Genomic DNA, 72,089 nt, shown 5'->3' with positions numbered 1-72,089 from the left:
GCCAGTGGTCCATAGAAGTAGAGCAGCACGCGCTGAAGCGGCCTCGCTTTTGCGATGAGTAGCCCGCAGGTGCGAGGGGGGCTGCAGATGCGCTTCACAATCCGCAGACGCAGGACCGCAGAAGCGGGATCCCATCCGTAGAAGCGAAGCCAGCCAGCCTAGGCAATTCCGCAGAAGCGGACCTTGTTCCGCAGAAGCGGTGTCACAGATGCAGTCCTGGAGGCAGAAGGCTTCATTTATTACGGGACTTAAGCCACTTCTAACCTACTTCTCTCACTTTTTGGGCGATTTTGGAGCTTCTTGAGAGGGGTTTTCACCTAGCAATTTGGAGGTAAGTAGTTTCTATCCAATGTGAGTTAAATACATAGATTATGGGTAGATTTTAACGTAAAAATTTGTGAAAGTTATGAGTTTAGATGAAATACCTAGGTTGTGACAAAAATAGAATTTAACCTAAAATGAGTATGGAATGGGATAAAAATTATATATTTGAAAATTCGGGCACATGGCCCGGGGAGGAGGAGGGGGGGGGTGAATTTTAGGAATCTTCCAATTTGGGTTAGGTAATTACTCTAATTGTTAAACTATGAACTTTTGGACATGTATTGACTAAATTATATAACATTTGACTAGTTTCGAGTCGTTTGGCACTGAGTTGAGGCTTTAGGTCAAATTTGAGGACGGAAAGCGAGCTTTGAGATAATGTAAGTCTCGTTCCTAAACTTGTAAGAGAGAGTTTACCCCATAGGTGATTTAAATTGTTATTTGCTTCTAATTGTAGGGGCTACGTACGCACGAGGTTAGAGTTTGTGCGTAGCTACTAACTATGCGTATGCCTGGGTAGTTTAGGACCCGAATCATGAAATACTTGTAATGTTTGCACCCAAATTGCTAATTAAAGTGACTAAATTATATCGAAACTTGTTAGAGGAATTGTAAAGGACCGGATTTCACTTACTTGAGTTTTGGCGGATTACTTGACCGTTAATAAAAACTGTGTTTCGATGTACATTAGCCTTGTATTAGCTCTTAAATCGGTTGTTTATAAAGTATCCTCTCTTTTTGTGGAGCGGGCCAAACACCTCGACAGTAGATATATGCTTTTATGGTTCGTGCCACCCGACCCTCAACAGTGTATATATTATTCTGGATCGGGCCGTACGACCTCGGTATAATCGTGCATGATAACACCCGGAGTTTAATTATATGTTTGGTATCTTTTCATGGCTTAAGAGTCTAAAATAATATAAGACAGAAAGTAATTTGGGACTTACCATGTGTGAAAGAATTATTTACTTCCTGCTTGTTGTTGAGTTATTATTATTATTATTTACATAACCCATACTTATTTATGACTTCCGTATTTCTTTATTGTTAGCCCATAGCAATTGTCGACGTCGACCCCTCGTCACTAGTTTTTCGAGGTTAGACTTGATACTTACTGGGTATATGTCGTTTATGTACTCACGCTATATTTCTGCACTAACCGTGCATGATCTGAGGCAGGTGCATCTGGTGGTCACACCGGCACACATCCCCGATACACTGAAGTCTAGTGGTGAGCTGCTTCCTGAGCAGTTCTGTAGCACCTAGAGCCTTTCTTTTGTACTTATTTTTTGTATATGTTATTTGAGACAATAGTTAGAGTGTTGTATATTCTACTAGTACTCATACACTCGTGACACTAGGTCTTAGCATATATACTAGTAGACTTTATGGTTTTGGACTACTTTATATATATATATATATATATATATATATATATATATATATATATATATATATATATATATAATTGCACTCAGTTGCTTTCGCTTTAGTCATTACACTTTCTACTTCTTAAATCTCTTAATAAATGGAATTTAATTGCTTGAAAAATTATTAAAAGGAGAAATCACGTAGTTAGTTCACTGTTGGCTTGCCTAGCGGAGCCGTTGGGCGCCATCACGACCTTTAGGAAAAATTGGGTCGTGACAACATGATATCAGAGCACTAGGTTCACGTGGGTCTCACAAGTTATGAGCATGCCTAATAGAGTCTTGCGGATCGGTGCGGAGACGTCCGTACTTATCTTCAAGAGGCTATAGGGTGTTAGGAAACTACTCTTTTCTTCATCTCCTATTGTGCAGTTGATGTTGTGCTAAGTCTCATTCTCTTATTCACTCACAGATGGTGAGAACGCGCACAAAAAATGTACCCGATCATGGAGGAGCTGCTCCCCTATTGCTAGAGGCCGAGGCAGAGGCTGAGGGAGGGCTCCATCTCGTGGTAGAGGATGATAGCGTCTTAGAGTTGTTCTAGTCATGCCACCAGTAGATCCAGTAGAGGATCCTATGCCACCAGCTAGCCCCGGTGGATTTCATGTCCGCACCGGAATTCCAGGAGGTCATGGGCCATATGCTGCAGTTCATAGATTCTATGACTCAGGCTGGTTTATTTCCAGCAAACCCAGCCATATCTCAGGCGGGAGGGGGAGCACAAACCCCTACTGCTCATGCTCTAGGGCATGCAACTATCATATATCAGTCCCCGAGTGCACTACCCTTGGGCGGATCTCAGCCAGTTGCAGCAGCCATACCTGAGCCCAGACCAGCTGTGGCCGGCGATCCGCAGAAGCTATTGGACAAATAGACTAGGCTACATCCTCCTGTCTTTGGGGGTGAGCGGCATGAGGACCCCCCGAATTTTATTGATCAGTCCAGGGACAGACTGCATAACATGAGGATATTGGAGTCTCATGGGGTGGACTTTACCACCTTTCAGCTGAGAGGGTAGGGCCCGTAGATGGTGGGAGTCCTATCTTTTTGGTAGACCAGCGGGTTCTCCTCCCATGACTTGGGATCAGTTCACACGCCTCTTCTTGGATAGATATATTCCACCCTCTCAGAGGGAAGAGTTGCAGTTTCAGTTCGAGTAGCTTCAGCAAGGACAGATGTCGGTGACCGACTATGAGGCGAGATTCTCTGAGTTGTCTCGCCATCCACTTATGATACTTCCTATCGATGCAGAGAGAGTGTAGAGGTTTGTTTCTGGTTTGCACTCTGGTATCTAGGCCACCATGGCTCGAGAGGTGGAGATGGGGACTTCTTACAGGCTAGTTATGGAGATAGCTTGACTGATCGAGGGTGTCCGTCAACGGAGCCAAGAGTAGGGGACGAGGGATAAGAGATTTCAATATTATGGAGAGTTCACTGGTGCACCGGCTGGGGGCAGGGGTCAGTTCGTGAGGGGTCAGCCTAGCAGGCTCACATATCTAGCGCCATCGCCTTCTCGGGGTACTCTAATGCGACCTTATTTCAGCGCCGTGCTAGAGAATTCCTACCATCCGCCAGCTATTCAGGGATCCTCCAGTGGGTATTCAGGATATCATGGTCAGATTCAGGACATCGGGGTAAGGCAGTGCAGCAGGTTCAACAACCTATGATTTTAGTACCATCTGCCCCTCCAGCCATCCGACCGTCTAGAGGAGGAGGGAAGGTGGGTATGGTCTGTCCTAGAGGTGGAGGCCATCCAAGTGGCGTTCCAACCTGATTCTATGCCTTCCCAGCCAGACCATATGCAGTAGCCTCAGATGCTGTGATCACATGTATTATTTCTATCTGCGATACGGATCCTTCGGTACTATTTGATCTAGGGTCTAGATATTCATATGTTTCATCTATGTTTGCTCATTTCCTAGGAGTTCCTCGTGAGTCCTTGGGCACTATTGTTTATGTGTCCACATTCGTGGGCGATTCTGTAGTTGTGGATCAGATCTATTGGTCCTGCATTGTTACTTTCTATGGTTATGAGACCAGAGAGGATCTTCTGTTGCTCGTTATGACCGACTTTGAGGTCATCCTAGGCATGGATTAGTTGACTCCATATCACGCCATACTTGATTGCTATGCCAAGATTGTTACCTTGGCAATGCCAGAGTTGTCTAGAATGAGTGGAAAGGTTTAGTCTGTCAGTACATCTAGTCGGGTTATCACTTTTCTGAAAGCTCGACACATGGTCGAGAAGGGTTGTTTGTATTATCTAGCTTATGTTCGAGATACTACTACAGAGACTCTGGCGATTGATTCAGTGCCCGTGGTCCGGGAGTTCTATGATGTGTTTCCTTCTGATCTTCCTGACATGCCACCAAATCGTGATATTGATTTTTATATTGATTTGGCTCCAGGCACCAAACTCATCTCTATTCCACCGTACCGCATGGCTCCGAGAGAGTTAAAGGAATTGAAGGAACAACTCGAGGCTTTGCTAGTAAAGGGGTTCGTCAGACCGAATGTATCACCTTGGGGTGCACCAGTGTTATTCGTGAAGAAGAAGGATGGGACTATGCGGATGTGCATTAATTACCGTCAGTTGAACAAAGTTACCATTAAGAACAAGTACCAGTTGCCGCGTATTGATGATTTGTTTGACCAGTTTCAGGGCGCTAGAGTGTTCTCTAGATCGACTTGAGATCGAGGTACCATTATTTGAAGATTCATGATTCAGATATTCCGAAGACGACTTTCCGGACTAGATATGGCCATTATGAGTTTCTAGTGATGTCTTTCAGCTTGACTAATGACCCAATGATGTTTATGGATTTGATGAACTGGGTGTTCATGCCATATATTGATTCGTTTGTCATTGTCTTCATTGATGACATTTTGATCTAATACGTAGCATTGAGGAGCACGAGCAGCATTTGAGAGCGGTGCTTTAGACCTTGTGGGAACAGAAGCTATATGCTAAGTTCTCCAAGTGTGTGTTCTGGTTGGATTCTGTATCATTCTTGGGGTATGTTGTATCAAGAGAGGGTATTAAGGTAGATCATAAGAAGATCGAGGCAGTTCAGAGTTGGCCTCGTCCTACCACAATGACTAAGATCAGGAGCTTCCTGGTGTTAGTAGTTTATTATCGTCGGTTTGTGGAGGGATTCTCATCTATTACAGCACCTTTGACTAGACTGAACCAAAAGGGTGCTCCATTCCGATGGTCTGATGATTGCGAGGCGAGCTTTCAAAAGCTCAAGACCGCATTGACTTCAGCACCAGTATTAGTGTTGCCTTTCGGTTCAGGGATTTATAATGTGTATTGTGACATTTCAAGCGTTGGTTTGGGTTGTGTATTGATGTACGAGGAGCGAGTTATTGCATATGCTTCACGTCAGCTGAAGCCCCACGAGAAGAATTACCCCGTACACGATTTAGAGTTGGCCGTGATTGCTCATGCTCTCAAGATCTAGAGGCATTATCTTTATGGGGTGTCCTGTTAGGTTTACACCGATCATCGTAACTTGCAGTATTTTTTCAAGCAGAGGGATCTCAATTTGAGGCAACACAAATGGCTTGAGTTACTAAAAGATTATGATATTACCATCCTTTATCATCCGGGCAAGGCTAATGTAGTTGCGGATGCCTTGAGCAGAAAGGCAGAGAGTATGGGCAGTTTGGCATTCATTTCAGTAGAGGAGAGGCCACTAGCTTTGGACATTCAGTGCTTGTTTAACAAACTTGTGAGGTTGGATATTTTAGAGCCCTGCCGAGTTCTCGCATGTGTTGTCGCCCAGTCTTCACTATTCGAGCATATCAAGGCTCGCCAGTTTGATGATTAACACTTATTGGTTCTCAGAAAGACGGTACTACATGGGGGTTCCAAAGAGGTTACCATCAGAGAGGATGGTGTTCTGCGACTCCAGGGTTGCCTATGTGTCCCTAATATTGATGTATTAAGGGAAACGATTCTAGAGAAGGCACACAGTTCTTGGTATTCTATTCACCAGGTGCTACAAAGATGTATCGCGACCTGAGGCAGTATTATTGGTGGTGGCAGATGAAGAAGGACATAGTTGAGTATGTAGCGAGGTGCCTAAATTGCCAGCAGGTTAAGTATGATCATCAGAGGCTAGGTGGACTACTTCAGTAGATGACTATACCTGAGTGGAAATAGGAGCGCATTACTATGGACTTCATAGTTGGGTTGCCATGGACCTTGCAGAAGTTTAATGCAGTTTGGGTCATTGTCGACAGGTTGACCAAGTTGGCACATTTCATTCCAGTTGTTACCATGTATTCTTCAGAGAGGTTGTCTTAAATTTACATTTAGGAGATTGTTCGGTTGCACGGTGTGCCTGTCTCAATTATATCAAATAGAGGCCCTCAGTTTACTTCGCATTTCTGGAGGGCAGTACAGAGTGAGTTGGGGACCTGGGTAGAGCTCAACACAGCCTTTCATCCGCAGACCGGCGGGCAGTCAGAGTGGACAATTTAGATCTTGGAGGATATGCTCAGAGCATGTGTGATTAACTTCGGAGGGCAGTGGGATCGATTCTTGCCATTGGCCGAATTTTCTTACAATAACAGTTATCAGTCCAACATCGAGATGACTCTATTTAAGGCTTTATATGGTCGGCGATGTCGTTCGCCCATCGGATGGTTTGAGCCCGTCGAGGCTAAGTTATATGGTATTGATTTAGTGAAGGATGCCTTGGAAAAGGTTACGCGAATCATAAGGCACGTGATTTATCATTTGTGGTGGGCGAGACGGTTCTCTTGAAGGTCTCGCCGATGAAGGGAATCATGAGGTTCGGAAATAAGGACAAGTTGAGCCCAAGGTTCATAGGTCCATTTGAGGTGTTGAGACGAGTTGGGGATGTTGCTTACAAGCTTGCTTTGCCTCCCAGTCTATCGGGGGTTCATCCAGTTTTCCACGTGTCCATACTCTAGAGGTATCATGCCGATATGTCGCATGTGTTAGACTTCGGCACGATGCAACTAGATGGGATTCTGGGTTGTGAGGAGGAGCCAGTTGCCATTATCGAAAAAAGGTTCTCCAACTGAGGTCCAAGAAGATTTCTGTGGTAAAAGTTCAGCGGAGGGGCCAAATAGTTGAGGAGGTGACTTGGGGGGCCGAGGAGGACATGCGGAGCAGATATCCACACATATTCAGCACTCCAGGTATGACTCTAGACCCGTTCGAGGACGAACATTTGTTTAAGAGGTGGAGAATGTTACGACCTGACCGGTCGTTTTGCTTTCTAGATCCACATTCCCCTAAATAAGACTCCAGTATGTGCTTTTTTTGTTTTATGACTTGCGGGGATGGTTAGTTCGGGATTTGGAAGGGTTCAGGCTGAAATTGGAACACTTGGTTCCTAAGTTTGGCTTTAAAGAGATAAGTTAGACTTTGATCAACATTTTGATTAAACGACCTCTAAACAGGGATTTGACGGTTTCAATAGGTTTGTATGACGATTTTGGACTTGAGCGTATGTTCGAGTTGGGTTTTAGATGACCCGGGAGCGTTTTGGCGCTTAATGTTGAAAGTTGGCTTGTTGAAGGTTTAAAAGTCTTTGAATTTGGTTTGGAGTAGGTTTTGGTGTTATAGAGGTCCGTTTGTAATTCCGAGCCTGGGAATAGTTCCGTATGGTGATTTCAGACTTACACAAAAAATTTGGTGCCCTTACGAGTAGTTTAAGTATGAATCAGCACGTTCAGAGTAAGTTGGAAGAATTTGAAGTTCATAAGTTAATCCTATTAGTTTTTGGTTTGCGATTCTTAGTTTTAATGTTGTTTTATGCATTCCAAGGGTGCGAGAGAGTTCGTCTTATGTTTACAAACATGTTGGTATGTTTGGACGAGGCCTCGGGGGCCTCGGGTGCAATCCGGACGATGCGTGGATCGATTTAGAGCTCAAAAGGGCTGCTGGTGTACCCGCACCTGCGAACTTTTGGCCGCAGGTGCGAGCCCGCAGTTGTGAGATCTTGGCTGCAGATGTGGCTTTAGGAAATTGGCCAGTGGTCCGCATAAGCGGAGTAGCACGCGTAGAAGCGGTCTCGCTTCTGCGATGAGTAGCCCGCAAGTGCGAGAGGGGCCGCATATGAGCTTCACCATCCGCAGAAGCGGGATCCCGTCCGCAGAAGCGAAGCCAGACAGCATGCATTTCCGTAGAAGCGGACCTTGTTACGCAGAAGTGGTGCAGTAAATGCGACCTGTGACCGCAGATGTGGAAGTCCTAGAGGCAGAAGGCTTCATTTATTACCGGACTTATGCCACTTCTAACCTACTTCTCTCACTTTTTGGGCGATTTTGGAGTTTCTTGAGAGGGGTTTTCACCTAGCAATTTGGAGGTAAGTAATTTCTATTCAATGTGAGTTAAATACATAGATTATGGGTAGATTGTAATATGTAAATTTGTGAAAGTCATGGGTTTAGATAAAAAACCTAGGTTTTGATAAAAATAGAATTCAACCACGAAAATGGTTTTGGAATGGGATGAAAATTATATATTTAAGTTCGTAAGGTTATGGGTAACGATTTTCTTCAAAAATTTTCGAAATTCGAGCACGTGGGCCCGAGGGTAAACTTTAGAAATCTTCCAATTTGGGTTGTGTAATTACTCTAATAGTTAAACTATGAACTTTTGGACATGTATTGACTAAATTATATAACATTTGACTAGTTTCGAGTCGTTTGGAACCGAGTTGAGGCTTTAGGGCGAATTTGAGGTCGGAAAGCGAGCTTTGAGACAAGGTAAGTCTCTTGCCTAACCTTGTAAGAGGGAGTTTACCCCATAGGTGATTTAAATTTCTATTTGCTTGTAATTGTGGGGGCTACGTACGCACGTGGTGACAAGAGTTCGTGCGTCGCTTCTAACTATGCTTATGCCTGGGTAGTTTAGGACCTGAATCATGAAATACTTGCAATGTTTGCACCCACCTTGCTAAATAAAATGCCTAAATTATATCGAAACTTGTTAGAGGAATTGTAAGGCCAAATTTTACTTACTTGAGTTTTGGCGGGTTACTTGACCGTTAATAAAAATTGTGTTTCATTGTACATTAGCCTTGTATTAGCTCTTAAATTGGTTGTTTATAAAGTATCCTCTCTTCTTGTGAAGCGGGACGAACGCCTCGGCACTAGATAGATACATCTATGGTTCGTGCCGCTCGACCCTCGGCAATGTACATATTATTATGGATCTGGTCATACTATCTCGGCATAATCGTGCGTGATAACACTTGGAGTTTAATTATATGTTTGATATCTTTTCATGGCTTGAGAGGCTAAAATAATATAAGACAGAAAGTAATTTGGGACTTACCATGTGTGAAAGAATTATTTACTTCCTTTTTGTTATTGAGTTATTATTATTATTTACATAACCCACGCCTATTTATGACTTCCGTATTTCTTTATTGTTATTCCATAGTAAGTGTCGACGTCGATCCCTCGTCACTAGTTCTTCGAGGTTAGACTTGATACTTACTGGTTACATGTCGTTTATGTACTCATGCTACACTTCTGCACTAACCATGCATAATATGAGGCAGGTGCATCTGGCGGTCACACCGGCGCGCATCCCCGATACCCTGAGGCCTAGTGGTGAGCTGCTTCCTGAGCCGTTCTGCAGCACCTAGAGCCTTTTTTTATACTTATTTTTTGTATATGTTATTTCAGACAGTAGTTAGAATTTTGTATATTTTACTAGTGTTCATACACTTGTGACACCAGGTCTTAACATACATACTAGTAGACTTTATGGTTTTGGACTACTTATATATATCTATGATTGCACTCAGTTGCTTTCGCTTTAGTCATTACACTTTTTACTTCTTAAATCTCTTAATAAATGGAATTTAATTACTTTGAAACTTATTAAAAGGGGTAATCACGTAGTTAGTTCAACGTTTGCTTGTCTAGTGGCGACGTTGGGCGCCATCACGACGTATAGGAGAAATTGGGTCGTGAAACTTGAAGTTGGTCGGTTTTAGCCAAGATCCAAATTATAGATACTATTTAATATTTAATTAATTTTGTATGTACATACACACACATACACACATACACATATATATATATTCTCCAATCGTGTGATTTGACCGAGTATATGTTGTTGTTGCTACAACTTAAGTTTTAACATAGAACTACATCTTATAGCACTATACATTTTGTTTTTAAATGTGTTATAGCGTGTTGGATGCTGATACTGTGTCAATTGATCCACTGATGAAGTATCTGAGCAAAGTACTAATAAGGTGATCGCGAATAAAATATTCAAGACTATGTCGATTGTACACATCTTGGAGCATCTAGTCACTCATTATACTGGAGCATCTAGTCACTTAAACTCCAAGAGGTTTTTTCTTATTTAGTCATCGATCAAGCATTCGAGTATGAACAATTGAGAATAAATCATCAACGCTAATCATATGTATGTAAGTATAAATTATTATAAATGAAATAAATCATATACTCTATTAGAATCTATTATACGTATACATATATGAAGTGTAATATATATGAAAGCACACGGATAATAAACATTATATATATAATTGATCGAACTTAATTGACATAGTCGTTGTATCCAACATGTTATGATATATATATATAAATTACAAATAACAATAATTTATAAGTGGTTGACTATTTTTGACCACTAATACCGTCCGAAATCGGTCGACATATTCATAATAATTTTAAAAATTTATTTTTTTATGGGAAAAAAATAATTGAGCCTAGGCGGTAAAACTTAAATCAAAATTTCCGACCGAATTCGGTCGATATACTTGAATTTTTTTAATTTAAACTTTTTTTGGTAGATAATATGCAAGACTGACCAGGTCTTGGTCAAATATTGACCAATTTTCGACCGACATCGGTTGAAATATTTATATATGTCAGACAAAGCACTGTTTTTTTTTTTATTGTGGGACAACTTTTTCTGATCGAAAGTGGTTGGTATTTTTTAGTAAAAATTTTTATTTGACTTTTGCGATCAATCTAGATATTTTTCGACTGATTTCAGTCAGTTTTCTCTTCCGACCGATTTTGCTTGGTATGGTTTGGACGAAATTTGATAGATTTCTAGTAGTGTGTGTCGAATATAAAATTCACCGGCCGAGTTTATACATAAAAATTTATAAGCTTTGATAAAAGGGTATCATCAATCTCTAAACAGAGACATGAATTCTATCAACAAATTATTATTTCGCAAATACATACTACATTCATCCAACTTATCAGGCATATTAATCCATAAAAGAATCTCACATTTTAATAAATCCAATCGACAAATAACAAATATTGATGCAATAGTTAAATCAAGATTAAGAGTATAAATATATTTGATGAACTAGAGAATTTATTTTATATTGGCAAGTATAAAATATATCTCTACTTGGTCCGTTCAATACATACAAAATGTACTAGCACAAGTTAGAACTATACCATTCCCATAATCAAGATAAATTATATTTTTATGCTACAATCATTCTGATGGTGTATCCAATTTTCATCTTAGATTGCGAACTTAAACTTTATAACTTATAAGAATCAATGATATAATCTTGCGTGTATAAGCTAAAATTCTATACACTAAATCTATTATTATATAAGTAAACGGACAAACAAATAAATATATAATCTATTTAAATTTTTATTAAATTAAATAAATAATTATTTTATAATAAATACTATAACTAAATACAAGATTAATAGTATATATTCAAATAATATTATCATTAAAAACAAAGAGTCTAATGAACTTTCGATCCATTGCATAACAAAATAATTGAGAGAAGGAAAAATAATAAAACATTCCGACAATTTCGTTTGAATAATTGAGAGATTGGATGGTAAGACATCTCCATCACTCCAAGAGAAGCTGGCATCTCACGTGAATCTTGAACCAACTCTAATTCGCCATTTAAATTCTAGCTGCCATCTTTTCTCATTTTTTTTTTGTTTTGAACTTGTATGAGTTCAAACATTAATTTTTCGAACATATTCAAAAATAAAATTTATATACTTAAAAACTTAGGATATTTATATTTTAAAATATTTTAAAAGTCTTGAGAAACCATAAACGAAGGAAAGAATGCTTTTAACTCTTTAACAATACTAATGGTGGCACATAAAATGTGATCGAGTGAGTATTTTAACGTCTCCTTTTACGGGAATGGTAATTCAAAACTTTAAATTTATAGTTAAATTTGAGTTGTTTCCTGTTCAAAACTAGACCCCTGTTACTTATACTCTCCTTTTATTTTCTACAAGTTTTACGGATCCTAGGCACATTCTCATATTATTTTTAGGAACGACGAGATTATTCACTTAAAACTAACTTTGTGAGGGAATAGGAGTTATATAGTAAACTTAAACTATCTTAAGAAGCTTATATTTATCACTAGGATTGTGGTGGAATGGATATGATCTCACCATTCTTAACTAGAGATCTCGAATTTCATCTCTAGCACTGAAAATAATTCTGGTAGAGAGCGCTTCCCACTTTAAAGAATCTTACACGGCGTGAGTCCAAATTAGTCGAGGCTTCAAAGAGTGCGGGAATAAAAAAGCAAAAAAGAAATTTATATGAATAGCTATAAACAATTAATTATTTAAAAATTTCGAACACGATGTAGTGACTTTTGTCGGGTTTATGCTAATTACCATACTTTTCATATGATTAAATGTTGATTATATAAAATCATTGCATATATAGGACATATTGAGGGCGATAGAGAATAAAAGTGTACTAATCACAAGTTAAGAAATAATCTACAGTTGATGTTATGGATATAATTCCTTAGCAATTGTGCATTAACAACTTTATATACTAGAAAACTACACATTTAATCCCAATTTGTGGGGAACAGAGACTGTTTTGCCGAGCTACAAAAATTAGCTTATTTTGAAAAGTGTTTTTTCTTAAAAGTGTTTTTCTCAAAAGTAATTTTGGTGAGAAACCGTTTGTGTTTGACTAATTAATTTGAAAAGCAGTTCAGAGCAGCAATTAGTGTTTGGCCAAACTTTTACAAACTGCTTCTAAGTGTATTTTTCTCAAAAGTGCTTTTGGAGAGAAGCTATTTTTTTTTGCTTCTCTAAAACTGCTTCTGCTTCTCTTCAAAAGCATTTTTTTTCATTCCAAAAGCTTGGCCAAACACATCAATTTTTGATAAAAAGCACTTTTGGTTTAAAAAAGCGCTTCTAGCCCAAACAAAGTTTGGCCAAGCCAACTTTCTAAAATCTGCTTATTTTGAGAAGTATTTTTTTTAAAAGTGCTTTTCAAAAAAGTATTTTTGATGAGAATCAGTTTGTGTTTGACTAATTAATTTAAAAATTACTTTTGAGCAGTAGTTAGTGTTTGGCCAAACTTTTGAAAATTGCTTCTAAGTATATTTTTCTTAAAAGTGTTTCAGAAAAGTGCTTTTGGAGAGAAACTACATTTTTCTGCTTTTGTTTTTTCTTAAAAGCATTTTTTTTCTTTTAAAAGCTTGACCAAATACCTCACTTTTTGGCCAAAAACACTTTTGGAAAAAAAAAGAAGAAGCCCTTTTCGCCAAATTTATTTTTGATCAAACGGGCTATAAGTATCATCCAAATGGAGTTTACTACAAATCAAAGACTGATTGAATCTTCATGACAATATTATTGAAGTAGTCATAATCAAGTATATGGGAGTGAAAATTACACGCAACCACATCTATCAAATTATGATCTTTCTTTCTATGATATTTTGTCAAAATAATAATAAATCATGTTGTTGGTTGGTAATTCAATTGTTATTTTTTACAAATAATTAAATTCTAAACCCATGGTGAAGTCATATTTTCTTTAAAATTGTGCCTAGAGAATAATTCTGAGGAACTGCTTGTGAAGATCCAATAATAAACCAAAATTTCTAGGACGTATACCACATCTAAAATGAAAACTGTAAACTGTAGTTGATATTCACACACACATATATATGGTCACTTGCTTCAATATAGTATCTGAGTAGGCAAAGATCTTGACTTCGAGTCTCACCACTATTGTTAAATGAATTTTTATGTGTTTGGCGAAAAAAATGAATGAAGCATGCAGGTGAGAAAGAGTGTTCAAGAAATAATTAAGTAAATAAAAATATGCACTCTTTGATAACTTAAACTTTTAAACGAGATAGAGTTCACAATTCAATAGCATTAGTCTTATTCATTTACTTTTGAAAAAGCCTCTCTCTTTCCTTGCTATACTTGTTACTTGTTAGTACCTAACTGTTCACTCAACTACAAGATTGATTCCTATAATTCAGAATTATAAAAAAGTAGAACACCACTTAACTTTCAATCAAATCGACAGGATAAAGTAGTCCCTGAATTCCCAACACAATGGTTGATTAAACAAGAAAAAGTTGAATTATACAATGATTGCTCAAACAAGATATATATAAAGTTATGAACTAAATTAAATATATATGGCCACTTTGATTATCTTCTCTCTTTTTTATTTATTTTTCTTTTCTTAAAAATCAACTCCAAGATTTTCAGTTCTCTAACTTGGGTCCCTCTGTCTCTCCTTCTCTGTCTTTATGGATTGAATGATAAGCAGCATCACACGTGGAGTCTGAATGAAGAGACTTTGCTTCCAACCACAATAATGTAATTCTTTGCCAGCAAATTTTTCTCTCTTTTTTCCTTTTCATTAAACAAAAATAAATATACATTTTTGAGAAAAAATAATTTTCACTATGTTACATTCATACCCTCACAAAAACAAAGATTTACTCTCATGATTAGCATTACTTTCCAATTTCACATAGCCCACTTGTATAATTCCCACTCATTATGTTTGTTGCTTAAAGCTTGCATTCACTTCTCTCTTTCCCTTATCTTTTTCTTCTCTTTTGACTGAGGAATATGAGAAGAAACTTCAAGCAGCCTAAAGCTATACAGCTACATAGTTTTACTAATACGGAATGAGAAAGAAAGATTACACAATGACCCACAAAACCACTTTCTTAAGTTAATTTATACAGAGGATTCAAGATTTAAATTTGACGATTTTAATTTCTATGTTTTTAGCACTAAAATCGTTATATATACTTTTGAAGTTTAACATTGATTGAACAATAAATAATTTTTACCTATATATCTATCTATATTTCGTGTTGAAAATATTGGATTCAATTGAAGCCTCTAGTCTTATTGGAAGAATTAACTCAAATAGTCGCTCATCCAACCGCTTAAACTAAAACTAGCTGTTGGAGGTATAATATATGTATAATTTATATATATGATTAAAACAAAGAGTAGTCCGGTGCACTAAGCTCCCGCTATGCATGGGGTTGGGGAAGGGCCGGACCACAAGGGTCTATTGTACGCAACCTTACCCTGCATTTCTATAAAAGGTTGTTTCCACGGCTTGAACCCGTGCCTCCAGGTCACATGACAGCATCTTTATCATAAATATACAATAAATATGGCCGGCTATTTACGTAAAGATCCCATAAATATACATCATACTACATATACTAGTAAGCTACTAGCTATCTAGCTTAGCCCCCACTCCCAAAATAGATCTCCCACAAGAAATACCACCACTATATGATAATGGAAACTGGCCATGATAATTATGGAAACTCTATGCAAAGGCCAAATTTCCCATTACAATTATTAGAGAAAAGAGAAGATCCCATCTGTTCTACTTCAGTCTATCCATATCCAAGTCCTTCTGCTGATCAAAAATCAAATCAAGAACCAAACAAGAAACCTCAGCCAAAAAGAACCTCAACAAAAGACAGACACACAAAGGTTGATGGTCGTGGTCGTAGAATTCGTATGCCAGCAACATGTGCTGCTAGGGTTTTTCAGCTTACTAAAGAATTAGGTCATAAATCTGATGGTGAAACAATTGAATGGCTTTTACAACAAGCTGAGCCTTCAGTTATTGCTGCTACTGGTACTGGAACAATACCAGCAAATTATTCTTCACTTAATATATCTTTAAGAAGTTCTGGTAATATTTCTAGACACAATTATCTTGCACAAAATCTTAGTCATGGGGTTGGTTTATTTTCATCAGAAAATTCGTCTATGGGGTTGAATATTTTTCCTAGTGGACATGTAAATGTGAATTTAAATGCCATGTTACAAGCTAAGCAGGAACTGTGTGATGGAGAGAGTAATAATAATATTGGACGAAAACGGCGGTCGGAAAATCAAGATTTACTGCCGGTGTTACAAAATTACCATATGGGTAATAATTATATGTTACAATCTAGTAATTCTGGGTCCATTCCGGCAAGTTATCAAGGGCAAATTCCGGCGACAACATTGTATATGATGACAAATAATTCTAGTCATGATCCTAATGCTATGTGGACATTTCCTAGTACTATTGGCAACTCAAATATTAGAGGAGGGTCATTGACAAATAGTGGATTACTAAATTTTATGAATTCTCACCCATCAGTATTCGGGCAACATTCGGGCGGCGGCAGCGGCGGCGGAGGGACGGTGGTGGAAGGACAAATGGGAATGTTGACGGGAATGAATACATTAAGGCAAATTGGTCATGCTAGTGGTTCTTCTAATCAGCATAATGGAGCAGATGATCATGGAAATAATGATCACCATTGTCATCATCCCTAATTAGATCAATCACAAAATGTATGTATTTTTTGTGTTTAATTAATTTTAATTTCTTGCAAGGGGACAATACAATATCTATATATGTACTCCTAATTACTAGTAGATTGTATTATATTAGGGCAAATTTGATTTCTTGAATATTGAGAGCAACATTTTCTTTAATGGGATTTCTTCAGAAATTTTAGGGTTTGGCAAGAATTTTGTGAAGAATGCCAATTTCATTTCCATTGCATTTTTTTTTTGTTTTCCTTTGAAGAGTGTATATATATATATATATATATATATATATATATATATATATTATCAATTTTTGCTGATTATTTTGAATGTTATTATTATCCTTTTATGTTTTGAGACAAACAAACACTAAATAAAATGAATGCAAAAGTTAGATATTTTGCTAAACTACCTATTTAAACATGCATGAGTAAATAGGATGTATATTATATTGAGAAATGGTCTAACTAATTAAATTAAGAAAAAGGTGTTGCTGAGGCATGTTAATTAATTCATTGATCCTAATATACTGAGACTGAATCAGAATTAAAAGTTTATGTATTCTGAACTTGTCACTTAACTCATGATAGCTCGTTTAAACTATTGGGTTCACAATTATATATTTATATATATTTAATAAATTATATAAAGAAAAGTTAATAATTCATCCTAACTTGTACTTAATTCTGTAGCTCCTCCCCTGATAAAAAGGGAGGAGCCCACAAACTGTTTGATTCAGCCGTCTCAGTTGGCTTCTCAGGTGCTGACACTCAGCCCTAGCTGATGGCCATTACCAATATTTATAGTATTTGCGTTATACTTAGTAGTAAAGTTATTTCTGCACTTGTTAAATAAGGAAAAGATGCAGTCAAAAGCTGGTCGTTTTGGTTAGTTGTGTCTTTGGTGATTGGTATCATATCCCTACCACACATGATCAATGTCAGAAGTGAATGTGAACTCTACATTTAACAGACTACCTTCTTCCCTATCATGATTGATGATGAGCCATTTTTCCTTTTGAGTTTAGCTTATGTGCACTAATAATGTAGTATTACTATATCATTTGTTTACCTAATAGGTAATTTTAGGTAACTGTTCATAAAGTAAATTAATAATTTGAAAACTAAGTAAAAATATTACTGTAGGTTAAGATATATTAATAATGTAAAAATTCTTTATACTGGAAGAAGTCATTTGGTTGATTTATTGGTATAATAATCGCATCATAAATTTCACATAAGATCATATAGTGTTCGGTTGACTGCAAAAGAAAGTAATCGCGCATAACTCTAATGCAACATTTGGTTTGCGATATTAAATAATACTGGCATTAAGTTATCCGTGATTCTATATATTATTTTATACAAGACATAAAGTAAAAAAAGAATACATATCATTACTAGAAAATGCCAAATTTTCGACCATGAAATCCGGCGGAAATCAGTCGGAAATCTCTTATTTCCGACGGATTTCAAGTGGTCGCAAAAATGATGGTCGCAATCTTTCGACCGTTTTGGTCGCAACGGGGAATTGTGCAGTTGACCAAATGAAATTAATGCCTACGTCCACTTATGGTCGGTATATTTGCGACCGATTCAGTCGCACTATTATTAATATAAATTAATTATATTTTACATTTTTCGACCGTTTTGTTCGGTAATTTAATTATTATTTATTATTTTATTTAAATTTTCCGACCAAATCGGTCGAAAATTAAGAATTTAAAAAAATAATTAATTAAAATTCCGACCACTTCAGCCTCAAATCTGGGAATTTCCAGGTTCAACTTTCGACCACTTTGGTCGGAAATCAGTCACAAAATTTGGTAAATGCAGTAGAATTTTGCTGTATTTTAAGCCACACCCCCTGCCAAGTCAAACAACCAAATACACAACAACCAATATCACAAATATTCTTTCAATAGAACCTAAAACAACAAGTATCAAACTTGTTTAAACATAACAAAATCATCTATTCTATTAAACCACATAAAAATCTAAAGCTTTCAACCAAAGTCACATTACACCAAGTATAAAAAGAACAAATTTTTGCAACAACCAATCAAGTCTAAATATCCTATTACACAATTCAAATTACTATCGATCCTCATCAGTTTCTGTAACGACCCGACCGATCGTTTTGAGATCTAGTGCGTCGTTTGGCGGTTTGAGGCCTGGAGTAGCTTCACTTCATATTTTATGACTTGTACGCGCTGTCGAAATTGAATTTTGGGAAGTTCAGAGTTGATTCGGATGGAAAATTCTCAATTCAGAAGCTTTAAGTTGGAAGAGTTGACTAAGATTTGACTTTTAAGTAAACGACCTCGGAATCAGAATTTGAAGGTTCCAATAGATTTGTATGATGATTTCGCACTTGGGCGTGTGTTCAGGTTGAGTGTCGGGTGGCCCGGGAGCATTTCGACGATTATTATGGAAAGTTAACATTTTTAAATTTTAGAATTTTCTAAGTTTGATTTAAAGTGGACTTTACTGTTATCGATGTCCGTTTGAGGTTCCGGGACTTGAAATAGGCTCATAATGTGATTTGTGACTTGTGCATAAAGTTGGGTGTTATTCTGGAATGTTTAAGTATGAATTGGACGCGTTGGTCGAAGTTTGAATGTTTGAAAGTTTAAAGAAAGGTTTTGGCCATCGATTCATAGTTTTGATTTTATTTGATATGATTTGAGGCCTCGAGCAGGTCCGAGTTATGTTATGGAACCATTGGGTATATTCGGACGGGGTCCCAAATGGCTCGGGTGAGTTACAGACGTGGTTCATATCGTTTCGTTTCTTGATTTCTCTGCTGAAGGGGTTCTGGTGCTGGTGCAGTCGCTTCAGCTGAATTTTGATCACAGAAGTGACTTCGCAGGAGCGGGCTCATCGCAAAAGCGGGAAAAGGGTAAGTGGTGAAGGATCGCAGAAACGACGTTATGAAGGCATATCCGATGGCACAGATGTGGCTTCTTAGAGCGCATAAGCGAAGGGGAGCATAGAAGCGGGCGTCAATTGTCACACTTGTGTTGTCATAGGAGCAAGACCTTGTGTGCAGGTGCGAAGGGACGAGCGTCCAGTGCTCTCTGCAGAAGCGGACTTGATACCGCATATAACGACCCGATAGATCGTTTTGAGTAATTGCGTCCAGTTCGGCAGTTTGAGGTCATGAGTAGTTTCACATAGTGTATTATGACTTGCGTTCATCATCAACTCTGGTCTATGAGTGGTTCGAAAATGATTTTAAGGGGTGACTCTCATTTGAGAAACTCGAAGTTGAAAGAATTGATCAAGTTTGACTTTTGAGTATTTGACCTCAGATCGAAGTTTCGATCATTCCGGTAGGTCAGAATGGTGATTTTTGACTTGAGCGTATGCCCAGATTTGAATTTGGATGTTTCTAGAAGGTTTCAGCACCATTTGGCGGAAGTTGAAAATTTAAAGGTTTAGAATTTTCTTAAGTTTGACCATGGTTTGACTTTAAGTCTATCGGGTTTAAATTTTAGTTTCGGGACTTGGAATAGGTCTGTTTCATCATATGGAACTTGCATGCAAACTTTGGTGTTATTTGGAGTGGATTTGATAAGGTTCGGATGCTTGGTTTCGATTCTTGAAGTTCATTATGATTTTCATGCGTTTTGGCATCCGATTCGTGCTTCTAGAGGTTATTTTGCTATTTTGATTGTGCGAGCGAGTTCGTTTTATGTTTGTGGACCGGTGTGGGTGTTTGGTTTGGGGCCTCGAGGGCTCGGGTGAGTTTCGGATTGGTTTCAGATTGATTTTATTCAATTTTTGAGTGTTGGCACTGGTTCCATCACATTTGCGATGATTTTTGTCGCAAATGTGACTACCGCATTTGCGAACCTGGCTTGCTAGGGAAGAGTTCGCATTTGCGAAGTGTTGCTGTTCGCTTTTGCGAAGATGCCTGCTGCTTCTGCTAGGGCAGCTGTCTTTGCATTTGCGATGAATTTGGTCGCAAACGCGACTTTAGCAGAAAGTCCCATGTTTTGCTTTAGAAAAAGCTCGCTTTTGCGGGGTTCACATTTACGAACCCCGTGTCACAAATGCGACATCCGCAGCCTGCATATAGCTGAGTATTCCGAGACTTAGCTTCATTTTATCATGTTTTAAACCATAGCCTTGATGAAAAGCGATTTTATGGAAGAATTTTCATACCAAACCATTGGGTAAGTGCCTCTAATCAATTGTCAATTATATTTTATGATTATACATTAGATTTAACATCAAATTCATGAGAATCTAAGGGAAATATTTGGAGATTTTGTTAAAGTATTGAAAAATGAAATTTGGGATTTGAGATTCGAATTGGACTCGGATTTGAAAACAAAACACGTATATGGACTTGTGGGGCTATGGGTAGTCAAGACCTATCCTTGGACCCGAGTTTTGACCGGGTGAGCAGGGGGTTGACGTTTATTGACTTTTTAGAAATTGTATAAAGATTATAGCTTTGCTAATTAAAATTATTTTCTCTTGCATTGTTTGATGTATATTAGTCGTTTTAGCTAGTTTGAGCCGAGCGGAGGTGAATTTGTAAAGAAAAGGCTAATTTGAGTATTGATTTGGCCGAATTGAGGTAAGTATCTTGCCTAACTTCGTGTGAGGGAAACTACCCCTTAGGAATTGAGACAATTGCGTTATTCGTGTTATGTGAAATCCGTGTACGCGACGTGACGAGTAGGTACACAACCTATATGTGTTATTTGACCGCTTTCGAGTAGTTAAACACTTTCCATCACTTTAAATAAAGTGTCATAAATCGTGATGTCTTCCATCGTTAATCTACTCTTTACATGCTCTACTTGACATTGTTAGCACTTGTTCTTCCTCTTGTTATTTTGCACCTATATGCTTTAGTTGAAGTTGTTGCCTTCTTTATTGTCTTGTGACCTCTTATTTGTTGAGTTCCTTCCATGACTCCATGCTTATCTGCTACTTCCCTTAATTCTTGTAATTGCACATCTTAGTTGTCACGTGCTTCACTTGTCCTGTTGCTTTTGTAATATTTGTTGCGTTCCTTAATTTTTTCGTGGTTCCTTTATTGTCGTGTACTCATACCCTAGGATTGTGTAAATTCTTGTAAATTGAGTATTGGATTATTGTTGTTAATTTAAATTGCTTATGGATCGGGTTGCACACAACAACAGATGGAACAAGGGAGCATTATTTGATATTGATACAGTGGGATCGGGTTGCACGCCGCAACAGGTGAAATAAGGGAGGATTATGATATTGATATAGTGGGATCGGGTTGCACGCCACAACGGGTGGAATAAGGGAGAATTATTTGATATTGATACGACAGGATCGGGTTGCATGCTGCAACGGGTGAAATAAGGGAGGAATGTGTTTGTACGGTGGGATCGGGTTGCGCGCCGCAACTGATTATGTATTGTATTCATTGTTGTATTGTGTTAGCTTTCAGTATTTATCATATGAGATTCTGAGGACCGATATTTTTGGATTTACTAATTTCGAGGATTGAGTTGTTTTCGCTTGTTTACTGCTTTGCCGTCATTTTCTGTTTTTCTTTCCTATTAATATTATTTTGGTGAATTGATTTTCAAGATAAACTTACTACGTTGAGTCATTATCTCATACCCTTTTGAGTTGTTAGTAACTTAACGGATTTAAGTAAAAGAATTTTTAACATGCTTATCCGACGTGACTCTTAAGCTAAAACTCATTGTTTTATTTGGTACTTTACTATTCCTAATAGTTGTCGTATTTCACTTTAATTTATTTCTCAACTTAAACTCCTTACCCTATCTGATATTTTTACTTTGCTTAAAAATCATTATTATATTTTAATTTAGCAGATTCTATATTTAACCCGGTAGCTGATCCGATGCTTTACTTTATTTTAAAATGATATTTTTTTCACCCAAACGATTTCTGAAATAAACTCATTTTCTCATCTGATTTCCTACTTTATTCAAAGTTGTTAGTATGCCTTTTCGTATATATATAAATCTCTTGAACATCTTAATTAGCATTTGGCACTGATACTATGTACCTGGTAGCACATGAATTTTGCCGTGCAGAAGTGATTTGGAAAATGTGGGCACAAGGTGCCATGTGTGTAAAGTTTGGAAGTTGTGACTTATGACCAGAGATTACGAGAAGTGGTACTTGGGATAATTCTTGTTGAAATTCATGCATTAGGAATGATTTGATCGATTGAGTTGTCATCGATTTTCCTTGGATACATCCATATCTCATCTGTACCCGACTATGTTGTTGCTTAATTATTTGGTTGTTTATCGTTGCTATTTGTGCTCCCGTTATTTTCATTGTTTATTGTAATTTGAAATCCTTCTGCTATTGGCCTTATATTTTGTGACCAATATGTTCCATATGATGATTTCATCCTTCTACTATTGGCCCACATCCTTTTGCTATTGGCCTTATATTGGCCTAAGATTTGACTTTTAAGTAAATGACATCGGAATCGGAATTTGAAGGTTCCAATAGATTTGTATGATGATTTCGCACTTGGGCGTGTGTTCAGGTTGAGTGTCGGGTGGCCCGGGAGCATTTCGACGATTATTGTGGAAAGTTAACATTTTAAAAATTTTAGAATTTTCTAAGTTTGATTTAAAGTGGACTTTGCTGTTATCGATGTTCGTTTGAGGTTCTGGGCCTTGAAATAGGCTCATAATGTGATTTGTGACTTGTGCATAAAGTTTGGTGTCATTCCGGAATGTTTAAGTATGAATTGGACGCGTTGGTCGAAGTTTGAATGTTTGAAAGTTTAAAGAAAGGTTTTGGCCATCGATTCATAGTTTTGATGTTATTTGATATGATTTGAGGCCTCGAGCAGGTCTGTGTTATATTATGGAACATTGGGTATATTCGGACGGGGTCCAAATGGCTCGGGTGAGTTACAGACGTGGTTCAGATCGTTTCGTTTCTTGATTTCACTACTGAAGGGGTTCTGGTGCTAGTGCAGTCGCTTCAGCGGAATTTTGATCGCAGAAGCGACTTCGCAGGGGCGGGCTGCTCATCGCAAAAGCGGGAAAAAGGTAGGTGGTGAAGGATCGTAGAAGCGACGTTTTGAAGGCATCTCCGATGGCGCAGATGTGGCTTCTTGGAGCGCATAAGCGAAGAGGAGCACAGAAGCGGGGGTCAATTGTCGCACTTGTGTTGTCGTAGGAGCGGGACCTTGTGTGCAGGTGTGAAGGGATGAGCGTCCAGTGCTCTCTGCAGAAGCGGACTTGATACCACATATAACGACCCGATAGATCGTTTTGAGCAATTGCATCCTGTTCGACAGTTTGAGGTCATGAGTAGTTTCACATAGTGTATTATGACTTGCGTTCATCATCGACTCTGGTCTATGAGTGGTTCGAAAATGATTTTAAGGGGTGACTCTCATTTGAGAAACTCAAAGTTGAAAGAATTGACCAAGTTTGGCTTTGGAGTATTTGACCTCAGATCGAAGTTTCGATCATTCCGGTAGGTCAGAATGGCGATTTTTGACTTGAGCGTATGCCCAGATTTGAATTTGGATGTTTCTAGAAGGTTTCAACACCATTTGACGGAAGTTGGAAATTTAAAGGTTTAGAATTTTCTTAAGTTTGACCATGGTTTGACTTTAAGTCTATCGGGTTCAAATTTTAGTTTTGGGACTTGGAATAGGTCTGTTTCGTCATATGGAACTTGCATGCAAACTTTGGTGTTATTTGGAGTGGATTTGATAAGGTTCGGATGCTTGGTTGCGATTCTTGAAGTTCACTATGATTTTCATGCGTTTTGGCATCCGATTCGTGCTTCTAGAGGTTATTTTGCTATTTTGATCGCGCGAGCGAGTTCGTTTTATATTTGTGGACGGTGTGGGTGTTTGGTTTGGGGCCTCGAGAGCTCGGGTGAGTTTCAGATTGGTTTTAGATTGATTTTATTCAATTTTTGAGTGTTGGCACTGGTTCCATCACATTTGCGATGATTTTTGTCGCAAATGTGACTACCGTATTTGCGAACCTGGCTTGCTGGGGAAGAGTTCGCATTTGCAAAGTGTTGCTGTTCGCTTTTGCGAAGATGCCTGCCACTTCTGCTAGGGCAGCTGTCTTTGCATTTGCGATGAATTTGGTCGCAAACGCGACTTTAGCAGAAAGTCCCATGTTTTGCTTTAGAAAAAGCTCGCTTTTGCGGGGTTCACATTTACGAACCCCGTGTCACAAATGCGACATCTGCAGCCTGCATATAGCTGAGTATTCCGAGACTTAGCTTCATTTTATCATGTTTTAAACCATAGCCTTGATGAAAAGCGATTTTGTGGAAGGATTTTCATACCAAACCATTGGGTAAGTGCCTCTAATCAATTTTCAATTATATTTTATGATTATACATTAGATTTAACATCAAATTCATGAGAATCTAAGGGAAATATTTGGAGATTTTGTTAAAGTATTGAAAAATGAAATTTGGGATTTGAGATTCGAATTGGACTCGGATTTGAAAACAAAACACGTATATGGACTCGTGGGGCTATGGGTAGTCAAGACCTACCCTTGGACCCGAGTTTTGACCGGCCAAGCACGAGGTTGACGTTTATTGACTTTTTAGAAATTGTATAAAGATCATAGCTTTGCTAATTGAAATTGTTTTCTCTTGCATTGTTTGATGTATTTTAGTCGTTTTAGCTAGATTGAGCCGAGCGGAGGTGAATTTGTAAAGAAAAGGCTAATTTGAGTATTGATTTGGCCGAATTAAGGTAAGTATCTTGCCTAACTTCGTGTGAGGGAAACTACCCCTTAGGAATTGAGACAATTGTATTATTCGTGTTATGTAAAATCCGTGTACGCGATTTGACGAGTGGGTACACAACCTATATGTGTTATTTGACCGCTTTCGAGTAGTTAAACACTTTCCATCCCTTTAAATAAAGTGTCATAAACTGTGATGTCTTCCATCGTTAATCTACTCTTTACATGCTCTACTTGACGTTGTTAGCACTTTTTCTTCCTCTTGTTATTTTGCTCCTATATGCTTTAGTTGAAGTTGTTGCCTTCTTTATTGTCTTGTGACCTCTTATTTGTTGAGTTCCTTCCATGACTCCATGCTTATCTGCTACTTCCCTTAATTCTTGTAATTGCACATCTTAGTTGTCACGTGCTTCACTTGTCCTGTTGCTTTTGTAATATTTGTTGCGTTCCTTGATTTTTTCGTGGTTCCTTTATTGTCATGTACTTATACCCTAGGATTGTGTAAATTCTTGTAAACCGAGTATTGGATTATTGTTGTTAATTTAAATTGCTTGTGGATCGGGTTGCACACAACAACAGGTGGAACAAGGGAGCATTATTTGATATTGATACAGTGGGATCGAGTTGCACGCCGCAACATGTGAAATAAGAAAGGATTATGATATTGATATAGTGGGATCTGGTTGCACGCCGCAACGGATGGAATAAGGGAAAATTATTTGATATTGATACGACAGGATCGGGTTGCACGCTGCAACGGGTGAAATAAGGGTGGAATGTGTTTGTACGGTTGAATCGGGTTGCGCGCCGCAACTGATTGTGTATTGTATTTATTGTTGTATTGTGTTAGCTTTCAGTATTTATCATATGAGATTTTGAAGACCAATATTTTTGGATTTACTAATTTCGAGGATTGAGTTGTTTTCACTTGTTTACTGCTTTGCCGTCATTTTCTGTTTTTCTTTCCTATTAATATTATTTTGGTGAATTGATTTTCAAGATGAACTTACTACGTCGAGTCATTATCTCATACCCTTTTGAGTTGTTAGTAATTTAACGGATTTAAGTAAAAGAATTTTTAACATGCTTATCCGATGTGACTCTTAAGCTAAAACTCGTTGTTTCATTTGGTACTTTACTATTCCTAATAGTTGTCGTATTTAACTTTAATTTATTTCTCAACTTAAACTCCTTACCCTATCTGATATTTTTATTTTGCTTAAAAATCATTATTATATTCTAATTTAGCAGATTCTATATTTAACCCGGTAGCTGATCCGATGCTTTACTTTATTTTAAAATGATATTTTTTTCACCCAAACGATTTCTGAAATAAACTCATTTTCTCATCTGATTTCCTACTTTATTCAAAGTTGTTAGTATGCCTTTTCGTATATATATAAATCTCTTGAAGATCTTAATTAGCATTTGGCACTGATACTATGTACCTGGTAGCACATGGATTTTGCCGTGTAGAAGTGATTTGGAAAATGTGGGCACAAGGTGCCATGTGTGTAAAGTTTGAAAGTTGTGACTTATGACCAGAGATTACGAGAAGTGGTACCTGGGATAATTCTTGTTGAAATTTGTGCATTAGGAATGATTTGATCGATTGAGTTGTCATCGATTTTCCTTACTTGGATACATCCATATCTCATCTGTACCCGACTATGTTGTTGCTTAATTATTTGGTTGTTTATCGTTGCTATTTGTGCTCCCGTTATTTTCATTGTTTATTGTAATTTGAAATCCTTCTGCTATTGGCCTTATATTTATGTTCTTTGCATGTTAGTTTTATGTTATATCCTGCACAGGTACATGTCTGGTAGGTGTCTTGACCTGGCCTCGTCACTACTCTACTGAGGTTAAGCTTGATACTTACTAGGTACCGCTACAGTGTACTCATGTTACGCTTCTGTATATTTTTGTGCAGATCCAGGTATCTTGGATCGAGTTGGTTTTTAGACTGATGTGCGCGACTGGAGACTTCAAGGTATAACTTCTCGACGACCGTAGGTCCCGAAGTCACCTTCTATTGTATTTTATTTCCATCGTTTCCTATTATTTCGGAACAATGGTGTATTCATTGTATATAGTCATTCTTAGAAAGTCATATGACTTGTACTACCATTTTTGGGGTTATGTAATTGTTGTTGGTTCAACTATGTTATTACAGATATTAGTTAAGATATTGCAATTAAGTTAGTTAAATTCCATTAATAATCAGTATGTGTTAGGCTTACCTAGTCCTAAAGACTAGGTGCCATCACGACATCCTAAGGAGGGAAATTGGGATCGTGACAAGTTGGTATCAGAGGTCTAAGTTCATAGGTACTAAGAGTCATAAGCAAGTTTAGTAGAGTCTTGCGGATTGGGACGGAGACGTCTGTACTTATTTTCGAGAGGCTATAGAAATTATTAGGAAATTTCACTTCTTTCATTCCTTATCGTGCGGTATTGATTCAACTTGAAGTATATATCTTATATTCCTTTGCATCCACTCATGTATGATATTGCGCACTCGGTACCAGCTATGCGCCAACAGTTCGTGATGCTGTGGATGGGCTACGAGGGAGCCATAAATGCTTAAATATTATTTCAATATATCATCCAGACTGGAGATGTGGAGGTATTGAGAGATCATTCAGTTGTTCACGTGGGGGTGCAACAGGTTCTGACATCTGGTTGATAAGTACGAGCTTGGGAAGGTTTAATTGGTTAACTAGTCGTCGCGATCGTGGTAGGAAAATGGATGTTGATTTGAGGATAGTTGGTGGTATTAATGACTATGTGGTTCATATGGGATTTCTAGTGGAAGGTACATAATATCATTCAAGGTACTAGAGGAAGCAAATTTGACTGTTACAAAGATGGACATGCGCTTAGTAGATGACTTGGGGTATCTTATGATTGGTGTTGTACGAGCTCTGAAGTTTAGTATTGTGGATCATCGGATATTGTGTCATATGGCTCCGCGCTAAGTGGGGGTGTCCATTATCAACGATCAGATTGTAGGGCCATGTGTTATATCAGTTTTGGCCTGAGATGTATATATGTGGTATTGAAAGGTTCCCCGAAATTTGTATATGATTAAGATCTAAGTTTTGCATGGGATAATGATGGGACTTGCGGTATTTCTACGTCATTAATGAATCTACGTTTCAATATTGGAGAGGTCAGAGAAGTAATTTCAGACTCACAGTAGGTTTCTTCAGTATGGGCATCTCGGCTGCAGCATTATGGGGTGCTTCAGAGGAAATACAGTGGTTTATGAGCTTCTGGGCTACGTGGTTCGTGCTAGGATTTTCTGCATTGAGCTTTGATTTTGGGATCATTGTGTATCGATAGGAAGGAGTGTTACCCCAGAGGAAGGCGTGTAGAGTCACTATAGTAATGGAAGTATTTCGTCCTTTTTGGGTGGTAATTCTCTACCGGTTTTTGTGGCAGTACTCTTGGGTTGGGTGGTTTGTGTGACCCAGTTGAGTTGGGGAGATTAGGTCTTGATGGCTTAGTTATGTGCAGGCGGGTCTCGGAGAGTTCACGATAGTGTCGACCACGACTTGAGTCGGTTGTCTGCTACGGGCATAAAGAATATGTTGTGCATTATGCTTTTCTCTTGGATGGATATCAGAAGTTAATAGAATGTTGGCATTATTGGATATCGCATGTGAAGAGTGTGTATTTTAGGAAGGCACCTTGTGTTTTGGTTTGCGGATGCTTGGCTAATGGTATAGTGATTATCAGGTTTTGAGGCTTCTGAGGTCCGAATTTTGATACGTGGCATAGAAGACCGGCGTGGGTGCTTTCGTAAGATGATGGAGTGTGAGTGATGTATCAGCAATTTGAGTAGCGTAGTTGATATTGGTTATGGAAATTCTAGTATTCATGAGGTTTCAGGGTTGGATGTCCTTGTAGGAGGACTATTTCTTGGTTGCAGATTGTGAAAAAATGTTGAGAATGGGATAACTGATGTCATATATTATGGATAGGTTGCTATGGACTTTTGGAAGGATATTTATTTGTTTGGGAATGATCAAAATTGGTTTGGGGGCTATTTGAAAGCCCAATGGGAATGTGTATTTTATATCAGATCGGGATTTGGTTACTCTTATGAAATTCATATCCTGGGTTTAGTACCGTGCAAAATGGATGTTATCCGTGCCAGTTTGTGTTGTGTGCTTCTCTCTTATGCTATGATGGGTTGGGAAGTTATATGATTATTCGCACGCATGTTATAATCCCATTCAGGCCTTATGGAGATATGGGCAAGATGAACCTCATGATGTTGATTTGCTCGTTGCACCTTAGTTGTGCTTGTTTTCCTCCATGTTGTATTATTTCTATTCTTTTTTCCACATTTATATTTGTGCACTCTATCGTACATGATGTTGGCGTACATGTGATCGGTAGGCCCGAGCACTTTGGCTCGATGGGTATCCCTATGTGGATTGATATATTTGAGATTGGGTTGCACGCCATAGCGGATGTTATGTGGGATACCCTTTCCTTGTGTTTATTTGATGCTTTGTTTTCCCTCAGTGGAATGAGTTAATGAAATTGTACTTTTGTTGTTTTATCTGTTGTAATTGTTAGATAGTCCACATACCTAGCTTTCCTTCTATTTTTACTGCATATCTAAGATATTACTAGTTTGGTGTACGAACCGTGTTGTGCGAGAATCCGTGTGGTCTCGGGATGAGTTGTCAGTTGAGCTGCTTGTATTGGCTGAGAAGATGTTTCTTTACCTGAGATTTGCACTATCGTATCGGGATGAGGAGTGTTTGGAAGTATGATGCTATTTCCGCTCAGAATTGGGCAATGGCCCTTGACGGACGAGCGATCTTCTTGGCTTGTTGATTTCATGGACTGTTATGAGTTTCTGCGTGTTCTTTTATCATGGGCAGCGTTGCGGAGGTCCGGAATAAAGTTTTATTCGATATGAAAGGTATTACCAGTTCCAAGATTTCTATTGGACAATTATGGTAGTCGGAAGTTACTGCTGCGGGCATTTGAGTTGCGTGGAACATCATGTGATTGTACCCTGGGTTGGGATTGTAGCTCGATTCAGCTTGTTCATGCTTATACAGTGTATTGATGCGAGATTCGGGACCTATGATGAGTTTTAGATGTTGAGGATCGACTTTTGTCCTAAGGCTATGGACTAAGGATAAAGTGATATCTTTATTAAGTTGCATTGTCAGGCCTACATGGATTGGGGTAATAGGGAATCACCCATGGGTGTATGTATAGTGAGCTCATGCAGTGATTTGATAGCTTTGGAACGATTCCTGGTACGTTCGAGGACGAACGTATGTTTAAGTGGTCGTTTTGAGCAATTGCGTCCGGTTCGGCAGTTTGAGGTCATGAGTAGCTTCACATAGTGTATTATGACTTGCGTGTATTATCGACTCTGGTTTATGAGTGGTTCAGAAATGATTTTAAGGGGTGACTCTCATTTGATAAGCTCGAAGTTGAAAGAATTGGCGAAGTTTGACTTTTTAGTATTTGACTTCGGATCGGAGTTTCGATGGTTTTGGATGGTGATTTTAGACTTGGGTGTATGCCCGTATTTGCATTTGGATGTTTCTAGAAGGTTTCGACACTATTTGGCGGAAGTTGGCAATTTAAAGGTTTAGAATTTTCCTAAGTATGACCATGGTTTGACTTTAAGGCTATCAGGTTTAGATTTTGGTTTCAAGACTTGGAATAAGTCTGTTTTGTCATATGAAACTTGTCTGCAAAATTTGGTGTCATTTGGAGTGGATTTGATATGGTTAGGACGCTTGATTGCGATTCTAGAAGTTCTTGAAGTTCATTGTGATTTTCATTCGTTTTGGCATCCGATTCGTGCTTCTAGAGGTTATTTTGATATTTTGATCGCGCGAACTAGTTCGTGTTATGTTTTTGGATTGGTGTGGGTGTTTGGTTTGGGGCTTCGGGGGCTCAGGTGAGTTTCAGATTGATTTTATTCAATTTTTGAGTGTTGGTATCGGTTCCATCACATTTGCGATGATCTTTGTCGCAAATGCGACTACCGCATTTGCGAACCTGGGTTGCTGGGAAAGAGTTCGCATTTGCAAAGAACTCACTCTCATTTGCGAAGTGTTGCTGTTCGCTTTTGCGAAGATGGCTGCCGCTTTTGCGAGGGAAGCTGTCTTTGCATTTGCGATGAATTTGGTCGCAAATGTAACTTTAGAAAAATGTCACATGTTTCGCTAAAAAAAGAAATCCTCGCATTTGCGGGGTTCGCATTTGCGAACATCGTGTCGGCAATGCGATATCTGTAGCCTGCATATGGCTAAGTATTCAAAGACTTGGTTTCATTTTATCATGTTTTGAACCGTAGCCTTGATGAGAGGCGATTTTGTGGAAGGCTTTTCATACCAAACCATTGGGTAAGTGCCTCTAATGAATTTTTAATTATATTTTATGATTATACATTAGATTTGATATCAAATTCAAGAAAATCTAAGGGGGGAATTTGGAGATTTTGTCAAAGTATTGAAAAATGAAATTTTGGATTTGAGAGTCGAATTGGACTCGGATTTGGAAATAAAACACATATATGGACTCATGGGCTATGTGAAGTCAAGACCTACCATTGGACCCGGGTTTTGACCGGGCGAGCCTGGGGTTGACTTTTGTTGACCTTTTGGAAATTGTATAAAGATCATAGCTTTGTTAATTGAAATTGTTTTCTCTTGCATTTTTTGATGTATTTAAGTCGTCTTTGGCTAGATTGAGCCGAGCAGAGGTGAATTTGTAAAGGAAAAAATAATTTGAGTATTGATTTGGCCGATTTGAGGTAAGTATCTTGCCTAACTTCGTGTAGGGGAAACTATCCCTTAGGATTTGAGATAATTGTGTTATTTGTGTTATGTGAAAGCCGTGTACGTGGGGTGACGAGTTCATACATGGACTATATGTGGTATTTGACCAGTTTCGAGTATTGAAACACTTTCCATGCCTTTAATTGAAGTGTCATAACCTGTGATATCTTCCATCGTTAATATACTCTTACATGTTCTACTTGGCGTAGTTAGCACTCGTTCTTCCTCTTGCTTGTTATTTTGCACTTATATGCTTTAGTTGAAGTTGTTGCCTTCCTTATTGTCTTATTACCTCTTAATTGTTGAGTTCTTTCCATGACTAAGTGCTTATCTGCTACTTGCCTTAGTTGTTGTAATTGCACACCTTAGTTGTCACGTGCTTCACTTGTCTTGTTACTTTTGTAATATTTGTTATGATCCTTAATTTTTACGTGGTTCCTTTATTGCCGTGTACTCATACCCTATGATTGTGGAATTATTGTAAATTGAGTATTGGATTGTTGTTGTTAATTTTAATTGCTTGTGGATCGAGTTGCACGTTGCAACAGGTGGAACAAGGGAGCATTATTTGATATTGATACAGTGGGATTGGGTTGCACGCCGTAATAGGTGAAATAAAGGAAGATTATGATATTTATATATGATATTGATACGGTGGGATCGGGTTGCACGCCACAATAAGTGGAATAAGGGAAGATTATTTGATATTGATATGGTGGGATCAGGTTGCACGCCGCAACGGGTGAAATAAGGGAGGAATGTGTTTAAACTGTGAAATCGGGTTGCGCGCCGCAACGGATTGTTTGTGTTGTATTCATTATTGTATTGTGTTAGCTTTCAGTATTTATTATATGAGATTCTGAGGACCGATATTTTTGGATTTACTGATTTTGAGGATTGAGTTGTTTTCAGTTATTTACTGCTTTGTCGTCATTTCCTGTTTTCCTTTTCCTATTACTATTATTTTGGTGAATTTATATTCAAGATGAACTTACTATGCTGAGTCATTATCTCATACCCTGTTGAGTTGTTTGTAACATAACAGATTTAAGTAAAAGAATTTTTAACATGCTTATCCGACGTGACTCTTAAGCTAAAACTCGTTGTTTCATTCGGTACTTTACTATTCTTACTAGTTGTCGTATTTCACTTTAATTGATTTCTCAACTTAAACTCCTTATCTGATGTTTTTACTTTGCTTAAAAATCATTATTATGTTTTAATTTAAGAGATTCTATATTTAACTCGGTAGCTTGTCCGATGCTTTACTTTATTTAAAAATATTATTTTTTTCACCCAAATGATTTCTGAAATAAACTCATTTTCTCATCTGATTTCCTACTTTATTCAAAGTTGTTAGTATGCCTTTTCGTATATATATAGATCTATTGAACATCTTAATTAGAATTTGACAATGATACTATGTACCTGGTAGTATGTGGATTTTGTCATGCGGAAGTGATTTGGAAAATGTGGGCACAAGGTGCCATGTGTGTAAAGTTGGAAGTTGTGACTTATAATCCGAGATTACGAGAAGTGGTACCTGGGATAATTCTTGTTAAAATTCGTGCATTAGGAATGATTTGATCGATTGAGTTGTCATCGATTTTCCTTACTTGGATACATCTATATATCATCTGTACCCCGACTATGTTGTTGCTTAATTATTTGGTTGTTTATCGTTACTATTTGTGCTCCCGTTATTTTCATTGTTGATTGTAATTTGAAATCCTTTTGCTATTGGCCTTATATTGATATTCTTTCCATGTTAGTTTTATGTTATATCCTGCACAGGTACATGTCTGGTAGGTGTCTTGACCTGGCCTCATCACTACTCTACCGATGCTAGGCTTGATACTTCCTGGGTACCACTGTGGTGTACTCATGCTACGCTTCTCCATATTTTTGTGTAGATCCAGGTACTTCGTATCGAGTTGGTTTCTAGACTGATGTCTGCGTGGCTGGAGACTTCAAGGTATACCTACTCAACGACCGTAGGTCCCAAAGTCACTTTCTGTTGTATTTTATTTCCATCGTTTCCTATTATTTCCGGAACAATGATGTATTCATTATATATAGTCACTCTTAGAAAGACTTATGACTTGTACTACCGGTTTTGGTGGTTATGTAATATTTGTTGGTTCAGCTATGTAGTTACAGATATTAGTTAACGTATTGCAATTAAGTTAGTTAAATTCCATTGATAATCAGCATGTGTTAGGATTACCTAGTCCTAAAGACTATGTGCAATCACGACATCCCAAGGAGGGAAATTGGGATCGTGACACCGCAGAAGCGACGTTGCAGAAGCGGCCATTAGCTTCGCAGATGCGATGATCGCTGGGCAGAATGCTTTGTTAAGTACTGTATTTGGCTCTTTTCTTTCATTCTTCACTTAGGTTGGCCGAATTTGGGGAGCTATTTTGAGGAGATTTTCACCGAGCAACATGAGGTAAGTGATTCCCATACATTGTGAGCTAAATACTTGGATTATATATAGATTTTAACATGGAATTTGATAGAAATTTGTGGTATTTTTGGAGGAAAACCTAGAATTTATATTTTTGGATTTTTACTGTGAAATTTGACATGGAATTAGAGATAAATTATACATTTGAGTTCGTGGCGTATGGGTAATGATTATCTTCAAGAATTTTCGCAATCCAGGCATGTCTACCCGATGGTTTACTTTGTTGACTTTTCGAGCGTAGTTGAGAATTATTATAAATTATTAAATTATACGCATTGGAGTATATTTTGATTGAGCACGTTGTTTGACTAGTTTCGGATCGTTTGGCTTTGAAGTGAAGAGTTAGAGAGGCATTGAAGCCGGTTATGGAACTTCGGAGCGAGGTAAGTCTCCTGTCTAACCTTGTGAGGGGAAAACCACTCCCTCCTAGGTGATGTAATTGTTATGTGCTACACTTGTGGGTGCTACGTACGTATGAGGTGACAAGAGCCCGTACGTAGCTAAAACATGTTTATGTCCGAGTAGACTTAGGATTCTATCATGTAATATTTGAATAATTTGAACTCCATTTGCTAGCTTAATTAATTGAATTTAAAATTGAAATTGATTTAGAAATACATACATACATACATACATATATATATATATATACACACACACACATATATATATATATACACACACATATATATATATATATATATATATATATATATATATATATATATATATATGTATATACACATATATATATATATATATATATATATGTGTATATATATATGTATATATATATATTAGACCGAGCTTTATCACCTTGAGTTGTTGGCAAATTATTTGAGAAACGGTAAAAGTTACATTCATTTTATGCTCCTGTACCTATATTGTAAGTACGTACCTCGTAATTCGATAAGTTTCTTCCTTTCTTGTGGAGCGGGTCGAACGCCTCAGCAGTATATTGAGATGCATCTCTGGTTCATACCGGTCGACCCTCGGCATAATCGTGCGTTATATCGCTAGCAGTCCGAATATTCATGAGATTTTCTTTCCACTGATGCCTGTCATTTTATATGGTATTCCTTATCCATTTGATATTGGCGCTTGATATTTTTTGAGCTGTTGAGATAGGATATGAGATTGAGAAATTTATATCGTTAAAAGACATTTGAAAGATTATGTTAGTTATAGTTTTTACGTCACTGCTATTGTTGTGCTTCATATCTGTTTATGATTTATCATACTGCTTTACTGGACCTCTAGTAAGTGTCAATGTCGACTCCTCGTCACTACTTCTCCGGGGTTAGTCTAGATACTTACTGGGTACGCGTTGATTTACGTACTCATACTACACTTCTGCACTAAATGTGCAGGATCTGACAGGTTCAATTGGTGGTCATCTTGGCGCGTAGGCGCAACTGCTGAGGAGACTTTATGGTGAGCTGCATTCCAAGCTACGTATCGTAACCCATAGAGTCTCCATCGTACTTTTTACTATTTTATTTACATCCGAGACAAATATTATATTATTATTGTAGTCCTTAGTAAACGCTCATGCACTTATGACATCGAGTTTTAAGATGTTCTAGAATTTGTTTATGGTTTGCTTAACCTCGATACACTTTTACTTGTATATTATTTAAATCGTATTTATCTATGTCTTTAACGTATTTATGTCTCCACCTAACAATATTCATGATTTCAAAATAATAAAATGAATAATTATGTTGTTAGTTCATCGTTGGCTTGCCTAATAGCGACATTGGATGCTATCACGACCGATAGTGGGTTTTGGTTTGTGATAGCTTGATATCATAGCTTTAGGTCCACTTGGGTCTCAAGAGTCATCTGCGAGTCTAGTAGAGTCTTGAAGATCGGTACAGAGACATCTGTACTTATCTTCGAGATGCTGCAGGGCTGTTAGGAGCACTTCCCTTCTTGATTCCTCATCATACGATTTAATTCCATTGAAGTTTGTGCCTTCATTTCTTTCCAACTCAATCTTATGTGATGTGGAGCGCTCATTATCAATTGGGCATCGAGGAGTTGAAATGGTACTACAAATGTGGTGCAAGATATTTTTCCTTGCGTATTCGAGCGAGTTATTATCGTCATCTAGTGGAAGGGTGTTCTGTCGTTTCAGCCCTGTATTAGTATTGCCTGTGGTTTTGAGGTTATGCGTAGATTATTATGATGTTTGTGCGTTGTTATCGCATAGTGTTGGTGTAAATAATAGGGTACTTATGAAATGAATGACTCGGAAGGAGGATTACTCGGGTCACGATGTAGAGGTTCGGCATTTTATTACGGCGGAGGAAAGGTAATTGAACTTTGGGTGTTCAGGTTTTGGTTGACGAAGTAGCGAGACTTGATATTTTTGAGCGTGGTGGAATTTTTATATGCAGTGTGGTGTCGTCGTCCTTGTTGGAACGCATTAAGGCCTATGGGTGTCGAATCGGTGCTTCTAATGTTGATGGCTCGGAGGAGATAGTCTTTATGGAGTCTCAGAGTTGGTGGCAATTTACCCGTTCGGGTGCTATAAAGATAGTTTATGATTTGAGGCAGTATTTTGGGCAGCGAAGGATGAGGAAGGACATGGTGGGAGGTGTCTCGCGGTGATTGAATTGCTAGTAGGTCAAGTATGAACATCAGAGGCTGAAAAGTTACTTAAGGAGATGAGTTTATCGGAGTAGGAGTGGCAGAGTAGCGTATGGATTTTGTGGTAGGGTAACATCATACCTTGAGAAAGTTTAGAGCTATTTGGGAATCAAGGACAGTGACTAGGTCTATGGATTTTATTTGGGATGGTGGCTATTGTGCTGAGGAAGGTTGATTATGACGGAAAGAAGTCTTCTTGGAATGGAGAGGGGTATAAAAGCTTGATTATCATTATGGGATGTGACGTGACTTCGAGTTTGGCATGTATTGTCGGACTTTCAGTTTATGTCAATGGGGAATGAACATGCTCTTACAGCTGGTGGATGAGCATGGGCTTAGGAGGGTTTGCTAATTTCGTGGTAGTTGTAACCAGGGCAATGTCGTTGGAAGATGTCGAAATGGAATTCCACACGTAGGCTATCTACCGTGAGCAGGTTAGCTATTGCGTTCTTCTTGATGAAGTTTCTACGAAGAGTTTTACTTTCTACACAACAGGAAGCATGTATTAGGATGTGAGCTTGGATTACTTGAAGGAGATGGTGCGACTGTCAGGAAGTCGAATGTGCGGTTGTGGTTGATAATTCAGAATGTTTTATGAAAAGTTTAACAAGAGATTACGAGAAATTTGGCAGGTTAACGGTGCAAGATCATGGTAATTAAGAAGGAGGAGTCTTTGTGGGCTCTTGATTTATGTGATTGTAGCTTAAAGCTAAGTGGGGGAGCCCACCGTCTACGATTGGATCGCGTGGTTGTGTGCCTGTGCATTTTCTGGTTATCGGTGCCTTGGTAGATTATGTGACTAAGAAAAGAAAACATCAGGGGTAATTTGAATGTAACGAACCAACCAGTCGTTTTGATCTCTAGCACGTCACTCGACGGTTTGAGGCCTTGAGTAGTTTTACTTCATTTATTACAACTTGTACGTGCGGTCAGAATTGAATTTCAAGAAGTTCAGAGTTGATTTGGAAAGAAAATTCTAATTTCGGAAGGTTTAAGATTGGAAAAATTGACTAAGGTTTGACTTTTGAGTAAACAACCTCGAAATCGGGATTTGAAGGTTCCAATAGGTTCGTATGATGATTTAGAACTTGGGTGTATGTTTGGGTTGAGTATCGGGTGGCCCGGGAGCATTTCAACGCTTATTGTGAAAGTTTAGCATTTTGAAGGTTTTAGAATATCATAAGTTTGGTTTGAAGTAGATTTTGATGTTATCGATGTCAGTTTGGGGTTTTGAGCATTGGAATAGGTTCGTATTGTGATTTGTGACTTATGCGTAAAGTTTGGCGTCATTCCGAAATATTTTGATGCGATTCAGACGCGTTCGTCAAAATTTGGAAGTTTGAAAGTTGAAAGAAAGGTTTTGATTATTGATTTGTAGATTTGATGTTGTTTGGTGTGATTTGAGGCCTCCAGCAGGTTTATATCATGTTTTGGGACTTTTTGGTGTGATTGGACGGGGTGCCGGGGGCCTCGCTTGTGTTTCGGGATGATTTCGGGTCATTTCCTTATGTTTTGCTACTGCTAATGCTGGTTCTAGTGTCGTTCATTGCGAACGCGTGGTGGTTATCGTGTTCGCGAAGAAGGATTTTTGGGTCAGGAATAAATTGCTCAATGCGAATGCGACACAGAGGTCACAAACGCAGAGAATGTCCTGAGGAACCTACGCGAATGCGATAGGGAGGTCGCGAACGCGGAGAAGGATGGAGAGTTGGGCCTAGAGCCATTTAACCTTCGCGAACGTGATGCTTCCAATGCGAACATGAAGGGCGGGGGTCAATAGGCTTTGCAAACGCAACATGAAGGTCGCGAACGCGTAGAGTAAATCTGGAGGCAGTGACTTTTTGCCTTCGCAATCGCGTATGGAGATTTTGGTACTATCGCTAATGTGAGAATTTATGCCTGAAAGGCGCTCTATACATTTTGTCGTGGACTATGGGAGTTTATTCCGAATTTGACGGCTGCTCGTGTGTGTCATGAATAGGGCCATTGTGGATCCTTGAAAGGTTGTTGGCCTAGTATGGTATGATCAGAATCGACTTGAGGTCCGTTGGTGAGTCTAATGTGAATGGGTGCTCTACATCATATTGAGTGTGTTCATTCGGCATAGCATTGCTTATGAAGGAGTCTTCGGGCATTGAATGTTATTCCCGTCGTCAACTATTCCATGTACTACTCTATTGTGCCATGTGGGTTGTGAGATGACTTGATTATTTACATGTGTTGTAATACCGTGTGGCTTGTGGTGTTATATGAGCAAGATGACTCTCGAGATGCAGGTCATTGATTGCACCTTAGTGGCGCTTGGGTGTTTTTAGCGTACGACGCTATCTGTCTCCCCAGGGTTGTATTATGTACTTGGCATGCTTGTGGTCGATATTCGAGCATTTCGTAAGTATAAGCATTATGGCTCGATGGGTGTTTCCTTATTGATTGTTATGTGTGGATCGGGTGGCACGCCACCAAGGGTATATTGTTTGGATCGAGTGGCACGCCGTCATGGGTATGTTGTTTGGATCGGGTTGTGCACCGCAACGATGTCATATTTGGATCGGGTTGCACGCCGCAACGATGTCATGTTTGAATCGGGTTGCACGCCAAAATAGTGAGATGATGAGTACGGTTCCCTATACTTATTATTGTGTGTCTTGTTTCGCATCTCCCAGAAAGGCTTATAGCATCTATTGGCCGTTTTATTCATTATGTGGGCTGGGTAGTTCCTTATCGAAGTTCATTCTTCCTTATGAGTCATATTCGAATTGTACCTTGTTAGCGCTTTGATGGCGCTGTATGAGATTTTAGACGGTGTTTGAGGTGGCTTATTGCCCGAGCAGCTTGTACTGGATGAGACGAGGTTATTGAACCCGAGATCAGTGCGATCGGATTTATATAGAGTATATTAAAGAGAAAATATCGTTATTCAGTTCAGAATGAGGTAATGGTTCTTGTCAAGTGGAGAGACTCCATTATTTATTGATTTGGCAGGTGGTTATGAGTTTCTACATATCTCTTTCATCGTGGCAGTATTGCGAGAGTTGGAATATGGCTTATATGTGTTATGAGGTGTATTGTAGGCAACAAATTCGTGAAATTGCAGCTATGTTGGTCGGAGGATGTTATTATGGACAAACGACTTATGTGGTGCATGGTGTGATTTCAGTATAGGTGCATGATCATATTTTGGTACAATGTGTAGTGATTGATGCGGTGTTCGTATGTTAGAATCGAGTCTCGTGGAGAATTTCAGATGTTAGAATTTGGTTCTAAGGCTTGTTAGCTGAGGTTATAATAGGGCTGTGCATAATTTGATAAATACCGAATTATCGTACCGAAATCGAAAATTTGGTATTCGGTATGGTATTTGATTTAAGTTTTAAAAACTATTGGTATTAGGTATGGTATTTGATATTTTAAAATAAAATACCAAAGTACCAATACTGCACCGAAATATATATTATATTACACAATACACATATTATTAATTATAACATAAATATAAAAATCTAAAATTTTACTTTCCCTTATTCTCTAAGTTTATCAGCTAACTCTATGTAAGTAACAAGATATTTCTAATGATCAAATTTATTTTTGTATGTACAATTTTCTCACTCTGGGTTGATAATTGCTAGTTTTGGACAAAACCTTAGTCAACAAATATTTTTATTTTTGTACTTTTGAGTACTTTAGTTTAGAATATTACAGTCTATGACTCTATGCACTAGTTAGTATTCAAACCGAATAAACCGAAGTCACCAAACCGAATAAACCGAAACCGAAAGGAGAAAAATCGAACCATACCGAATTTAATTAGGTACGGTATTGGTATTGCATTTTAAGAAAACGAATATCGAAAAATACCGAACTGAAATATCTAAATATCGTACCGTACCGACCAACGAACACCCCTAGGTTATAGGGAGGATCTTCAGTTTGGCTTGAGCTAATGTACTCACATGGGTTGTGGTGGCATGGGTAGGTGAACGAGGTGTTAAATAGTGATTTTGGAAAGCTCCGGAATGGTTCTTAGCATGTTCGAGGACGAACGTATGTTTAAGTGGGGGAGAATGTAACGACCCAACCGGTCGTTTTGAAGTCTAGCGCGTTGTTTTGAGGTCTAGCGCGTCGTTTGGCAGTTTGAGGACTAGAGTAGCGTCACTTCATATTTTATGACTTGTACACGTTGTCGGAATTGAATTTTGGGAAGTTCGGAGTTGATTGAGATGGAAAATTCTCAATTCGGAAGCTTTAAGTTGGAGGAGTTGACTAAGATTCGAGTTTTGAGTAAATGACCTCTGAATCGAGATTTGAAGGTTCCAATAGGTTCGTATGATGATTCGGACTTGGGCATGTGTTTCGGTTGAGTGCCGGGTGGCCCGAGAGATTTTGGCAATTATTGTGGAAAGTTAATATTTTGAAAGTTTTAGAATTTTCTAAGTTTGATTTAAAGTGGACTTTGGTATTATTGATGTCTGTTTGAGGTTCCGAGCCTTGAAATAGGTTCGTATTGTGATTTGTCACTTGTGCGTAATGTTTGGCGTCATTCCGGGATGTTTAAGTATGAATCAGACATGTTCGTCGAAGTTTGAATGTTTAAAGAAAGATTTTGGCCGTCGATTCGTAGTTTTGATATAGTTTGATGTGATTCGAGGCCTCAAGAAGGTCCGCGATATGTTATGGAACTTGTGGGTATATTCGGACAGGGTTTTGAGTGGCTCGAGTAAGTTACAGACGTGGTTCAGATCGTTTCGTCTCTTGATTTCTCTGCTGAAGGGGTTCTGGTGTTGGCGCAGCCGCTTCTGTAGAATTTTGGTCGTAGAAGTGACTTCGCAGGATTGGGCAACTCATCACAAAAGCGGGAAAAGGCTGGGTGGTGAAGGATTGCAGAAGCGACATTTTGAACGCATCTGCGATGGCGCAGATGTGGTTTCTTGGAGTGCAGAAGCGAAGGGAGTGCAGAAGTGGGGGTCGATTGTCGCACCTATGTTGTCGCAGGAGCGGGACCTTGTCCGTAGGTGCGAAGGGACGGGCCTCCATTGCTCTCTGCATAAGCGGACTTGTTGCCGCAGAAGCGGCCATTAGTTTGGCAGATGTGAAGATCGCTGGGCAGAATGCTTTGTTAAGTACATGATTTTGCTCTTTTATTTCATTTTTCACTTGGGTTGGCCGAATTTGGGGAGCTATTTTGAGGAAATTTTCATCGAACAACACGAGGTAAGTGATTCCCACTCATTGTGAGCTAAGTACTTGGATTATATATAGATTTTAACATGGAATGAGATAGAAATTTGTGGTATTTTTGGAGGAAAACATAGAATTTATATTTTTGGATTTTTACCATAAAATTGGACATGTAATTAGGGATATATTATACATTTGAGTTCGTGGCATTATGGGTAATGATTATTTTCAAGAATTTTTGAATTCCTGGCACGTGAGCCCGAGGGTTGACTTTGTTGACTTTTCGAGCGGAGTTGAGAATTATTAAAAATTATTAAATTATACGCATTGGAGTATCTTTTGATTGAGTACATTGTTTGACTAGTTTCGGATCGTTTATCTTTGAAGTGAAAAGTTAGAGAGGCATTGGAATCGGTTATGGAACTTCGGAGCGAGATAAGTCTCTTGTCTAACCTTGTGAGGGGAAAACTACCCCTCATAGGTGATGTAATTATTATGTGCTACTAGTTGTGGGTGCTACGTACGCACGAGGTGAAGAGAGTCCGTACGTAGCTAAAGCATATTTATGTCCGGGTAGACTCAAGATTCTATCATATAATATTTGAATTATATAAACTCCATTTGCTAGCTTAATTAATTGAATTTATAATTGAAATTGGTTTAGAAATATATATATATATATATATATATATATATATATATATATATATATATATATATAAGGCCGAGCTTTATCACCTTGAGTTGTTGATAAATTATTTGAGAAACGGTAAATGAAGTCATATTGAAAAAATTACTAAAATATTTTATTCTTTTATTTACTCCACCGGCTGCCTGTATCTATATTGAAGTCATACATACGGGCGTCGGTTGAGAATCGAGTTGAGTTTGTTACCACTACTCAATTCTTCTTTGATATCCTTCCTGAAATGTTGTTGACAAACATTATATAAACAAATTAATTTTAACCAAGAATAAAGGTAGTATTGAATTTAGAATCTTACATATGTCTCTGATGCACGCGGTTCGACCCATGCTAGTATTTCTCGGTTCAACGGCATAGACTGGGAGCACCATATCAAAATATTTTCATGCTTCTCCATCTGACGGATGACATAGCACACCATCTGGCCTTCTATGTTCATAATGCTATCTCATATGAAGAGCAGAATTCATTGATGCATACAACCTCTTTAACCTTGGTATAATGCGTAAGTAGTGCATCGCCTTCACTGGAACCTTCTTTTGTTTAGTATTTGTGACTTCTTTGTAACGTGGCTGGTTACAAAATTTATAATTTTCTAAAGCTGCATCATCTTTATAGAATAACATGCAACATTTCTCACAACAATCAATCCTTTCCGATGAAAGACCCAACTTGGAAACTAATTTCTTTGCCATGTAAAAATCTTTGGGCAAGTCAATCATGGTCGGATTAAGTTCATTCATAAGGCCAATGATAGAATCCATGCCCGCTTGAGAAATAGAATTATCTGATTTAATACTTAGTTATATAACTGCAACAGACAACTTGGAATACACTACGCCTTCATAAAGCAGACAACTAGCTTCCTTTAACTGTTTGAAGAAGCTCTCAGCCTCATCATTTGGTTTGGATTGAGTCCCAGGGAACATCTCAAAGGTATCCTTGATCATTTCATTAAATCTTGAATTTCAACATTAATATTCTCCGCTATGGGACTACCTTATTCACTACCAAAAGAGTTCTGAAAAAGCACTTCATCTACACTAGCATGACTCTCCCCATGAACAATTCACACATAATAATTTTTCATAAACCCCTTCTTATATAGATGAACAATAACAATATCGGGCCCCAATAATTTAAGACACTTGCATTTCATACAAGGGTACATAATCGTCCTTTCGATAAGAAAATCATCAAGTTTCTTTGCCTTAGCAATAAAGCTAGCAACCCCTTCTATAAACTCATCCCGCAACCCCGTACTATTTGGATGATTCCTAACATACATCCATCTACGATGCTCAAATTTCATCTACACATAGAAGAGAATTAGAAGTTGAAATATATTTATGTTATTTACACTAACTAATAAATTTTATTATATTCTTTAAAGGTTACTTATCTAAATAGTTTAATTATATATTTTATTATAATATGATATTTATCCATCTTATTTAATAATCTACAAAGGTTTTTGCATTTATCCAAATTCGATGCAATCCAAAATCATTAGTAAACTAAAACGCAACCTTAAACTTAATTCAATATCAAACTAATGAATTTCTTATATTTAATCAACTTTATTTTAGAATCATTTCATATGTTTACTTCACTATTGTTAAAAATATACTAGCTACATCATATTTCATAAGTTTACTCACGGGCTTCATTGTTATCAAACAAAAGAAACAGTCATAATTAACAAATATTTAAACTATTTCAACATATAAAAATTAAATAATTCAAATATCGTATAAAAATTAAGGCATTTAATTTAAATAGCATAATTTTTTAATATAATAAATAAAAGAAATTCAAATAATTGGTATCTACAATAAAAATTATGCAAAAAATAATTGATTAATCTACAAGAATAATTTAATAATTTACCAACTAATTTTTAACAATTCAACTAATTTTTCTAGCAATTAAGCCATAAAATAATTCCCAAAAAATTAAAACTAACCTTGCTATGAAGAAATCTATAGCTGGACGAGGTAAAGATGGTGGTGGCCGCTACAATCCAAAGCTTGTGGAGATGCTGGCCGCTACAAAAAAATAAAGTTAGGGTTCCTTGGATCCTGCCGCAACCTTGGAGAAGCTAGAGTTCCGTGCGAGAGAGAAGAAGAAGAGATGAGAAAGAGCTATACCTTGGAGAAGGGAGATGGTGAAAGTGCGAAGAAGCTCAAATTTCCCGATGGGGCAGAGGTGGGAGGTGGGAGGCAGAGGAAAAATGAGAGGAGGAAAAAGAAGAAAGAGAGGAAGAGAATAGAAGAGAGACGGGGAGGTTTTTTAAAAAAAAAAAGATTTTCGACCGCTTCGTTTGAAAACATAAAATATTATATAATTTAAAAAATATTTCCGACCGATTTGGTCGGTAAAAGCACTGACAAGTCAGGCTTTGAAATTCACAGCAATTTTCGACCATATCGGTCGGAATATTAAAAAATAATTATTTTATATTTTAATTTTTTTCCAACTGATTCAGTCGAAAAGCTAAATCTAATCAAACTCCGGAATTTTTACTTTTATTGACCGACTGAATCGGTCGAAAATTTAATTCCCGCAATTTTGCGCCAAAATTAGCGACCAAAATTATCGGTACAAGAAAATATTTTAAGAAAATAATAAATAATGTTTTTGGCTATTTTCGATTGAAACGGTCGCAAATTTCCGACCTCTTTTTTCGCTCAAACTTTTTCAGTCGAAATTTAGGCATTTTCTAGTAATTTGTATTAGAAGTTCGGAGATTAAGCTATTTAAAGACAAAATTGCCTTTTTACAGTAATTGCTTCATGTATTGCAAACTTCATTATTAATCAGTGCATAAATCATCTTTACGTTATAATCCCTGCATAACAAGTATGTAAATCAACCGACCGTTATAAATGTATGTAATCCAAATCTTTTTTTCTTTTCAGTGAACTCACGCTTTGCTCTATGAAACACAATTTCTATTTATTTCAAGATAGACAGGTTCCATCACTAAAATGCACACATTTTATCAGTCCGACTAATTTACTTGCCTACTAGTTCAAGAAGAAATGGATGCCTCATAATATTTGAATTTCTGAACAAGGTTATTCTATATAGTTTACCAAAATATGTGGGCTTTCTCTCAAAAGTTACTATTCACTGTTTTTCAATGGGAATTTTATATAACTGTCACAGTTTAAAGAAAATATAATAAATTCTTAGCATGAAACCCAATATTACAGTTGTGGCAGAAAAATATTTATATTTGTAGCACACAGTTTCATTAAAATAGGAATATTAATTATTAATCCTTAAACATAAGCAATTTGAATGGAAAGTCAATAATTCTTTGTACAAAATCATGCCTTTTTTTTCTTTATATATTAGCTTTTCTTCTTTTTTTCATCTTCTTAATTTTGTTTTCTGTCGAAGCTAATATATTTTCTAAATTTGTTCCATTCGTTTTCTTTTTAATTATCTTTCTTAGGTTTTTATCTTCCTTCTTTCTTCCTTTCTTAACATAAAAATTTTACTTCGATAATAATATATGTTAATATATACAAAACATATATATAAAAAATATATATTGAATTAACACATATAAAATAAAGATAAAAAATACATCTTCAATTAAGATGACACGTAGACATGCGAAATATACATAAAAAAATATATCTTAAATTTAATTAAGATGGCATATAAATATACAAAACAAAAATATACATAATAAATACATCCTGAATTAAAATGGCACTTGACATATAAAATGTATTTGAAATATACATTAAAAATACGTCTTAAAATAAGATGGCACTTCACAAATAAATATACAACAAGTATATACTTAAAAATACATTTTGAATTAAAGTGATACTTGATATACAAAGTTTAAAAGATATAAATCAATATATCTTGAATTTAGGTGGCATTCACATATGCATCAGATTTTCAAAAATGGAGTGAAGAAGATAAATGTTGGAAATGGAGAATGAAGATGGACAAAAAAGTACTTCCTATGATTAGTGAGTCAGTTAATTTATTAAATATTGAGCTTAATTTTATAATATACTAATAATGAAAAAAAGTGTTCTTTATGGAATAAACAATAAATAATGCTATTTTTTTAAATAATAGTTAAAAAATGATCAAGCGTGTAAAAAAGCCTTTTTCGTTTTCGATATGCTTTTGACTAGATTTCCACTGCATCTTTAATAACCATATTTTTGTAAGAATTAAGAGAGAAATTAAAACTTGGTCCGACATGATCAACATTACCAGAAAACAAAATATAATTTATTTTTGAATAATTTGATGCTGCTGAACAGCAAATCAAAGATTTTTGTAAAAGGACTGGGAAAAAAGAATTGGGGCAAAATTGCAAACTTGGTTACTTGTAAAAAAAGTAGCATTGCAATTGTCCAGGAAAGTGCCTACTTCTGATAGTGGGCCTGGTTTTGAAATTAAGAATTAACCCAAATAATCACTCACCTAACCGCTTAAATTAAAAATAGCCGGTGGAAATATAATATATACATAATTTATGTATTATATATGCATAATTGTGTATAATCAATGTATAAACTATGTACATGGTTAGAAAAAGTAAATAATCAATATAGCCGGCTAGTTGTGTAAAAATCTCTTTTGAAATTGGTTTCTGAAACTAATTACATTGAGTTGGTTTTAGCGTGTTAGATTTGGCTGGTTTAAAACATAACGGTCCAAGAACCAACTTCCTTTGTTGCTTTTACATATATACAAATGTAAATATGCATTATTTTCTCCTCAGTAAATCTGAAGATAAATGGCTGAATGAAGCCTCTGAATGAAAGATCGTGAAGTTCTTAATTTCAAGAGTATAAGGTTCATAGGAAAATTCTCTTTTTCTATTTATTCATTTTAGAACAAACTCATGTTTATGTTGAAGAGAATTCTGAATGTCATCTCTAAGCGCTTAATATTGTGTAATCGCATCATGTGAATATGCGATAATGTGACGAGTGATGGTCGATTGGTTTGTGAACAAGTTATAGCATAATTATAACGATGGGATCATAGTACGGGGATTAAATAATAATAAAATTATTTAGTGAATATATTTGGGCCATTGAACTAAAAATGAGATATACTATATGGTATAATATAAAATATATATATATATATTTAATCTGACACTAGATAAACTCGGATAAACGACGATTTTCAATTTTTACCTTGGCTTTCTTATAGACTTTAGGAGAAGAGTTTTGAAGAAGGGCATTTATTATCATTTTGTTGTTTTATATGGCAGTAATCCTCAAATTGTTATCTCACATTGGATATGGTATAAAAATAATATCAAAATTATAATATTAAAATACTACCACAATTATGATATACATAATCTCTAAATTCTTATAGTAGGATAAAAATTCAACCAAATACGAGGTAAGATAACAACTCGTTAGAATAAGGGGTCCATAGTAACAATTCATCATTTCCTTCCAAATGTCCATTTTAGTAAATAATCAGGTATTATACTTGGACTAAGTATCAAGTTGATAATTTTTCTCAGGCTAAATGCTTAGATAGCCCCTTAAACTTAGTACGTACAGTTCACAGGCTAAGTATCAAGTCGATAATTTTGTAAGGCTATCGTACAGTACGTGCCAAGTTTAAAGGGCTATCTTGGTATTTAGCCGTATTTTTAGCTTCTTCTTTTCTCGAGCCCAATCATCATATACTGCAAGGTACAACTAATCAAAGCCGTTTAAGAAATGACATCTCTCTCAGGAATTTCATCGAACACCTCAAGCGCATTCTTGAAATCGCCATTTCTCATGTAACCAACAACCACCATGGTGTTAAACTCAATCTCGCAAGCTCCACAAGTCCAAACTTAGAATGCATATCGATAACAGCAGCACCCCACTTTCACATTCGATGTACCAAAAGACTCGTTAAGTCATTTAGGTAAGTTTCTTGGAAGCATATTTTTAGCACCTTAATTTCACTGGTCGTTCATTGCAAAATTGCCCTCTACTTTTGGCTCCACTAAAATCTGGGTGGCTATGCCTATGACTATTGACTTCTACGAATAAAAGTTCCATGCTCTCGTCAATAAAGGAAAAAGGAAAGAGTATAGAAAGGAAAGACTACACGTCCAACTTAGTTGGTTTGTCTTAGTATATAAAATCCAAGGTGGAATTACGATAATTGGAAGCTGGATTTTAGTCATTAGTGGTCGCCAAACTTTTTGGTGTGTATTGTGAAAAAGGTTTAAGTTATATATACGTCATCCGTATCATATTATGTGTCATGATTTTCTTCTGCACGCCCTTGCGAAAAATTAGTTAAGATGTGATTTTGACTAATTTACCCTTATTCATGTCTTAATATTTAATCTTTTTTTATTGAATATTTTCTCAATTTATGTGTCATTTCAATCAATGATATTATCCATATTTTTACTAAATATGAATGCAATTGATTTACTTTATAGAATATATGAAGAGACACCTAGGATAAAATTAACAAATTAGTAAAATTAACTCTTCCAACAAATATTGCATGAAATGGAATTCATTTTTCCTTCAAAATATTTTCAAACAAGTGATTTGAAAATTTTCCAACTAAAATTATTCTGGAGCCAAAAAATTCAACTTGAAAGTTACTTTAGTCCCACTTGAAATAGACTTTATAAAGAATATTGGTGTTTACAGTATTGACTACATCAGTGTAAACATGATTAAAGTGTTTAAGATAACAAGGTTGACTTCTTGGTTTTTGATTAAAATTATCCGTAATTAATGTGTTTGTAGTCTTCTAGGATAATTATCACTAAGAGTATAAAAGGAAAATATAATCAATTTTGTCTTAAATTTCTAAAATGACAAATAATTTGAGACAACTATTTTTAGTAACCACGACCGTTAATATGAAACGGAGGAAGTACTTAATAGTGTAAAGAGATTTTTTCCTTCTTATACAATATTTGAAACTTATTTATCAAAATTGTCCAAATTTTATATATTACCCACCCTAAATAAGTTTTTCTTACAATTTATATACAATCCATTATTAGTGCCTTAAAATAGAGGATTCTTTGCTTGGAAAAGGGCGTAACTGAAGGGAACGAAGTCCAAATTGTCCTCCCATCTAAAATAAGTCTCCTTCCAATTGTGTGTTACCTATTTTAAGCCATAATTAGCGCAACTCTTCTCTCTCTTTGCATAATTACCTATTTTAAGAAAAGAATAATGCACAGTACAACAACATACAAATTAAAAATAAATTTCATACAAATTTAATACAAAATTTGATATATCTACAATAACATACATACTAAAAACAAATTTCATACAACTAATTATACAGTATACAACTTATTTACAACTTATCTACAACTTTCATACATCATTCTTACCTACTTAAATACAACTACAACATAAGACAACTTAAATATAATTTTCTTACAAATTTTATACAATATGTCTTTTGTATATGATTTGTATGTGGTGTGTTCTTCTGCTTCTGCTTCTTTTTCGAATTTCAATCTAAAAATCCAGCCAAATCAAATCTAATTTTCACCAAATAACCTCAAAATCGAGATATAAACTCCATAGAATGTTCCCAATCGTTTGCAGCAATACACAATCCAAATAAATAAATATTTTTTGAAAACCCAATTTTTTATTCAAAGTTTTGAAACTTTTTAATGGTTGTCAATGGTGGAGAGTCAAATACCTTCAGAATTTGTTGATTGATAATTTTAATTCGAACACCAATTGTGTAACATGAAAGCAAATTGATAAGTTAAAACTCTATATTAAAATAATTGAAATTCATTGATGAATTTCCTGGAAAAAAGAGAGGATAAAAAGCTGAGAAAAACAAAGGAAGAAAAATTGGGGAAAAAACAGAAAAGGAGAGAGAAGGTTAGCGAGAAAGAGAGGCGGAGAGAGAGAGAGAGAGAGAGAGAGAGAGAGAGAGAGAGAGAGAGAGAGAGAGAGACGAAGAGAGAGATAAAGAGAGAGAGAGAGAGCAGGGATGGGTAAATAAGTGATTCCCTATTTCATTCCTAATATAAAGGGATACTCATTAATACTAATTGTATATAATTGGTAAATTATATATGCCCATGTAATTAAGTTAAAACTTGCTTTGGGAGGGTAAAAAAGTTTCATATATAGTATACAACAACAACAACAACAACATACACAGTATTATCCCACACTGTGGGGTCTGGCGAGGGTAGTGTGTACCCAGACCTTACCCCTACCTTGAAGTTTCATATGTAGTATAGATGGGTAAAAATTCTTAGGGTAAATAAAACCCTGCTCCAATAGATCTTTCAATTGTTCTTTTAATTCTTTCAACTTGCTGGGACCATTATGTATGGTGGAATTAATATAGGTTGTATCCGGTAAAACATCGATACCAAGATCAATCTCCCTACCATGTGGAATTTCGGGAAGCTCCTCTGGGAAGACTTCTGGAAACTCATTCACAACTGGCACATAATGAAGAGACGACGCTTTAGTATCGGTATCGATAACCTAATTTAAGTGGTAGATGCATCACTTGGTAATTATCTTTGTCGCCTTAAGGTAGAAAATATCCTTTGGCATGACATCATTTCACTTCCATTCGACAATAGGCTCATTCGAAAATTCAAAATTAACAATTCTCGATCGACAATCCAACTCGGCATAACATGAGTAGAGCCAATCCATTCCCATAATTACATCAAAATCTATCATTCTTAACTCGATGAAGTCGATAACGTTGTTTCGACCATATACTATGACATTACAATTCCTATAAACGTGCATGGCAACTATAGATTCACCAACTAGAGTAGATATAGAGAACAACTCACGAAGATGTTCATGTTCTATCTTGAAACTCATGGCAACATAAGAGGTGACATAAGATAATGTGGAGCCCGAATCTATGAAAGCATACATATGATGAGAGTGAACAATTAGTATACATGTGATGACGTCTGGAGATGCCGCTGAACTCTGACGACTCATCATTGCATAGAAATGATCAGGTCCTCCTGAACACTATGCACCACCTCTAGTTGCGCCCCGCCTAACGGGTTACTGAGTGCCACGAGCTGGGGAAGGTGCTGCGGAAGTAGTAGTCACTGAGCTGGTGGGCTGAGCTACACCCTCAATGAAATGTCGTCAAGCGGATGAACAATCCTTCTTCTGATGGCCATTCTATTAGCAATTATAACACTCGCTTGTACCCAAACGACACTCTCCCAAGTGTCCCTTTCCACATCGACCACAATGCAGTCATGACAAAGATGATTGGCTCACGTTACTTTGAACCTGCGGAATGAATTCCCCGAAGCTCTGATTCTGTCAAGTTTCTAAAAGTGTTAAGCTTGGAGTTCACTGATGACGTCCACAACACACCTCTATCGAAGATATGATACGGTTGTATGTAATAATAGTACCCAACAAGAGTCGGGGTCGATTTCCACAGGGAGTTATGAGGGGTGTTAGGAGTATATATTTGAAGCAAGCAAATGGGTTATCTAAGATTGCACTTTCACAACAAGGTTTTATTTTCTATTTCTACTGCTACTCTAATGAGTGCAAGCTAAAGAAAATAGATTATAGTTAAATGTTTTTGAGGGTTTTCCAATTGGATTAAAGGCCTAGGGATATGACCATAACCTAAGTGTTTGCCTAATGGGATAAAGATGTTTACACCTATTTTGTTGATTGGGGTGTGTTATAGCTTTTAACTCCACGTTACCCACTTTATACCTTTCGGTCAAAGAGTGATTTTGCCCAATTTGGCTTTCTCAAGTCCAAATGAGTATCAACCAAAACAGTTGATAAGAGCTCAAGTCGGGTTCTCACTATCTCTAGTTTGAACCCTTTAATTAGGTTAATCAATCTCTCAATTAACCCAATTCCTTGTTAGCTAGGTTAGCCTAGACTAGGTTCTTCTTTCTCAAGTAGAGACTAAGTCAAATAGGCATGAATCAATGTCTGCAACCATTAATTCTAAAACTTGAAGCATGAACTAAGCTAAATAATCAACACTCAATCATAAACAAGCATAAAATTAATCACCCATAAGGTTTACACACTAGGGTTGGATTACAACCCTCGTAAAAATCTAGCTACTCATAATGAAATTTGAAGAAAATAAAGATGAAGAGCTAATTAAACTTATAATGGAATATTAAAATGATGAAATCTAATGTTAAAATACTCAAATAAGCTAAAACTTCCTAAAATAGCAAAGAAAAATGGCTACAACAACTGTGTATGTTCAAACTTGACCTAATTTTGTAAAACTCGTCTATTTATACAAGGCTCAAAATTGCAGACAAAAATGCCCCTCGTGAGGTTCTACGGCCGCACAATTCCATGTGCGGTCCGCAGATTTCTTCAGTTGGCAGGAAGGTGAGTTATGCGGCCGCACATTTCTGGACTGCGGCCGCGAGGCAATCTTCTGCGGCCGCACAATTCTTGTGCGATCCGCACTTCATAGAGGCTCCTGGACTTGGGCTTTTTGCATACTCTTTGATCTTTGACTATTAAGCCCAGTTTTGGGGCCGCACATTGCTGAAAGTCCTATTGGGTATTTCTTCTTGGTTCAGATGGAATTTTGCGGTCCGCAATTTCTTCTGCGGACGACAGGTTTGTGTTTCTGTGCCCTTTATTGCCTTGTGCTTTGGAACACTCCTTTTTGAGACGGATTTTATCTCGGGAGACCAAACTTCCAGCATTCCTACAATTTGTACAATTTCATTAGTTTTGGGAACACAATTCAATATTTTCGGACTGAAACAAAAGCTAAAAGGTGCTAATAAGCAGTCAAAATCCCCACTTATCAACTCTCCCAAACTTAAGCCTTTGCTTGTCCCCAAGGAAATAAATTAGTTCCCACCTCCAAAAGTTAAGGGTCATTTCAGCGAGTCAAAGGTGAGCCATCCACACATCAGTTGGGACCAACAATTACCCACACAACTCATGTATTATCAACAAGGTGACAAGTTAAACATTCATGCACATATAGTTCTAATGTGACATTTGAGCTTCAAGAATCGACTTTACTCATCAAGGACACTTGCTCTATCATGTAGGTCATGGTAGACTCCAAACTCTTCCTCCTCTACTTTCCATTTTCCTAGCTCACTTACAAAATTCAGCACTCAATCCAAAGATTTATGAAAGGATCACTCAACTCTCTCAAGATAATGTCACAAGTACGGCTTCAAGTACCATAGGCTTGCCCCTCATGTAGATCGCCACTAATGTAAGCTCACACGGTTTGAAATCAAGTAGGACTTCTTTCGAGATGTAATGAATGCTTTTGGGTTAGGTTAAGATATCGTATAGGTAAGTGGTTACACCTTCTTTAAGCACTCCATCTTTCATTTCTCGATTCACACTTTGCCAATTCTTAGAGGTACTTTCTTTTCATTGGGGGGTAGAGAGACTTAGCATCAATCTTTCTTGATCATTTCGTTCTTTTTCTCTCTTTTTTGATTTTTTTCATGTTTGGGATCATTATCTCTTTTTGAATCCCTTCAACCCTTCACTTATTCATTTTTTTGCATCTTTCTTTTTGTTCTTTTTTTTCCTTGCCTTTTCTTCTCATAGAGATCATTTCTTTTCTCTTTTTGTGCCTTAATACCTTTTTCAAATTCCTTTTCTTTCCCCCAAACTTACGTTTTAAGCCATTTGTCTCGTAAGAGTGCTAAGAAAAACTCGGGTGCCAAGAGAGGGTCACGACAAAAACAGGTAAAGGCTTGTAACATGGTTATCAAATGAGAAAGGCTAGAGGCTCAAAGGGGTTGACTAGGGATAATGACATTGGTTGGAAATAGAAAACTCAAACAGGCCAAGGAGAGCCTACAATCACTTCTCAAACCAAGTAAAACTTAGGATTTCGCCTTGAAACACATTCGGGGAAAGTTCTAGACCCTTCGCACGGATACTTGGACTAGCAACAATTCATCTCACCCCTCGCGCAACTGGATTGTAAAAGAGGATAGAGTCGTAGGCCCACAACGACCACATTCAAGTTTAAAGATCATTATGGTCCAATTAAACCACTCGATGATTGCCAAAGTCAACACGAGTCACAAAGTCACTAACTAGAGCTATTTCTTTCACAAACCTTGTTTCTAACCATAAGCACGTAGTTAAGGGTGTTGGTGCCAATTGAAGCATGGTTGAATCTTCGAGCATGAATTAATTAGGTCTTTTTATTCATTACTACTACTATTGTTACCTAAACACAAAAAACTGACTCATTCCCTTAAGAAAGTTTTCACGCCATCCATCGTTGGGACGAGTCACCTGGTTCACACAATAACTACCTTTGGAAAGAATTATGGCATTAAGAAAACCAAAGGCTTATTATCTACTAAAAGATAAAAAGAAGCTACTAAATCAAACAAAGAAGCTACTAAATCAAACAAAGACTAATAAAGAAACAAAAATAAAGAAGCTAATAAGCAAAAACCACTGAAGGTAGAATGAATATACATAATGAGATAAAGAGAGAAAATATATATACATAATAAGAAAGAGAGAATAATATCAAGTTATTACAGGCCATATGTCTCAAAATGTATCAAATATAATCAATAAACTCCAACCCCCCGAATAAAGATAAGCATTGTCCCCGATGCTTAACAAAAATAAGAGTAAAAGAGGGGAAAAAGTGAAGAGAACTCCCTATGGCTCCTTGGACATCGCTGTATCCCAAGCAGTGTCATCGCCCTCAGGCTCAGCCAACTAAATCTCATCATCCTCAACTCTGGGTATGGCTGGGTTGGCGAACATTTGACGCTCTACCTCAGCAGTGTCTGTAGCAAGGTCTGACTCTTCAGACTGGCCAGCTGGTGCCGCCGGTGCAGATGGTGCTGTAGGATCTGGGACATAATGGTCTGGGTCAAGCATCATGTTAAAGGAGAGATACGCGGCTGTAACAAGCATGGTCACATGTCTCCGGAGCTTGTCCACTGACTTTTTGCTGGCCTGGAACTTTCTCATCTTCTTGACTTCTTTTCCCAGCTCTTCGATCACTGACTCATGCTGTACCAAGGTAGCCATAATAGTGTTATGGTTCTCTAGGAAAACTGAGGTGCCTGAACAGAAGACTGCGCTACAACAATACTGGATAAGTCAGACAGCTTTGCAGTGGCTGTTTCCATCTAGTTGTTGAGACTCGCTAATGTTTAGGAGACTCGCAGTGCATAAAGTGAGGCAGTAGACATAGGCACTGACTTCAAAGCCGAGGTGGGAGCTGTGGAGAGAGCTGTAGTAGGGGCTATGGAGGAAGGCAGAGGCGTAGCTGCGGCACTGGAGGAAGGTTCGACCGAAGTGGATGGGAGATCAACTGCCTTGGCAGCTACCATAGCTGGCTTATCAGACTGGCCTGTGGTGGTAGGAGGCGAAACTTTCTTTTTTGGATTGTTCGCATCCATTGATGAATACCAAGTAAAAGGCTTCTTCGGATACACCTTCATGTCATAATCCCTCGGATCTACCCTTGCATCCGTGAGATCTTCTGTGATAGTGTTGGGATATGGGTAGGACGAGTCATCTTTCCGAGCAATCATTGAGATGTTGGCCGACATCATGACACCCACATTGATCGCGTACCCGGCCATAATAGAACAACCATAACTGCCCGAGGAATCAGAAGGTAAGTCTCATTCTGGCTTGGGTCCAGTTTGCTGCATACGAAGGTTTGCCACCCCTTCGCTTTAAAACTCAGAGTGCTACGGTGGATAGGAACCCTAACATCAATCCATGGAGGTGGTGGCCCTGGTGCTGCTAGAATCACCGCTAACCAAGGTCGGGCTGCGTCTCCCAATGCATACTTCTCCAAATATTCTTTTGGCTCAACATCTTCGAAGCCCAAGTACACGTTGAGTGTATGTTGATCAAATCTCACTTTTAAGTTATGTACTTTAGTCACTATTGTTCCTTTTTTGATGTGAGCCATATTTGCATAGAATTCCCAGATCAGGTACTCTTTGGCATCCGCTACACTTTGAGTGAACCACAACCACCCCTTGCGTTCCCAAAACTGTCTCAATATCGCTAGGTTGTACCTCTCAAAATCGTTCAATAGAAATTGTTGCTCGAGAGTTAGTGACCTCACTGGCCACCATGTACAAAAGCTGGTGAAGGCAGCCAAGATGAAAAATTGGTCCTCCCAAACCTCTTTCTTCTTCGACCTTTCAAGGCCGGCAGCTGTAGCATCTCTCCCTCTGCCATCATCGGGGATATCCTGAACTAGTGTATCTTGTGCCTCAGGGATAGGTGTAGCCGATGGCTCAGAAGCTTGACTATCACTCTCCGAGTCCTCGAAAGTGCTATGAGATGAGGATGGCTCGTCCCTAAGTTGGTATCTCCCTTGCGGCCTTGACAGTACGGCCGGATGCTCGTGAACAGAGGCTGAGTTGCCCTCTGATGCTTCCCTAGATAGGACATATGATCTCGTCTCGCAGAGATCTGCACCTCTCCCTCTGCTGATTGTAGCTTTCTTTGTAATAGTATTTTGTTGGCCAAGGGGTGACACACTCTTGCCTCGACACCGTGAAGGTTCCCCTCTCCCTTTAGATGTGTCGCCGCGTCCTCTAGATCAAACCATTGTATGTATTAAGCAAAAGTGATTGTTCATTGCAATTCAATGTTTAGACATACATGAGAGATATGCAAGTAAGCTATAAACCAGAAGACACAGTGAGAGTACATAGTCAAAGCATGCTTGCAGAAAACCAAGCCTGTGGTCCGCACAATTTGTTTGCGGCCGCAGATGGTGAATTACGGACCGCAAAATTTTGTTTTGCAGCCGTAAAAGTCGAGTGCGGTCTGCACAATTCTTCTTGCGGCCGCACCTATGAGACCCAACAAATACCAACTCTGTGATGACGGAGAATTGGCTGATGTGCGGCCGCAACACATTTTCTGCGGTCCGCATAATTAAACTTGCGGTCGCACATTGGAGTCTCAAAATAGGGACTCTCTGATGACTGTAAAAGTGCATTTTTGCGGCCGCAATAGGAATTATTTTGTCTGCACATTTTACCTTGTGGACGTAGATCCCTTCTTCACTAATGCTGCCCTAAAATCATTTTCTGCAGACCGCTCAAATTCAGGTGCGGCCGCAGAATTCAAAAATTACGAACTTTTCATTTGTTTCATTCTAGGTTTTTCAATTTCGTGTACCATTTGACATGACAACATCATAGAAGTATGAAAATATGTTAACCCATTCCCCATAGAGGATGTATTATTTAAACCATTACAGATTTACCCCCACATGGATACACAATTGAATTCTAATGACAAATGGCCTAAACATAACTAAAAATCTACAAATTAAAAGAAACAGATTAACAAAAAATTGAATCATACCAGATGAATGAGTGTAATGAGTGACTGATCAAGGATGTTGTATGTGTGGACAGATGAAATCACCAAGAAATTTCAAGAGGGCACTATTTCTATGCCCAGAGAGTGAAAAACATAATACATGGCCCTGTTCATCTATTTATACGAGTTGGATGGTTAAAGGAAAGAGGAGCGTGTGCGGCCGCACAATTTCATGTGTGGTCCGCACTCTGTTACCTGGTGACCTTTCCTCAACCACTCATCTGCGGTCCATACAATTTTGTGTGCGGTCGCAAATTTCATGTTGCGGCTGCAGATTTCCTTTTGTGGTCGCACATCGACCTTTTCTCTGACAGACTAAACTTCAGAGAGTTGACATTTTCAACCTTTCATTTATGCGGTCCATAAGATAATTGTGCTGTCGCATTGCACTTTTGCTGCAATAACCATAAATGTGCGGTCCGCCAAATTCAATCGCAGTCCGCAATTCTTGCAACACTTAGCCAGATTTCTGTCCATAATTCCTGTAAGTCACACTCAGCCCTGTAGCACACTTCAAATCAAGTTAGCATAAAAATAACACCTAACTACAAAAGAAACATGGGTTGCCTCCCAAGAAGCTCCTGATTTAACGTCGCGGCATGCCGCAAAATACCATCAATTGAAATGAACGACCGCCATGACGTGGCTATCTCCAATCTTTCCCAAATAGTGCTTCACCCGATGACCATTGACTTGAAATACTTCATTGTTTTTGTTCTTCAAGTCTAATTCACCAAAAGGTGTCACACCCATAATTTCAAACGAACCACTCCATTTAGACTTTAGCTCCCCGGGAAACATCCTTAACCTTGAGTTAAACAACAATACAAGATCGCCCATCTTGAACTCTTTGTTCCAAATGTATTTTTCATAAAGATATTTCATCTTTTCTTTGTACAAGGACGAACTTGTATAAGCATGGTACCGGAACTCATCCAATTCATTCAAATGTGCAACCCTCAAGCTGGTGGCTACATCCCAATCAAGATTCAACTTCTTTAGAGCCCACATGGCCTTGTTCTCTAATTCCATCGGAAGATAACAAGCTTTTCCGAACACCAACCGGTACGACGACATCCCGATAGGTGTTTTGTAAGCTGTATGATAAGCCCATAATGCATCGTCATGCTTTTTGGACCAATCCGTCCGATTAGCATTCACTGTTGTGGGTGATAAAGAGTCATGACTTTGTGAGTAATACCATACTTGCTAAAATGTGAACCCCCATCGCTTATAATAGCACGTGGATTACCAAACCGTGTGAAAATATTCTTCTTGAAGAAAGCCACCACACTTCTTGCCTCGTTATTGGGTAAAGCAATGACCTCAACCCATTTGGACACATAATCAACTGCGACCAAGATGTAGGTGTTTCCACAATAACTCACAAAAGGGCCCATGAAATCAATACCCCACTCATCAAAAATATCAATCTCCAAACGAGAGTTGATTTCAAGACGAGTTGATTTCAAGCCACACATCAGTCACATCTTTCATTGAAATAGCCAAGACTTGCTCATCAGGGAAAGGAGTCATTGATTTCAAGGCCATCATGCGGCCTCCTCTCCTCCTCCAAACGAGACAAGTGGTTCGCAACTTGGTTTTCACTCCCTTTTCTATCTTAGATGTCAATATCAAACTCTTGCAACAAAAGCACCCATTTATCAAGCGAGCTTTGTAGTTCTTCTTGCTCATAAGATACCGAAGTGCCGTATGATCCCTGTGTACAACGCCTTTTGCACCCATCAAGTACGGGTGGAACTTCTCAATTGCAAACACAATGGGAAGGAGCTCCTTCTCCGTAACTGTGTAGTTGACTTGGGCACTATTCATGGTCTTACTAGCATAGTAAACCGGATGAAAATATTTGTTGATGCGTGATAAGTGGGGATTTTGACTGCTTATTAAAGCCTTTTAGCTTCTGTTTAAGTCCAAAAGCAATGAATTATGTTCTCGAATCTAATGAAATTGTGCAAAATAGCAGGAATACTGGAAGTTTGGTCTCCTTAGATGAAATCCGACTCAAAAAGGAGTGTTCTGAAGCACAAGGAAATAAAAGGTGCAGAAGCACAAATGTGCGGTCCGCAGAAGAAATTACGGACTGCAGAATTCCATCTGTGGTCGCAAACCAAGAAGAAATATTTAGGAGAACTTTGCGCAAAATGAGTTCCTATAAGGCCCCATAAAATTTTACCTAAAACCTGGGGTTTCGTGGTGCCGAAGTAGGCTTATGTGTTGACGATTGTAGAGATTCAGACATTTTGGGTTGAATAGTGCGGTAGGGAATTGAAGAAAATTTTTGGAAATACATGGCGTTTCTGCGGTCTATTCTGTGGTCGCAGAACTTATCAGCGGACCGCATATCTATCACAGACCAAGGCAGAAATTTGGGCAAAAGTTTTGGACCATTATGCGATCGCATAATAATTTTGTGGGCCGCATAACCCTTCGCAGATCCAGCATAAAACAAATCTCGGAGGAAAGTTCTGCGGCACATTATGCGACCGTAGAATAGATCTGCGGACTGCAGACCAGCCACAAAGTGAGGCAGGGGTGCCAAATTCTGGAGGGCCATTGTGCAGCCCATTTTGTGGACCGCAGAAGCGTTATGCGGTCGCATATGCGACCGCAGATCTGCATCGGGGCTTCATGTTTTCTAATTTTTGAACCCAACTCCATTCTTATAAAACAGCCTCAGGGATCATTTTATAAGGTTAAAAACATATATTTCTAGAGAGAGGGAGTGCCATAGAGTGAGAGGGGAAGTTCCTAAGCTCATCATTCATCAATTCTTGATCAAAGTTAAAGAATTTACAAGAAGAATTCACTAGGTATTTTGTCCTAGGGGTAAGGTTCTACTCCATAGCCCTCAATTTCGTGATTTTAACTGAAAATAGGTAATAAGTCAAGCAAATTCTTGGGTGTGGGAGTTGTTTATTTTACATGCATGTACCATCAAGGGTAGTGGGAAGATTGTTGAGCTCATTTGGTTAAACTTTGGGTAGTGGGATGAAAGAATCCACCATAGAAGGATCTTGAAACCTTAATGCACACCTAGTATTTGATAAGATACTCATGTGCGCTGGAACTATGAACTCCTTCCAAATTTGTGTTCAATTTTGCTATATCTCTAAATAGATTGAAGAGGCTAAGATTTTCGGAACATTATAGTAATTTAAAAAGCTCGAGGCAAGGTATGTTGGCTAAACTCTTCTCTTAGAATTGAACCCCACAATATCCTTGTAAGTCCCGTAACGCTTATTATAAATTGATTATTCCAAATAAGACTTGTGTCAAAATAAATATGCGTTCAATATGTATTCCAAATATTCTTGTTATGTTGAGCCACAGTTGAGAAAGTGGTTTAAGTATGGGCCGTATGTTATTACATTATGATTTAAAATCATGATTCTAATGAAGGCTATCATGTCAATTGTGTGAGAAATCAGATGTGCCTAAGACCCTAAATTGCTCAAATATGTGTTTAAAGTCTTAATTAGAAAGGCCTTATTGTTGATTATCCATGATGATATTTGAAAGTGAAAGAAGAGAACATAAAATATGATGTGCGGCCAACGTGCCAAGAATGACATTGCGTTATGGCCAGTAGTGCCAATAAAATGAATGACATGTAAAAGAATATGAAATGAGTGGTAAATCCTTTTTATAACAAATTCCTTGGGAGTATCGTTTAGCCACCGAGGAAGGGTAGGTCGGAATAACCTAACCCCGAAACTACTTGTGCCGGTGTAGGAGTGATTGAGGGGTAAATCGCCATGTTAATTTGATGAGATTGTTTTCCCCTTATATGGGATGATATTAGTGTGTTGAGATGTTTCCCCTTAAATGGGATGAGATTATTGCTAGCGAGATGTGATGTGATGTCAACCCACACGGCATTGTGGTGAGACGGCTTAGCCGGTCGAGCTGAGATCGGATGCCATGCTGCGCATATGGTGGTATTGTGAGTGTATGTCTCGAGGTGAGACGACTTAGCCGGTCGGGCTGAGATCGGACTCCGTGCTAAAACACGGTGGTGTATCGGTGCTAATGATCTCCCAACTTAAATTACTGAAACTTACTTGAAATTTACCTTTCCCCTAACTTGACACCTTGATACTATTTGAGTCTCTTATTGATTTCATGTTTTATTCTCCGTTTAATGTTACTCGTTCTGTTAAGAGGGTGTTTAGTTTTACATACTGTTCTATTCCATATGTACTAATGTCCCTTTTGCCAGGGGCGCCGCATCTTTAATGGATGCAGGTAGTTCCATAGCAGGTGGTATTAATCAATGATAGCAGCACACCCTATCCTCAACTGACTTGGTGAGCCCCACTTTATTTCGGGGTCCTGTATCTCTTATGCTTTGTACATAGCGTTTTGAGGTACCCCCGTGGCCTTGTTGCCGGCACTGTCATAACACTCTTTTGTTCATGTTAGAGGCTCCGTAGACATAGTGTGAGTTGTATCTATTTTTGGGAAGGTTAAACTAAAAATGCTGTAATCGTATCATCTGTTCCACTTTAACTATGATTGTACAATGTACTATTTTGGAGACTTGTTAATGACGTAACTAATGGAAATGAACTGGTGTTTTTCACATGACCTCTTACTTTCTAATTAATGAAATGTATTCTTCTCTTTATTCATGGGTGAGTTGGGTAGACGATATTGTGCATTCTTGCTCGACCGGGGTAACTCTGTTGAGCGTCAGTCATGTTCCCCGAGGTTAGGGCGTGACAAACTTGGTATCAGAGCCTAAGGTTTTAAAGTATCCTTGGATGTATCAGAGTCGTGTCTAGTAGAGTTCTTCTTATCGGTGTATTGTCGACCACATCTATAATTAGGAGGCTACTTGGGCATTTAGGAATAATACCCTTCTTTGATGTTCTAGATCATGCGATAAAGCTGATTATAAGATTGTTCCTCCTTTAACTCATGCATTGCTCTAATATTCAGTATATGATATGGCACCTAGGAAGTAAGCAAGAACTGGCCAAGGAGCCAATTCCACCCCAGGAGTGGAAGTCAATCCTTTACTTGATAATGCGGGTGAGCACCCGAGGGATGAGAACATTCCCCCGACTACTACGCTGCCTGATTCCACTACACCTAATCAGACCGCACTAGTTCCTCCACCTACTGAGGGTGAAACGATCCTTCCAACTAATATTCCAGTTCCACCTTCAGCCCCAGCTTCCGGTCCCCGTGTATCTGATGGGGATCTTAGGGGAGCCATATAGATGTTGTCTCAGATAGTGGCTTCCCAGACAAAGATCAAATGTTGCACCCACTTCTTCTAGTCAGCCAGGGGATTCCGCTAGTTCCAGGGTGAACAAATTTCTCCAGTTAGACCCTCCAGTGTTCACAGGTACTGATCCTGAGGAGGACCCCCAGGACTTTATTGACAAGATGCACAAGACTCTCCGAGTTATGCGTGTTACTGAGATGGAGGGAGCAGATTTGGCCTCCTACCACCTGAAAGGAGTGGCCTATTCTTGGTTTGAGATGTGAGAGGACTCCCGTGAGGAGGGGATCCCTCCGGCGAGGTGGAGTGAGTTTTTCGATGCTTTCATTGATCATTTCTTGCATGCCGAGACCAAGGCAGCCCGTGCCGCCGAGTTTGAGAGCCTGAAACAAGGTAGAACGAGTGTGTGGGAGTAAAACATGAGATTCACGTGCCTGTCCAAATATGCCATCTACATGTTGCCCACTATGGAGGCTAGAGTGCGTCAGTTTGTGCAGGGCCTTAGTCCCTTGGTTATTAATGAGGCCGCTACAGCTGCCTTGAATTCTGATATGAACTATGGTAATATGGTGGAATTTTCTCAAGCCATGGAGACCCGCAAACTAAAGAATAGAATGGAGTTTGAGAGCAGCAGCAAGGCCCGGTCCGCAGGCAACTTTGGTGGTTCTTCTGGTGGTGGTGGTGGTGGTAGGTCAACATTTAGGGGAGGGTCATCAGTGCCATCCCAGTCTTTTGCTCAGTCTTCAGTCAGTGCTCCGCCATCGGGGCCCAGTCAGCAGTAGGGGAGCCGTTTTAGGCCTAGCTAGGGCAATAGGGGATCCTACCAGCAGGGTCGGTCTGGTGGGAGATTTCAGAAGCAGCGGAGGCCTCTATGCCCTTGGTGTGGGAAGATGCACTTTAGGGACTGCTACATGGACCAGCCCATATGCTACGGGTGTGGAATGAGGGGTTACATTCAAAAGGATTGTTGTTCATCTCACCAGAGCATGGGCAGGGGTACAACACAGCCAGCCAGTTTTGCAGCTACTACATTCACAGCACCTCCTCCAAGTCGAGGCACCCCAGCACCTGCAGGGCATGGTCAGCTAGGGGTGGCGCATAGAGTTTGGGAGGACCTAGCCGTTTATATGCTATGAAGGGTCGCTAGAGTTCATAGGCTTCTCCAGATATTGTCACATGTATATTAACTGTCAAATCTCATGATGTGTATGCTCTTATTGATCCCGGTTCCACTTTGTCCTATGTCACTCCCTATGTTGCTATGGAATTTGGGATAGAACCGGAATAACTCCATGAACCGTTCTCTGTATCTACTCCAGTTGGTGAGTCCATTATGTCCAAGTGGGTTTATAGGGATTATGTTGTTATGGTACATGGTCGGGACACCATGGCCGATCTCATTGAATTGGGGATGGTTGTTTTGATGTAATAATGTAGATGGGTTGGCTTTATTCATGTTTTTCCAAGCTTGACTGTCGAACCAAAACCGTTAGGTCTGAATTTCCAAATGAGTCAGTGATTGAATGGAAGAGGGATGATGTGGTGCCGAATGGTAGGTTTATTTCTTACCTTAAGGCCACGAAGATGATTAACAAAGGGTGTATCTACTATTTGGTCCGGGTTACAGACACCGATACTGAGGCACCTACACTTAAGTCTGTGCTCGTTGTGAATGAATTTTCGGAGGTCTTTCTGGATGAGCTCCCTGGGATCCCGCAAGACAGGAAGATTGATTTTGGGATTGATGTGATGCCAGGCACACAGCCTATATCTATTCCACCCTACAAAATGGCACTAGTAGAATTGAATGAGCTAAAGGAACAATTGAAGGATTTGTTAGAGAAGGGTTTCATCCGGCCGAGTGTGTCGCCTTGGGGCGCACCGGTTCGATTTGTAAGAAAGAAGGATGGGTCGCTAAGAATGTGTATTGACTATCGGTAGCTCAACAAGTTTACAATAAAAAATAAGTACCCACTGCCAAAGATAGATGACTTGTTTGATCAATTGCAGGGTGCTAAGTAGTTTTTCAAGATCGATTTAAGATCCGGGTATCATCAATTGAAGATCAGGGAGCAGGATATTCCGAACACAGCTTTCAGGACCCGGTATGGGCACTTTGAGTTCTTGGAAATGTCTTTTGGGCTAACAAATGCCCCCGCAGCTTTCATGGATCTTATGAACTGGGTTTTCAAGCCTTTTCTTGACTCATTCATGATAGTGTTTATTGACGATATCCTTGTATATTTGCGAAGTTGAGAGGACCATGCCGGTCATCTCAGGGAAATTCTACAGACCCTATATCAACACAAGTTGTATGTGAAGTTTTTGAAATGTGAATTTTGGCTTGAATCTTTCACGTTCTTGGGTTATGTCAGCTCCAGAGAAGGAATAGATGTGGATCCTCAGAAGATTGTAGCTGTGAAGAATTGCCCTAGATCTACTACCCCAACAGAGATTCATAGTTTCTTAGGCCTAGCGGGGTATTACAGGAAGTTTGTGGAGGGGTTCTCTACTTTTGCCTCTCCGTTGACTAAATTGACAAAGAAGGCGGTTAAGTTCCAATGGTCAGATGCTTGTGAAATAAGCTTCCAGGAGTTGAAATAAAGATTAACTACGACACCGGTGTTGACCCTACCAGAGGGTATGGATGGGTTTGTTGTATATTGTGATGCTTCAAGAATCGGACTTGGGTGTGTATTAATGCAACATGGAAAGGTGATAGCTTATGCTTCTAGGCAACTCAAGAATCATGAACAGAACTATCCAACACATGACTTAGAGCTTGCATCGGTGGTCTTTGCGTTAAAGATTTGGCGTCATTATTTGTATGGGGTCCATGTGGATATATTCACGGACCATAATAGCCTTCAATATATTTTCAAACAGAAGAAATTGAATATGAGGCAAAGAAGATGGCTTGAGTTACTCAAGGATTACGACATCGATATCCTATATCATCTGGGGAAGGCTAATGTTGTGGCGGATGCTCTTAGCCGGAAATCTATAGGTAGTTTGGCTCACTTGGAGGCATATCAAAGGCCGTTGGCCAAGGAGGTTCATCGGGTGGCTAGTTTGGGAGTTCGTCTTACGGACTCTAGTGAAGAAGGGGTGATTGTGCAAAATAAGGCCGAATCGTCATTTGTGGTGGAAGTCAAGGAGAAGAAATACAACGATCTATTGTTGATACAATTGAATGAGGGGATTCATAAACATAAGACCATGGCCTTTTATCTTGGCATGGATGATGGCACATTAAGGAACCAAAGGCGATTATGTATTCTAAATGTGGATGGTCTTCGGGAAAGAATCATGACCGAGGCTCACACTTCTAGGTATTCCATGCACCCGGGCTCTACAAGGATGTACCACAATCTTAAGGAAGTCTATTGGTGGAATGATATGAAGAGGAATGTAGCGGACTTTATGGCAAGATGTCCAAATTGTCAGCAAGTGAAGGACGAACACCAAAGGCCCGATGGGTTGGCACATAACATAGAAATTCCGATGTAGAAATGGGAGTTGATCAATATGGACTTTGTGGTAGGACTACCTCGTACTCTTCGCAAGTTCGGCTCGATTTGGGTGATTGTGGACCGACTCACGAAATCAGCTCACTTCTTACCTGTTAAGGCTACCGACACAACGGAACAATATGCTCAGTTGTATATCAAGGAAATCATCAGGCTGCATGGCACTCCAGTTTCCATCTTTTCTGATCGGGGGGCACAGTTCACAGCTAAATTTTGGAAGAAATTTCAGCAAGGGTTGGGTACTCAAGTAATCTTAGTACAACTTTCCATCCACAGATCGACTAGAAAGCAGAGCGGACTATTCAGACGCTCAAGGATATGTTATGTGCTTGTGTTATCGACTTCTAAGGTAGCTAGGATGATCATTTGCCGCTCATCGAGTTTTCCTACAACAATAGTTATCATTCTAGCATTCAGATGGCACCGTTCGAGGCTTTATATGGTAGGAGATATAGATCTTCCATTGGGTGGTTCGAGATTAGGGAAGCGTAGTTGATAGGGCCAGACCTCGTGCATCAGGCTATAAAGAAGGTTAAGATTATTACAGAACGGTTGAGAACTGCCCAGAGTCGTCAGAAGTCTTATTCGGATATACGTCGTAGGGATTTAGAGTTCCAAGAGGATGATTGGGTATTCTTGAAGGTTTCCCCTATGAAGGGGGTAATGCGGTTTGGTAAGAAGGGGAAATTAAGTCCAAGGTATGTCGAGCTGTACAGAATTATTCAGAGGATCGGCCAGGTGGCTTACAAGCTAGAACTACCTCCAGAGATATCTTTAGTGCACCCGGTGTTCCACGTATCCATGTTGAAGAAGGTAGTTTGAGATACGTCGCTTATTGTTCCAGTTGAGACTATCGAGGTTAATGAATAATTGACTTATGAAGAAATTTCAGTTGCCATTCTTGATAGGTAAGTTCGAAAGTTGAGGAACAAAGAGATTGCCTCCGTAAAAGTGTTATGGAGAAACCAACAAGTCGAAGAGGCCACCTGGGAGGCCGAGGAAGAAATGAAGAAGAAATACCCTCATTTGTTTGAATAGTCATGTATTTATAAAGTTGTGTTCTATGAAAGTGTTAAGAGTTTACCTTCTATGAATTATGTATCATTTGTACAGTTGATGTAAGGGTGTTCCTTTTTGGTGATATATTGCTCGTGAGACCACAGTTGTCATTGTTTGTATGTTATGTTACGTCATTGGTTCATGTATATGTTGTTAGGGTTGGTTTCTGGGATTCTATGACAGGTGGATAGGCCCAGTTACAGGGGAAACTCTACCGAAAATTTTGGAAATTTGGGGACTTAGTCAAAAGTTAGAACTGTTGGTGTGTTATAGCAGCTGAGTTACTTTGGTTTCTAATGGCAGATTTTGGCCCTCTTCGAGAACGAATGATCTTAAGCCGGGGAGGATGTAAGGCCCCATAAAATTTTACCTAAAACCTGGGGTTTCATGGTGCTGAAGTAGGCTTATGTGTTGACGATTGTAGGGATTCAGACTTTTTGGGTTGAACGGTGCGTTGGGGGAGTTAAAGAAAAATTGTGGAAATAAAGGGCATTTCTGCGGTCGAACTGATCTGCGAACCGCATATCTGTCGCAGACCGAGGCAGAAATTTAGACAAAAGTTTTGGACCATTATGCGGTCTATTATGCGGTCGCAAAATCGTTTTGTGGGCCACATAACCCCTCGCAGATCCAGCAAAAATAAATCCTGGAGGAAAGTTCTGCGACGCATTATACGACAGCAGAATAGGTCTGTAGACCGCAGACCGGTCGCAGAGTAAGGCAGGGGTGCCCAGTTTCGGAGAGCCATTATGCGGCCCATTTTGCAGACCGCAGAAGCGTTATGCGTTCACATATGCGACCGCAAATCAACATTGAGGCTTCATTTTTTCTAATTTTTGAACCCGACCCCATTCTTATAAAACAGCCTTAGGGATCATTTCAGAAGGTTAAAAACTTATATTTCTAGAGAGAGGGAGTGCCATAGAGTGAGAGGGGTAAGGTTCTACTCCATAGCCCTCAATTTTATTATTTTAACTGAAAATAGGTAATAAGCCAAGCAAATTCTTGGGTGTGATAGTTGTTTATTTTACATGCATATACCATCAAGGGTAGTGGAAAGATTGTTGAGCTCATTTGATTAAAATTTGGGTAGTGGAATGAAAGAATCCACCAAAGAAGGATCTTGAAATCTTAATGCACACCTAGTGTTTGATAAGATACTCAAGTGAGTTGGAACTATGAACTCCTTCCAAATTTGTGTTCAATTTATGCTATATCTCTAAATAGATCGAAGTGGCTAAGATTTTCGGAACATTATAGTAATTTAAAAAGCTCGAGGCAAGGTATGTTGGCTAAACTCTTCTCTTAGAATTGAACCCCACAATATCCTTGTAAGTCCCGTGATGCTTATTATAAATTGATTATTTCAAATAAGCCTTGTGTCAAAATAAATATGCGTTCGATATATATTCCAAAGATTTTTTTTATGTTGAGCCACTGTTGAGAATGTGGTTTAAGTATGGGTTGTGTGTTATTACAATATGATTTAAAAGCATGATTCTAATGAAGGCTATCATGTCAATTGTGTGAGAAATCACATGTGCCTAAGACCCTAAATTGCTCAAATATGTTTTTGAAGTCTTAATTAGAAAGGTCTTGTTGTTGATTTTCCATGATGATATTTGAAAGTGAAAGAAGAGAACATGAAATATGATGTGCGGCCAAACGTCCCAAGAATGACATTGCGTTATGGCCAATAGTGCCAATAAAATGAATGACTTGTAAAAGAATATGAAATGAGTGGTAAATCCTTTTTATAACAAATGCCTTGGGAGTATCGTTTAGCCACCGAGGAAGGGTAGGTCGGAACAACCTAACCCCGAAACTACACGTACCGGTGTAGGAATGATTGAGGGGTAAATCCCCACGTTAATGTTATGAGATTGTTTCCTTTTATATGGGATGATATTGGTGTGTTGAGATGTTTCCCCTTAAATGGGATGAGATTATGGCTAGCGAGATGTGATGTGATGTCGACTCACACGGCATTGTGGTGAGACGCCTTAGCCGGTCGGACTGAGATCGGACGCTATGCAGCGCACATGGTGGTATTGTGAGTGTATGTCTCGAGGTGAGACGACTTAGCCGGTCGGGCTGAGATCGGACTCCGTGCTAAAACACGGTGGTGTATCGGTGCTAAAGGTCTCCCAGCTTAAATTACTGAAACTTACTTGAAATTTACCTTTCCCCTAACTTGGCACCTTGATACTGTTTGAGTCTATTATTTATTTCATGTCTTATTCTCCGTTTACTGTTAATCATTCTATTGAGAGGGTGTTTAGTTTTACATACTAGTACTATTCCATATATACTAACGTCCCTTTTGCCGGGGGCACTGCATTTTTAATGGATGCATGTGGTTCCATAGCAGGTGGTATTGATCAATGATAGCAGCACACCGTCTCCTCAACTGATTTGGTGAGCCCCACTTCATTTCGATGTCCTGTATCTCTTATCCTTTGTACGTAGCATTTTGAGGTATAGACAGGGCCTTGTTGCCGGCACTGTCATAGCATTCTTTTGTTCCTATTAGAGGCTCCGTATACATGGTGTGAGTTGTATATGTTTTTGGGAAGGTTAAACTATAAATGTTGTAATCATATCATCTGTTCCACTTTAACTATGATTGTACAATGTACTTTTTTCGAGACTTGTTAATGACGTAACTAATGAAAATGAACCGGTGTTATTCACATGACCTCTTAATGTCTAATTAATGAAATGTATTCTTCTCTTTATTCATGGGTGAGTTGGGTAGACGGAACTGTGCAGGCTTGCTCGAACGGGGTAACTCTGTTGAGCGCCGGTCGCACTCCCCGAGGTCGGGGCATGACAGGACCGCACATGAATTGTGCGACCGTAAAATTGGGCTAAGAGTCGAAGATCAGAGAGTATGCAAAAAGACCAAGTCCATGAGCCTCTGTGAATTGCTCCCACACAAGAATTGTGCGGCCGCAAAAGAGTTGCTTTGCGGTTGCAGTCCAGAAATGTGTGGCCGCAAAAGATTGCCTTGCAGCCGCAGTTCAGAAATGTGCGGCCGCAGAACTCCACTTCCTGCCAGATGAAGTAATCTGCGGACCGCACATGGAATTGTGCGGCCGCAAAACCTCCTGAGGGGCATTTTTGTCCAAGATTTTTAGCCTTGTATAAATAGAAGAGTTTCCTAAAATTTGGTCAAGTTTGAACATCTGAAGTTGTTTTAGCCATTTTTCTTTACTACTTTAGGAAGTTTCATATTACTTTGGTGTATTTACATTAGATTTAATCATTTTAAGCTTCCATTATGAGTTAAATTAGTTTTTCTTCCTTATTTTCTTCAAATCCCATTATGAGTAGCTAGACTTTTACTAGGGTTGTGGCCCAACCCTAGTGTGTAAACCTTATGGGTATCTAATTTAGTGCTTGTTTATGATTGGGTGTTAATTATTTAGCTTAGTTCATGCTTTAATTGTAAACTTAATGGTTGGAAACATTAATTCATGCCTATTTGACTTAGTCTCTACTTGAGAAAGAGGGACCCAATCTAGGATAATTTAGCTAACAAGGAATTGGGTAAATTGAGAGATTGATCACCCTAATTAAAGGGTTCAACCTAGAGATAGTAATAACCAGACTTGAGCTCTTATCAACTATTTTTGGGTGATACCCATTTGGTCTTGAAAAAGCCAAATTGGGCAAAACCATTTTCTAACCGAGAGGTATTGAGTGGGTAATGTAGAGTTGAGAGCTATAATACACCCCAATCAACAAAACAAGCATTAACGTCTTTATCCCATTAGCCAAACACCAAGGTTATGGTCACAACCCTAGGCCTTTTACCTATTTGGAAAAACGTTAAAAAACAATTATCTCTAGTCTACTTTCTTTATCTTGCAATCATAAGATTAATAATAGAAATAGAAAACAAATCCTTGTTGTGGA

General features: G+C 38.4%; 2 protein-coding genes and 1 long non-coding RNA gene across 5 annotated transcripts; 1 reads left to right on the top strand and 2 right to left on the bottom strand.

Annotated features, from left to right (window-relative positions):
* The first annotated feature begins 15,266 nt into the window (after window positions 1-15,266).
* LOC104099032 (transcription factor TCP15-like) lies at window positions 15,267-16,549 on the top strand. The gene has a single exon (XM_009605904.4). The coding sequence runs from the start codon at window positions 15,341-15,343 to the stop codon at window positions 16,385-16,387; it is 1,047 nt and encodes a 348-aa protein (XP_009604199.1). The 5' UTR covers window positions 15,267-15,340; the 3' UTR covers window positions 16,388-16,549.
* Window positions 16,550-43,017: 26,468 nt separating this feature from the next.
* On the bottom strand, window positions 43,018-45,245 carry LOC104084847 (uncharacterized). Of its 3 annotated transcripts, none has more exons than XR_683694.2 (4): window positions 45,090-45,245; window positions 44,906-44,987; window positions 43,238-44,251; window positions 43,018-43,157 (listed from the first exon to the last, which is right to left on the bottom strand). It is a non-coding gene; the product is annotated as an uncharacterized lncRNA (long non-coding RNA). The 3 variants fall into 3 exon arrangements; XR_683695.2 differs by having other exon boundaries at window positions 43,238-43,511; XR_683696.2 differs by having other exon boundaries at window positions 43,238-43,465.
* Window positions 45,246-59,780: 14,535 nt separating this feature from the next.
* Window positions 59,781-60,161, bottom strand: LOC138900215 (uncharacterized). The gene has a single exon (XM_070186935.1). The coding sequence runs from the start codon at window positions 60,159-60,161 to the stop codon at window positions 59,781-59,783; it is 381 nt and encodes a 126-aa protein (XP_070043036.1).
* Window positions 60,162-72,089: the final 11,928 nt, after the last annotated feature.

The sequence above is a fragment of the Nicotiana tomentosiformis genome, chromosome 10, assembly GCF_000390325.3.
Source record: "Nicotiana tomentosiformis chromosome 10, ASM39032v3, whole genome shotgun sequence".
Lineage (NCBI taxonomy): Eukaryota > Viridiplantae > Streptophyta > Magnoliopsida > Solanales > Solanaceae > Nicotiana > Nicotiana tomentosiformis.
The sequence above is the reverse complement of the archived record's forward strand: the minus strand, read 5'-3'. Positions and strand labels throughout refer to the sequence as shown.

Coding starts and splice junctions, on each gene's coding strand:
- LOC138900215 (XM_070186935.1), bottom strand. CDS start 60,161: ATGAATAGTGCCCAAGTCAACTACACAGTTACGGAGAAGGAGCTCCTT.
- LOC104099032 (XM_009605904.4), top strand. CDS start 15,341: ATGATAATGGAAACTGGCCATGATAATTATGGAAACTCTATGCAAAGG.